Source organism: Trachemys scripta, chromosome 2 (genome assembly GCF_013100865.1).
Source record: "Trachemys scripta elegans isolate TJP31775 chromosome 2, CAS_Tse_1.0, whole genome shotgun sequence".
NCBI classification, from domain to species: Eukaryota; Metazoa; Chordata; order Testudines; family Emydidae; genus Trachemys; species Trachemys scripta.
In genome coordinates this window covers 103198085-103270173 of record NC_048299.1, presented here as the reverse complement: position 1 = coordinate 103270173, position 72089 = coordinate 103198085, and the positions used below count along the sequence as shown (strand labels likewise).

Genomic DNA, 72089 nt, shown 5'->3' with positions numbered 1-72089 from the left:
TTTGTTTCACTCTTGTATACTTACGCTAATTTCATTGTCCTTATATCTGTCCTTTCATTGTCCTCATAAATTGTCTTCTCTCAAAGGTGTGTATATTGACAACCCAAGAGCTAATATACCTTAAAAAAACAAGAAACAAAACAGCACTATAGTCTGTCTTAGGTATAGTTCTTGGGATGGAGCAATTATTTATTAAGATAATCAGCAATTTCATCAAAGAATATGCAATGGTTTTTCCCTGTCCTAAACAATTGCTGATAGTTTTAGTACTGTCACGTTTTCCCTCCCCCCACGCCCGTATGAAGGTGCTCTTTTCTATCATCTTCACACTCTATGAACATTTTCTCCTGCCCTCCATGCCTCTGAACACCAGGACTTCTAGTCATTTTCACCTTCTGTGCAGTGCCAGAAGTTCTGTGCAGTGCCACTTTTGGACACCGTCACCTTGCTTATTAACAGTACCTTTATCATGACTACTCATGGAACTGATAGATGCTGAAGCTGATGATGCAGCAGTATGGGAAGTCAACTACACAATACCTACAATTGGCCATTCTAAACATGACTTCAGGCCAGATTCTCATCTGAGAGGAAAATTTGTTCCTAAAAAGCCACTAGAAAATTCCTTCCTGCCTGAATGAGAACAGAGTAAGAACATCAGGACTTAGCCCTAATTATGACTACTCCCTATTTCTGGCTGAAGCACACACTGTCAGCTAGCAATCCTAATCTTATCTTAATTTGGTTATGGTATCATTTGAAATGATTGAAATATTGTTCTTCTGTCTCCTCTAGAGTCCTTTCCCCCTTCATAATAGCTAATATAAAGGCTATTTTATACTGATAAGCTTCCCTTTTTGATAAAGTGCCATTGTCTCTGGCTGGCTTTGGGGCTCCCCATTCTCCAAATCCCAAGCCTCAAGTGCCTTATAGGAAGCATTAGTATTTGTTGTTCTCGTGCTTTTTAAAAGGCATCATTCCAGTGAAGAAAAAGTCTCATTTTCTCTGTCAGGCTTGACACAATCTTCCTTCCACTTCACCTCACTTTCACATACTAAGCTGTCTTGCTCAACTGTATCTGGGGACAAATATTTGTAGTCAAGAGGTACATCAAGATGCATCTTATCACAGAAGAGACTCAAAGAACTATAACAGAAAAATGAGTGAATGAACTAGCTAACAAAAATACCAACAACAAAGAGCTGCAAAGGAATCAGAATGAAATGGGAAGGAATTGGCATCCTGGTCAGCAGTCTCAATACACAGATGATGACTGGTTAGACATAAAGACCTCTAACCTCCTAGAGGTGATCCTTCCAGGACAATGCTGAGGACAGCTGGATGAACAATGTGGGGAAGTTGGCACAGCTTATCCTCCCAAAGAATTTGTTGAACTTGTTCAGTAAATAACCAGACTATTTATCAATCCCTATTAACTGATCCCCTACCTATTAATAGTGGCAACAGGGCTAATATATCTTAGAGACAGTGCAGCAGGACTCACTGCAATGTTCAGCCAACCTTGCTGTTAGCAAATGGGTTGTAGGACAAGCAGTCTGAACTCAAAAGACCTTCTCTTTGGATTGGGGGGAATAAGTAGGCCCATATACAATTTTTTCACAGGCAAGATAAAGTTGCCTGGATCCCATGCAGATGATAGAGTAGGGAGAAGGCCACTAGATCCCCACAGAAGACATCAATGGAAAGAGAGGTGAGCTTTGGGCCTGAGGGAAGGAGGATCCAGGTGTTGGAGTGAACCATCTTCACTCTTCTCCCCCTAGGATGAAGGAAGAGTGAGCCAGGCATCTTCACACACTCTTTGTAACAAAGGTGGCAGAAAAAGAAATCTAGCCAGTGTGTATTTCTTTTCTTCCCTCTTCTATGGGGATCACAAGAAGGGGAGCAGGTGAGGGGAATCCTCTTCTGTCACCTCAGCATGGAAAGTTTATTCTCCTAATATCTTAGAATCATAGAATATCCGCATTGGAAGGGACCTCAGGAAGTCATCTAGTCCAACCCCCTGCTCAAAGCAGGACCAATTATCAACTAAATCATCCCAGCCAGGGCTTTGTCAAGCCTGACCTTAAAAACCTCTAAGGAATGAGATTCCACTACCTCCCTAGGTAACCCATTCTAGTGCTTTACCACCCTCCTAGTGAAAAAGATTTTCCTAATATCCAACCTAAACCTCCCCCACTGCAACTTGAGACCATTGCTTCTTGTTCTGTCATCTGGTACCACTGAGAACAGTCTTCCCTTTTTTAAAGATGGGCACTACGTTAGCCTTTTTCCAATCATCCAGGACCTTCCCCCGATCGCCATGAGTTTTCAAAGAAAATGGCCAATGGCTCTGCAATCTTCTTGTAGGGTTGGAGGAAGAGAAGTGTCCTGTGTAGAGAAGTGTAACAATATGTGATCCTAACTTGGGCCCACTACTGATTGGTATTAAATACTGTTCCTCAAAAGGTGTTGGCCTAAATTTTCAGAACTGAACAATGATTTGGCTTGCCTCAATGTTTGAGTGCTAAATATGAGACACTTATAAAGCCCCATTTTTTAGAAAGTGCTGAGTACCCTTATTCAGAAATTCAGTTTCAGTCTCTAGTTGAGCACCCAAAGTCACGTGTATGTTTTCAAAATTTAGTTTGAGTCCTGTTCCTTATTTCAACCCCCTGATTTTCAAATAGTCTGAGACTCAACATCCTGTGTTCCTCCATCCCTAATCAAGGAGATAAAATCCTGTTACATTCTATGTTACATGCAGTTACAATGTCTGATCAGTACTTTGGATACAGATATGTCTTTGCCCTATCAAATAAAGAAAATATCCTTTTGAATTTGAATGTTTTTTTAGAATTCTAGGTTGGTGTTTCAATGATAAAAGTCAAAGAATGTGGCTTATACAGGAGCTAGTTATATTTAGGCAAAACTCCTGAAGTGGGATTTGGTTCTAAGTCTCATCTGTATTTTTGTTTCTTGCATTGCCTGCCAGGCTTGAATTATATAAAATTAATAATTGAATGCTGGATGTTTTACATTTCTCTGCAATATATGCATGTCAGAGAAAAAGAAAAGAGGGGGGAAAGAGGTTAGCAGCTTGGGGTAATAATGGCAAAAGTATTCTTCAATGTGACTGTTTGAAAGACTGAATTGAGCTAGTAGAGATGAAATAATAATGTAAAGTAATTCATCTATCAATCTACCTTTACTCAGTCTTTACATATTAATTCCTATGCTTCCTCACTTTCAGACATGACCTGTTTTCACCAGCTCCTATTTAAGTCAATGGCAAGCTTCCAATGACTTCAGTGGGAGCAAGATTGGGCTGTTTGTTCTTATTACATTATATGCCATGTAGTGAGGGCAGAAAATAAGCCAAAGCAGATACAAGCTACACAATGCATAGTTATGGTAGCACTGTTGTTCTCTTATGCCTCTCATAGGTGTGTGAAAATATTAGACTGTAAGGGAAATGTACATTCTTTCTTAGTTTTGAGAAATAGAGTCTAACTTTGTTTTGGCAGCTTTGTGAAATTTGTCTAAATTGAGAGTATAGCCTTCACCAAGGGTTGGCTTATTACTGAATCCTATAAAGTAAAAAAAAAAAAAAAGGCAAAAACCTTTTATGCCCTTACCCTGTTTCCAAGCCACCTACCTGATTTTGCTAATGCTGATCTGTTGTGTATTTTTAATGGCAGCTCCGACTAGCAGCCAGACCCATTCCTGGTCCCTTCAGAGTTGATAACAATGTATAGTGTAGACCCATGGGTCTGCTGTAAGAAAAGTTTAATATGGTACAGCTTTGACTATCCTAACTGCAACAACCGCCCCAAAAAAATTTCTCTGGACAGGCTCATGTCCCAAGTCTTTTATTAATTACATTGAAAAATCTCTACAATTTCTGGAATCCCTGTTATCCAAAGCAGCCATACTGAGTTAGAGAAGGGGTCCCCCTAATCCAAAATCCTTTCTTTGAATGATGCCAGTACTAAATGTTTCTGAGAAAGGTGAAAGAAGCCTCATGGTTAATGCCTATAAGTTAGTTTCTTCCTAACTACTAACAACTGCTGGTTGGCTTATGGTCTGAAGCCCAAGGATTTCTATGAATTAACACAAGCCTTTTAAAACCCTTTTGAATGTACCCATGCTCATTATCCATAAAAATTTCCAGCTCTATTTGGAATCCTACTTTATATCTTAAGTATTTATATAGCCTCTACAACTGCACCTCACAATCTTTAAATGTAGTTATCTTCACAACACCTTTCTGAGGTAAGAAGGGACCATTCTCCCTATTTTATTGATGTGGAACTGAGGAACAGAAAGAGCCCATGTCTTGAGCAAGATCACACAAGAAGTCTGTGGCAGAACAGGGAATTTAACCTGCATTTCCTAAGTCCCAGGTTAGTTCTCTAAACAGGGGACCATCCTTTCTACTAAGTGGTGGCCTTACTGCTATTGATGGTAATGAATTGCACAAGTTAATTTGTTTTCTTATTCTATCTCTTGTAATAATGAGAGAGTAAATAGGAGAGTCTTTTTTAACCTCCTCCATACCATTTGTTACTATGTATTCATCTTTTATATCCACTCTTACTTGTCTCTTCTTTAAGTTACAGTGCTATTTTTTTTTTCATTTTTTTAAAATGCAAGTCAATCCATAGCTCTAATCATTTTTCAACACTCACCATGGAACTCTTTCATTTTCTGCTATAAACGCATCTATATATAGATATATATTTGTAGATTCCAAGGACAGAGATCATTGTGATCATCTAGCCTGACCTGCATCTCTTTTAGAAAAAAAAATCCAATCTTGATTTTAAAAATGATCAATGATGGATAATCCACCATGATCACTGGTAGATTGTTCCAATGGTTAATTATTCTCACCGTTAAAAATTTACACCTTATTTCCAGTCTGAATTCGTCTGTCTTCAACTTCCAGTCACTGGATAGTGTTCTACCTTTCTCTGATAGACTGAGCAGTCCATTAATAAATATTTGTTCTCATGTAGATACTTAGTTTAATCAAGTTACCCCTTAACCTTCTCTTTGGTAAACTGAATAAATTGTGCTCTTTGAGGCTATCACTATAAGGCATGCGTTCTAATCCCTTAATCATTCTTGTGACTCCCCTCTGAACCCTCTTCAATTTATCAACATCCTCCTTAAATTGTGGGCACCAGAACAGGGCATAGTATTCCAGCAGCAATTGCACCAGTGCCAAATACAGAGGTAAAATAACCTCTCTAGTCCTATTGAAGATTCCCCTCTTTATGCATCCCAGGATTACATTAGCTCATTGGCCACAGCATCATAGTGGGAGCTCATGTTTGGCTATTTATCTACCACAACCCGCACATCATTTTCAGAGTCACTGCTTCCCAGTATAGTCCCCCATTCTGGAAGTGTGCCTACATTCTTTGTTCCTACTTGTACACATTTACATTTAGTAGTATTAAAAAGCATTTTATTTGCTTGTGCAAGTTTCCCAAACAATCCAGATCACTGTTAGTAAGTGACCTATCCTCTTTGTTATTTACCACTACTCCAATTTTTGTGTCATTTGCAAACTTTATCAATTATGGTTTCATATTTTCTTCCAGGTCATTGGTAAAAATCTTAAATAGTGTAGGGCCAAGAACCAATCCCTGTGGGACCCCATTGGAAACACACCCTCTTCATGACGATTCCCAGTTTACAGTTACATTTTGAGACCTATCAGTTAGCCAGTTAGTAGTCTTTTTAATGTGTGCGATGTCAATTTTATGTCATTCTAGTTTTTTAATCAAAATGTTGTGCGGTACTATGGCAAACACTTTACAGAAGTTTGTTACATCAATCTGACCTTCATCAACCCAACCTGTAATATCATCAAAAATATATTTTTAGGTTGATAGCAACATATTTCCATAAACCCATGTTGATTTGCATTAATTACAGTATGCTCCTTTAATTCTTTATGAATCAAGTCCCATGCAGCCACTCCATTATCTTTCCAGGTATCGATGTCGGGCTGACAGGCCTATAATTACTTGGGCTGTGCCATTTATCCTTTTAAATAATTGGCCCAACATTAGCTTTCTTCCAATCTTCTGGAACTTCATCAGTACTCCATGACTTATTGAAAATCAATATTAACAGTAAAGTGAGCTCCTCAACCAGTTCTTTTAAAACTCTTGAATGCAAGTTATCTGGACCTGCTGATTTTAAAATGTCTAGCTTAGTAGCTTCTGTTAAACATTTTTCTAGAAATGCTAGTGAAACAGAAAGAGGGTTATCATCATATGATAAGACTATATCATCCAATTTCCCCCCCAAATATTTCTAAAATAGGGTGTCCAGAAATGCAAACAGTATTCCAGGTCAGGACATAACACCTTTTTAAAAACTGTTACATTTTCAGGTCTATTATCCATTCCGTTCCTTATACTTCCTAACATTTATCTCTCTCACTCCAGTGTAGACTGAGTGACAATATTGTTTGAGTTAGCAACACTAATGGCCAGTTTTTTTCCGGAGTGGTTACAGTTAATTTAGAATCCAGAATATATAGTTGGTAGTTCAAATTATTCCCTGTAACATATTATTTTGTCTGTCTAAACTGTGAATTTTACTTCTTACCGTGCTACCTAACCTATATTATGTCCTTCTGAACTTCCTTCCAGTCTGCTCTAGTCTTGACTAGGGCTGGCTGGAAAACAAGAACTGCATTTTACAAAGAAAAAAAAATACAAAGATGTTTTGAGATTTGATTTTTGTTTTTCATTGGAATGAAGCTGAGACTTCAAAAATTGAGAGAGGAAGAGCCAAGTAGTATGGGCATTCACCTGGGCTGTGGCAGACTCTATTTCAAGTCCCCACTCTGCTTGATTCCCTGGGATATTGGCTCTTCTGGGGTCAGTTGTTGTTGGGTTTTCACTAGAAATTCCATCCTGAACCAGGAAAGTGTCACCAAAACCAACACACTTCCACAAAGTTTCAGTTTTGACCAATTGACATTAAAAAAAAAAAAAAACTTTAATCAAAAAATTCCTGATCAGCTGTAGTCTTGACTAACCTAAATACCTTTGTGTCATCTGCCAATTTTGCTTCCTCATAGTTTAGTTCCTTTTTGTGATCCCTAATAAAAATATTAAACAATACAAACTTTAGCACAGACTCATGAGACATCCCACAGTTAATCTTTTGTTATGTGTAAATTGACTATGTGTTCTTAGTGTTCTTTTGTCTGATAGACAGAAGTTAAAGCCATTCAAGAAAAATGTTCAATACCAGGTATTTAATTGGTTGGAAGGATTATAATATTCACTTGAAAGTACAGTACTGCTTCCAGAGTGCAGGTATAATTATAAAAATTAAAATCATACTAAGTTATTGTAATTACCCTTACTCTTAAATTACAGTGTCAGTACTCTGTCTATAAGAATCTCTGGGTTTGATCCTATATTCCTTGTGAAAAAAGAAGTCCCATTGACTTGAACAGGATTTTTTGTTGTTCAAACTGACATAGGGCCAGGCCCTCTGAATATCATAGAGTAGCTTGTGTCCTAATATCCAGTTTTGTTTGCTGTGACCTAACTCTTGTTTTTGTTGCAGTGTATCCATCTGATGATATATTTGCTATAACTAAACATGTGGTGGAGATACATCTGCTAATGATATTTTTGTACCTGGTGCAAACTAATATCACCACCCTCCAATTTTTCACTTCATTAGCAAAGACTATTAGTGTCTTCCAAACCCAGAAACACAGCAAACTGTGTGCAAACTAGGGCAAACTACAAAATAGAAAGAGCTTGATGGATAGATAAATGGGAATAAATAAAAGGAGAAAGGTAAAGAAGGGCAAGAGGCAAAGCTAGAATACAAAAGTGTGTGTGTGTGTGTGGGAGGTAGAATTGAAATTAAAAGGGAGGGAAATCACTTTTGTATGGTAATGTGTCTATTTGTGGCATACACTATGGCAACCATTTTCCAACCCAAATTCATATAAGACTTCATCCTGCTAGGTACTGAGCACTTCCTGCAAGGTCCTCTTCCTCAGTGCCCTCAAATCCCATTGGCTGCATTAGTAGCTGAGAACACTCCACATCCCATAAAAAGCTCCGTATTTTGCAGGATGAGGCCCATAAAGAATTGTTTTCCTAAGGGAATGTAAAATGTACACTACTATATAAGGTGCATACTTTGAAAAAAAATTCTGGGAGATTAAAATCCAGTCCCCTGGAAAGGGAAAATGGCTAGTATAAGAAACTGAATCACTGCAGCCATACATGTTTTAGGGGAGGAAATATTGGTATTACTTTTCTCTAGCACCATTTCATTGCTGTTCAGGGAATGAACCAAAAGGCAACTACTGATCAGTAAGAAGAATATGAGGAAATCATGTTATCCTTCTGCTGAGGAAAAGGAATGCCTTACCTCATGCAGATCTTTCTACTGTACAATTATTTGTGTCTTGTGTGTACACTCAAGCTGTAGGCCTAGAATTTTTTCTTCTATTTAGTAAATCATGTAAGCTAAAATATCACATACTAAATGCTTAGATCTTGTATTTTTAACTAAATTTCAATAAAACTTCCAAACTTCTCTTAGAAGAGTATTATGACAATGCAGTAATTTCAATCTCCTTTCCTGTGTAAAATATTAGGATTTTGTAGATTACAAATTAGTTACGCATGTAAAAGCTGGTTATTGTTTGTCATATAATTTTAAACATGGGTTTTGATTGTATGTATTTTTCATTTCATTCATCAGATATTTTTCTGTTCAAAAGTTTACATATATTTCATATCTAACATAATGCAAATGACAGAGATTGAAAGCACTGGAGGTGGGCTGAATGATTCAATAGAAACACTATTCTTCTATGTCCACCTACGGAGGCATTCCCAGGCTATTGTTGTTACCCACACAACTCCTTATCAGTTTATCATTAGGGCAATCCCCAAAGACGCAAAATCATGAATCACATCTCCAACATCATGAGCAGTTTAAAAAAGTAGATTTTAAAAAAAAAAAAATCGTTTGGGTTTCTTTTTATTTCTCTTCTGCTTTTTGAGCCCTGACGGGGCACTCAGGTCACATTTTCAACCTTTATTCCTGCAATTGTGAGTGATGGAAACTCTCTTTAAATAAAAAAAGAAAGCTGAGATTCTCACATGAGTCCAGGACATAAACTTTGAACTAAAAGTACAATTATTGAAAGATTTGTGAGAAAATCACATGAGTGGGCAACAATGTTGGCAACAGCTTTGAAACCCAAACCTCATTAGTTTAGGTCTCAGTCCTTCACAGAATCCTCAAAAAAGTCATCCATTTTGAACTCAGTGGTAATGTTCCTGAGCATAAGCTCGAGCACTGATGTAAGCGTTTGACTAACCTAAAATAGTTGGGTCAAAGCTGAAAATAAAACTTAGTTACATAATTATATATTTTTAAATTAGTTTGAAATGAGCTGAACTGGGTTACACAATCCTTGTTTTCCTCCTCTCAGGACCCTCATCACTGGCAAGCAAGTATACTACAGAGGTAATATTTTGGAGGTCCTGAATCCTCTAGGGTCTTGTCAAACTGCTGCACTAGGCAAGCAGACTCCTTCCCTTGCACAAGGCTTGAGTTATTAGTCCCTGATTCTGCATCTGATACCATGCAGCTGGACTGCATGGGACCCCACTCTCCATAGAGTTTTGCCAAATGCAGCAGTCCACCCACACACCGTCAGTTACAGGATGCGGGGCTCAGTTTTACTTGGAGAAAACTACCATTGACATTAGTGGATATTTTGCTTTGGTAAAGATTTGGCCTGTCGACATCATTTTCAATGACTGTTTGAGGATACTAGAGGGAATTCAATCCTCCATTTCCTGTGTGTTGTGTTAGACTCCAATTAGTAGGTGAACCAGGTAGTATCCTCCTCCAAACTTCTCTACCTCCTGTGAAAGCCGATAGCACATGGGCTAAACAGCTGTTGCTCCAATGTCTAGTTTAAATTAAATTAAAATGGTTCAGAGGTAAATTTTAACGGAATTTATTTTATAAGACAAATAAAGTTCTGTAGAGCTGTGAGTGATCACCACCTCTGAAATTCAGGCCCCATATTGGTCACCCAAAACCTGAGGCACCCCAAATCAGTAGCCACTTTTTAAAATGTTGGCATTGATGTTTAACTATATCACAAATTAAAGTAACTCTTAAAACAGTTAACATTGAGAAAAGTTAGCTTTAATTAAATGATTTAACCTAGCGCCTCTGTGCCTGAAGTCACAAAATAGGTCAACTGCAAATCCTGAAAATTATAAACAAAGGTTTTATATACACTGCACTGAATTTTGCTTCAAAAGCTGAAAAATAAAATAATCATAGGAAAGGTTATTGTTGTGGGTGACTTTTGTGAAAGAAATACTTGAGTTTCTACTTCCCTCTGAGATTTATATTAAGCAGTTTATTTTAAGTAGTTAGTTGTCAAACCCAATCATCTGTGGTATTTCTCAAGTTACATGGTATATAAAGGGTACAGAGAAATTAATGGTCTATTATGTACATTCCAGATTCATTGTGAGCCATCAATATATACAAGGCTTGATTCTCATGTATACTAAGATCTCTTCACACACCAATATCTCCAATGAAAGGTGCTTTTAAATGGGCATACATTTCATTTTCTCCCACCTTAAGGCTCTTTGACATTCCTTGGGTGGTGTAAAGGAGCATTAAACTCACAGTATTTCAGGCAGAAATGGGAGAAAAATATTTTCACCAAAATGCTTTTTTTTTTTTTCTGTTGAAAATTTTCAAATGTTGAGATTTTTCAAAAATCTCTAGTTTAAAGTGTTCTCTCAAAATGTTTCTAGGCTTTACTTCTGGCCTTCTTGAAACTGTTTTTATCCTATAGAGAAAGTATTCTGGGTTCATAGTTCATAGATTCCAAGACCAGAAGGTACCATTAGATCATCTAGTTTTACTTCCTGCATAACACAGGTCATGGAACTTCCCTGAAATGTAATTTTTATTTTTATTTTTAACACTCTGAACAATCCATTGCTGACAATCTCTTTTAAAACTACATGTGTAAAGCTTACCAAATACATTTTGTTGGGCTTCTGTGCTTAGTTCCCCAGCTACAATTAGCTAACAATATTTCCAGAACTGCACTGACAATATGATTGATGAAGCTGGTAAAAAATAAACCTACTCTCTCCCCTCCCCCTAAAATAAAAAAAACCTCACCACTCCATCAAAGATATTTTGACATGATATAACACTATATATATTTAAATTGTTGTTAAACAGAAACGGCCTAATTAATTGTAGCTCCTTTCATAAAAGGGAAAGGAACTTTTGCCTTATGCTGTAGAAGAGAAGTACAGTATTTTCGTGTTTGAGAGGGTAATATCAAAAGAAAGGAATATTGCAGAATGGACAAAATTAATTAAAATATTAAATATAATATTAAATATAATATTAAATATAAACAATTAAAAGGTCCCTTACTTAACTTTCTAATTAAAAAGATAGCTAAGCTCTGGAATAGGTTACAGAACACTCATCACTTGAGGTTTCTAAGAACACAGTAGACAAACAACTGTCAGGGATGTTCAAGGTATAGTTGATTCTGCCTCAGCATTAGGGGATGGACTAGATGGTTTCTTGAGGTCCCTTCCAGGCCTACATTTCTATTATTTCTATTTTTAAACATTCTTTCTTTTTAAACAATATTGATCCCTCTGTCTTTTATTTGCCTGTAATTCTTCCATTTGCTAATGAGTCATCAATATAGGAGAATCTAACTTTCTTCTTTTTTAGTGCTGTCTCAGATTGGTGACATAAAGAGTACTAGACAAACTATATAACCTTTTCTCTCCATTATGTCTTCAACAAAACTTCATATCTAAGAAATCAAATAAAATAATGTTTGGGATGTTTGAAACAAGAGACTGATGCAGTTTCTGATGACCTGCATTAAACAATTTACTGTGTACTTATTGTTTAGCAAAGCAAATCTTGACAGATTAACCTTTAAAAATTTATATTGCAAGGTATTTGATCCCATTTTTTATCTTAATACTTTTAACTCTATAAACAACATTTGACGTTTATCAATAGTAATGTCAGGAACAAACATTCCACTACAAAATTTTTGGTCGGCATTTTTTCCCCGCTCTTGGGGCTGGGAGGTGACAGAGGGAACATTTTCTTTACTTTTTAGCATATGATGACATAACTGCAGAGATTACTACTAAGAAGTTTAACTATTTAAAACCGCCACATGGCAACTATAGGTTAATGCTGACTTTTTGGCTGTGACCACTCTATGATATGTGATAAGAAGCAATGCTTGTTAAAGACATGAAGATAAGAAATTGGTTATTTCATCTTACAGTGTGTATTTGTGTCCTGAATCAGCCATATATTTAACCAAATGTGTACGTTTAAGCACACAAATAGTCCTCCAGAAGTCAATGGCATGACAGCTCACATCCTTAAAGCTATCATGGTACTAAAGAACCATGCTGGCTTGGAATCTTTGTTTGTAACTAACTGACTGTGCTTCAATCAATAAGGTATATTGATTTCCTTTATAAGAGATTATAAAGTAGCATATTGGTCTCAATGCACTGTAAGATAAAAATGAAATATCTTTAATCTTACAGTATGAATGCCAGAGAAAATAATAATGCACATTCCTGAAAGGCAGTCTCCTATAACCCTATGCTTGCTATATGCTAATATGTGAAAAGAAGGTAATACATTTGTCTTAAAAGTGAATTCACCAGGATTCAGTGCACTGTATATAAAAACTTTGTTTATAAGTTTCAGGATTTTCAACTGACCTATTTTGTTACTTCAGGCATAAAGGCACTGGGTTAACTCATTTAATTATATCTGACTTTTGTCAATGTTAACTGTTTTAAGAGTTTCTTTAATTTGTGATATTTTTAAACACCAAGGCCAACATTTTCTTAAGTGGCTACTGATTTTGAGTGCTTCAGGTTTTGGGTGAGCAATGTGGAATCTGAGTTTCAGAGGGAACTAATACGGGAAATAACAAGAACCTTCAAATAATTGTGTGGGTTTTTTAAAATCTCATTTTTTAAGCTGCTCTTGTGATGTTGGAGGTCTGACTCATAATTTTGAATCTTTGGAGATTACCCTACTGATAAGAAGTTATATGTGGGTAACAACAATATTGCCTAGGAGTACCTCCGTAGGTGGACATAGAAGAGTAGCCTTTCTTCTGAATCATTCAGCCTATCTCCAGTGGTTTCATTCTGTCATTTGCGTTATGTTAATACATGAAGTACATGTCAACATTTGAACAGAACAAATATCTGATGAATGAAGTGAAATGTACATTGAACCATAGCCTACGCTTAAAATTATTTGAAAGAAACATCACCAGCTTTTATATGGGTAACTAATCTGAAAGGTACAAAATCCTAATATTTTACACAGGAAAGGAAATTACGGCATTATCAAAATACTCTTCTAAGAAAAGTTTGGAATTTCTATTCTTTCATTGAAATTTGGATAAAATAAGAGACCTAATAATTTAATATATGATATTTTAGTTTTCATGATTTACTATGTAGAAGAAAAATGTCTAGACCTACAGCTTGAGTGTAAACACACGACACGAAGAATTGTACATTAGATGGATCTGCACAAGGTAAGGCATTCCTTTTCCTTTGCAGAAGGATAACAACATGTTTTCTTTATACTCTTCTTACTGATCAAGAAATGAGCCAAATGGCAACTACTGAACAGTGATGAAATGGTGTTAGATAAAAGTAATACCACTATTTCCTCCCCTGAAATATATACACTCCAGTGATTTGGTTCCTTATATTAGCCATTTCCCCTCTCCAGAGGACTGGGATTTTAATCCCTCAGAAAAATATTTTTTTCAACATGTGCACCTTACAAAGTAGTGCACGTTTTACTTTTCCCCAGGAAAGCAATTCTTTATGGGCCTCATCTTGTAAAATGCGAAGCATTTTATGGGATGTGGAGTGTTCTCAGCTACTAATGCAGCCAATAGGATTTGAGGGCACTGAGGAAGAGGACCTTGCAGGAAGTGCTCAGTTTCTAGCAGGATGAAGTCTTATATGAACTTGAATTGGATAATGGTTACCACAGCATATGCCACAAATGGACCCACTTCCTGGAATACCATATATCTGGAGATTCCCCCTCCCCATTTTTAATTTCAGTTTTACCTCCCACTTTTTATTTTGTAGCTGTGCCTCTTGCCCTTCTCTCCTTTTCTTTCATTCCATGTGTTTATACATCGAGCTCTTTCTATTTTTCAGGCAGTTTGTCCTCGTTTGCACACAGTTTGCGATGTGTTTCTGGTTTTGGAAGATACTGTTTTGGTATATTTAATTGCTGATGAAGTGGAAAATTGGAGGGTAGAAGTATTATTACTTTGCATAATGGTACAAAAATATCATTAGCAAATTAATCTCCATCACATAGATTCATAGAATCATAGAAGATAGGGATGGAAGAGACCTCAGGAGGTCATCTGGTCCAATCCCCCACTCAAAGCAGGACCAACACCAACTAATCAGTTATAGCAAGTATTTCATTGGGTGAATACATTACAAGAAAAACAAGAGTTAGGGCACAGCAAGCTAAGCTGGATATTATGATGTATGCCTACTGCATGATATTCACAGTGCCTGACCCTGAGTCTACTTGAACACCAAAAACACTCCTGTTGAAATCAATGGGACTTCTGGTTGCTGAGTTGCTGATAGACTGAAAGGAGAGATTTGACTCTATGATTACCAAGTAAGGATAATTAAAATAGCTTGTAATGTTTTTTTTTCTTTTATAATATACTCTGGAAGCAGTACTATATATTCAAATGAATATTATAAACCTTCCAATCAAGCATTTAAATACCTGGGTATTGAATTTTTTTGAGTGGCTTTAACTTTTGTCTATCAAATGGAAAACAAACAGTAACACCTAGTCAATTTTCACACAGCAAAAAGTTAACTGTGGTGAGCCCCATGGGTCTGTGCTAAGGTCTGTGGTGTTAAATATATTTATCAGGGAAAGCAAAAAGGAAATAAATTATGAGGAAGCAAAATGTGTAGATGACACAAAGTTATTTAGATTAGTCAAGACTCAAGCTGGTCAGGACTTTTGTGTGTGTGTGTGTGTGTGTGTGTGTGTGTGTGTGTGTGTGTGTGTGTGAATTTTTGTTGTTGATGTTGGAAAATGTTGATTGGTCAAAACTGAAACTTTGTGGAAGTGCATTGGTTTGCTGACACTTTTTAGGTTCCAGATGGAATTTCTGATGAAAAGCAGAGAACAACTGACCCCAGAGGAACCAATAGCCCAGCGAATCAGGCAAAGTGAGAACTTGAACTGAAGTCTGTCACAGCCTAGATTAGTGCCCATGCCATTTGGCGCTCCCTCTCGCTCAATCCTTGAAGGGTTTCAGTGTCATTCCAATGCAGAACAAAAAAACAAATTTCTAAACCTCTTTAAAAACAAAACAAAACAAAACAAACTCCCTTAGTTCTTGTTCTCTAGCTAGCACTAGTCAAGACTAGAGAAGACTGGAAGGAAATTCAGAAGGGCCTAATACATCTAGCTAGTACAGTAACAGGTGAAATTCACTGTTGAAAAAGGAAAAGTAATGTATGTTAGAAGGAATGAATTGAACTACTAATTGTATATTTTGGGTTCTAAATTCACTGCAACTGCTCTGAAAAAAGACCACACTATTATGTTGCTAGTTCAATTGCTAGCAGTCAAAGAGCCTAATGTTAGGATATATAAGGAATGCACTGAATATTTTTTCAAACATAAATTATGCTCCAAATTGTGCTTGATTTACTCTTGTGAATCTTCCAAATTAAGTCACTAGAAATGCCTTTGTGAACAGCCCAAAGAAGATTGCACCGTTATATTATCCAGACATAAGAACATAAGACCGGCCAAATTGGATCAGACCAAAGGTCCATCTAGCCCAGTATCCTATTTTCTGACAGCGGCCAATGCCAGGTGCCCCAGAGGGAATGAACAGAACAGTGATCCATCCCCGGTCGCCCATTCCTAGCTTCTGGAAAACAGAGACTAGGAACACCATTCCACCCCATCCTAGTTAACAGCCATTGATGGACCTATCCTCCATGAATTTATCTAGTTCTTTTTTGAACCCTTTTATAGTCTTGGCCTTCACAATATCCTCTGGCAAGCAGTTCCAAAGGTTGACTGTGTGTTGTGTGAAAAAATAGTTCCTTTTGTTTGTTTTAAATCTGCTCCCTATTAATTTCATTTGGTGGCCCCTAGTTCTTGTGTCATGAGAAGGAGTAAATAACACTTCCTTATTTACTTTCTTCACACCAATCATAATTTTATAGACCTTCATCATATCCCCCCTTAGTCGTCTCTTTTCAAAGCTGAAAAGTCCCAGTCTTATTAGTCTTTCCTCATACAGCAGATGTTCCATACCCCTAATAATTTTTGTTGCCCTTTTATGTACCTTTTCTGAGTCCAATATATCTTTTTTGAGATGGGATGACCACATCTGCATGCAGTATTAAAAATTTGGATTTATATAGAGGTAATATGATATTTTCTGTCTTATTATCTATCCCTTTCTTAATGATTCCCAACATTCTGTTCGCTTTTTTGACTGCTGCTGCACATTGAGTGGGTTTTAAAAGAGAACTATCCACAATGACTCCAAGGTCTCTTTCTTGAATGGTAACAGCTAATTTAGACTCCATCATTTTATATGTATAGTTGGGATTATGCTTTCCAACGTGCATTGCTTTGCATTTATCAACATTAATTTCATTTGCCATTTTGTTGCCCAGTCACCCACTTTTGAGAGATCCTTCTGTAACTTCACAGCCTGCTTGGGATTTACTATCTTGAGTAGTTCTGTATCATCTGCAAATTTTGCCACCTCACTGCTTACCCCATTTTCCAGATCATTTATGAATATGTTAAGACACAAAGCATTAGTGCATAGTTCTTTTATCCTGGAGATATATGGTCTGAGCTTACTCCCATTTGAAATTAATGAGAGTTTTGCTATTGGCATTAGGGGGAAAGGATAGGGTCTTTGTGGGTCTTTTAAAATTTAAAATAAAGGCCTTATACTTGTAGGATGTTAAATGTAGCTAAGCTAATTTTTCTTGTCTATAAGGGGAAAAATATGTTGAGGGGTCAGTCTTTTATAGCTGACCAGACATAGTTACAGAGTCCTCTAGTAAATAGTACACTGAACCATGTAAAGTATTGTAACATGTTTGTCTGTGTTAGTATATGAAACAGCAGGAAGGTTTTGGATTATTCAATCGGGGTGAAAAGAGGGAAGGACATTAAAAGCTAGCTGATTTAATCAACAAATATTTGTAGTTTTCCCTTCCTTCATTAATTAATATAATTCATGTTATGTAAATTACTTCCAGCCAAAGCAACATTTTCATTTTCACTTCATAGGCATAAAGTAATATAATGAAGAGTATGAAAGAACAATGGCTAGCCACCTATAGAAAGGATGGAAAAAGATAACTTTTTAGCCATAGCAGGAAGAGTTCTTGGGTGAATTGAGTGAATCATTGTAAAAATTTCACTTGACTAAAACACATCATTAAAAGAAAATCTTCCAGGAGTACATTCTGATTTTTTTTTCTCTTGACCTTGCTTGCATGCAGTATTTGCCTGCAGACTTACATTTTACATTCTCTGAGGATAAAATCATTTCATCCTCAATAAACATTATAAATTAAAAGGGGTTTGAGTCACCAGACTCCACCATCGCATGCACACAAGTAAAATAATTCATTGTTCAGAGACCATAACAAATTTTAATGTGCATTTTACAGAGTAAACAGAGGGCTGCATTGCCATCTGCAAGGGGTCAAACCAGTGGAAGTGAATGCATGTATTACAAAATCCACACAGTACTGAATTACAAATTAAAAAATAATGCTTCATCAAAAAAGGAAACAAAAATATCTGTTGGTGGCACGACATATAGATAATATTAAAAACTGTCTTGCATGAGGACCATGGTATGTCTACTGTGAAGTTATATCACACATACTGTAAGCAATTTACAGAATTGAAGTTAGTTTTGCATATACAGGAGTTGCAAAATTAGAGAAAACACATTGAAATATAGAACACACACACACAAAAAAATGTATTTATATTACCACCACACAGTCAATAGGGGTTGGCCTAAGTCAGCAACTGCCACCATTGAACAAGAAACAAACCAAGAGAAAAGAGAGTAAAAGGAAGGGGGTAGGAAAAAAAGGAGAGGAAAAAATTCAAAAAAAGTAAAATAAATAAATAAAAAAAAACCCTCAATAGTGCTTCTTGCTTGTCTTCAGAAACAACGTCCTCTAGTCCTGTGAGTTGCTTTGCAATGTTTGTATTTTTGTTTTGCACTCCCGACCCCCACAAAAAAAAAATAGGCTTTTCATCAAAGTTTCTGAGGTGTTTTTTGTCAGAGGTGATGCTGAGTCATTTTGTTTTCTTGGATTTTTTGTTGGTTTATTTTTTTTATTTATTTATTTTTGGCCACTCTTTGCCTCATGGCTGCCACAGTTCTTTCAAAGAAGGAAACCAAATATCATCCATAGCGAATTTGTATAATACTGATGACTTGCAAGCCAACCCCTGAGCAGTCAAGGATATGATGCTTCTACTTGCTGAAAGAAAAGGAAACTAGGTCTTGCTGTTACAAAATGTCCTGTTACATCATACCCGTTCTCTTCAAATAACTGATCAGTGATACAGCAAAGAAAATAATATAGATCAAGAAAATGTGGTATCCTCTTCATATATATATTTATATGTTTAAACAATATATATATTTGTTTGTTTTGTTTTTTTGTACTTCCTGAAGGTGCTCCATGTGTAGAGAATTAGAGTACATTGGGTGCAGAGTGGTGGTTGGAGGTTAGGGTCAACTTTGCTGTCCGCTCCGTGGATTTTACAGGCGATTTGCTCTTTGCTTTAAGAAGAGAAAGTGATATTGGAAAAAGTCAGCACTTTTAGATTAAAGCAAAGCACCCTTCACAAAGCCACAAACAAGAAGCAGGACAGAAAGTCCATGGCTTGTAGCTATCCTCGCACCTGCGGAAGAAGTTATAAGATATTCGCTCATCTTGCAGATTTCCAATGCTCCTTATAAGGCTGTTTAAACACATACATTTTATATATTTAATTAGCTCGCCAGCTTGGCTCTGGTGCCCATGAATGTCTTGGCATGCACTGCAAATAACAACACATACAAAGTATTTCAGTCCCAGGGAGGTTCTTTTTTTTTTTTTTTTTTGTATGTCTTTTTAAACAATGTAATCCAATTACGATATACAGAGAAAAACAAATCTAAACACCTTCCACCTCAAAGCATTCCTTACAAAATAATTTCTAAAGTTGCTCAGTAATGATGGTATTTACTTACTAACAAAACAGTCTATTGTTGGCTGCAAAATATTTGCTTGCAAAATAAAAGCAATGCTAAGGAACCTGGCGGAATGGCAGTGCAGTGTAAGGGAAGAAATGTATGCTAAACTCTTTGAAGTATATTTATTTTTGAGTAATCAGATCTTCCAATTATTTTTTCTCTTCAGAAACCTAAGAGAATGATGGTTAAACTGTGACACTAGATTTAATGTAAGATCCCTTAGAACTATGCTAATTAAAATTGAAAAGGTGGCATAGCAAGTATTTTTGAGTTCTCGATGTGTGACATGCTGGGTCTTAAAGTGTGAGACCACTGCTGTACATCATAAATAAGTGTTTTCAGAAAGTGCAAAAGGACTTACATTACTTTAGGGGAAAGTTGTAAACTGAATGTGGCCATACTCTTCTTTAAAGTTCTGTTTATAAAGGGTTATTAAATGATTGATTAGATGTTACAAATACGATCAGCATGTGTTTATAGATGTCGGTCAGGTCCTCTGTAGATAGCACTGTCAATGCTTATAAGCAACATGTTGTGGTTTTGAACTCCAATAACTGATTTAACATTGAGGAAAACATCTACTAAGCCTTTATAACCTATTTACATATAGAACTTCAATATCAAGCCCTGAATTTCCTTACAACAAAAAAAGTGCACATGTGACTTCATAAAGCTATAATATGTATTATTAAAATACAAAGGAAGTTAATGATATCAAAGATGCTAGGACAAGTGGGTTTTTTGCCCCTTCAGCTTACAGATGTCTGTCCAGTTAAATATCTGTCCTCTTTTGCCTAGAGAATATAGTTTTAGATAAAGCCAAAAATATTTGCTTTCCTTTCCGTTAGAATGGAGATCAAATTAAATTCCAGGTCCCAATATACTGCCTCCTTTTGCAAATAAAAGAGTGGCTCATAGTACATGGAATTAATATGAGTAACTGTCCGAACTGTAACTTTTATATACAGAAGTTGCCATTACAAGGATTTTTACCCACTGTAAACACACAAGGCTATCTGAACTAACTGAGGTATTGCAAGTACCCATATAGGGATAGAACAAATGAGGACTTTGTAATGATACCCACTGCAGTTTATACATGGGATTTCCAAAAGGGGCTAAGGAAGCTGTGTGCCCAACTCCCATTGAAAGTCAAAGGGAGTTGAGAACATAAGAACGGCCATACTGGGTCAGACCAAAGGTCCATCTAGTCCAGTATCCTGGCTTGTGACAGTGGCCAATGCCAGGTGCCCCAGAGGGAATGAACAGAACAGATATTCATCAAGTGATCCATTCTGTCGCCCATTCCCAGCTTCTGGCAAACAGAGACTAGGAACACCATTCCACCCCATCCTGGTTAATAGCCATTGATGGACCTATCCTCCATGAATTTATCTAGTTCTTTTTTGAACCCTGTTATAGTTTTGGCCTTCACAACATCCTCTGGAAAGGAGTTCCACAGGTTGACTGTGCGTTGTGTGAAAAAATACTTCTTTTTGTTTGTTATAAACCTGCTACCTATTAATTTCATATGGTGCCCCCATGTTCTTGTGTTATGAGAAGGAGTAAATAACACTTCCTATTTACTTTCTCCACACCAATCATGCTTTTATAGATCTCTACCATATCCCCCCCTTAGTTGTCTCTATTCCAAGCTGAAAAGTCCAAGTTTTATTAATACCTCCTCATACTGCAGCTGTTTCATACCTATAATAATTTTTGTTGCCCTCTTCTGAACATTTTCCAAGTCCAATATATTTTTTTTTTGAGATGGGGCGACCACATCTGCAGCTAATTTAGACCCCATCATTTTATATGTATAGGGGGGATTATGCTTTTCAATGTGCATTACTTTGCATTTATCAACATTGAATTTCATCTGCCATTTTATTGCCCAGTCACTCCGTTTTGAGAGATCCTTTTGTAGCTTTTTGCAGTCTGCCTGGGACTTAACTATCTTGAGTGGTTTTGTATCATCTGCAAATTTTGCCACCTCACTGTTTACCCCTTTATCCAGATCATTTGTGAATATGTTGAATAGGACTGGGCCCAGTACAGACCCCTGAGGGACACCATTATTTCTCTCTCTCCATTCTGAAAACTGACCATTTATTCCTACTTCTTTGTTTCCTATCTTTTAACCAGTTACTAATCTATGAGAGAACCCTCTTATCCCATGACTGCTAACTTTGCTTAAGAAATGGTAGCCTAATTTCTTTATTGCCATTTGAATGTCTCATATACATATACCATAATATTATATGGTATTAAGGACCTGATTCTGCACATGAGTAAATTTGCTCACAGGACTGCAGTGGATCTATTCCCTATGGATAATTGCTCAAATCCACAACTGTTTACAAATTGGACTCAAAAGCCACTGCAACTCAGTTTTATTTGTTGCTTGTAGTATCTTGTGTACATCATTTCTTTTTATCATGTTATTTAGCCTTTCTTTATATGCTTTACATTATTTTAAATCAAGCTTATGGTTCATCATATTTTCATGAGATTTTCCTCTTTTCCTTAGTTAAAGGAGGACTTTTTCTACAGTCAGATTAGCTCATGTTATTTTTATATTTGCAAGCATTTTTACTATCATTTTGTGATCTTTGCCTCATCCATATAATCCTATTTGAACTGATCTTTAAAAAGTCATAGAATCACACCTTCTCTGCATGAAATCTACCACACAGTTTAAGGACAAATCCTATGTGGATATTTTTTAAAAGGGCCTATTTTGAACAATTATTTAATGATGACATAACTTGACAGTTTGAAAACCATAACATGATGTTGAAGGAAACTACTACCATACAAAATGAAACTGACCTAAGTGTTTCAATTTTTGAAAAGGCAAAACTGTAATATTTGCGACCAATCTTTTCTTTTCAGCCACCATTTTTGTAGAACCCAGAACTGATGAGGCACTGCATAATCAAGATGGCATCCTTTTCTCTCAACCATTGCATAAATGTATCCTCCAGATTATATCATTTCCAGCACACAAATTGCAGGTTCTTCTGCCTGTGGTGGGGTGATTTTGTTTGTTTTTTCAAAGATTTTAGATCAGGTTTTATACAGCATGTGCACGTTAAAGCTTAAGTGAGCTTATTGGGAACAATCCCAACATTAAAATATTTCAAATTTCTTAATTAAAAGAGGCTGTTAGGAATATCTGAGATTACTTTAGTTATATAACATGGTCATCATGGGCCTGCATCAGAATCCTTAAGCCATCTCAGGGTTTGACCCTGTAGCATCCCAATGCAATATTTGAGTCTTACTTGTTCTAAGTAGTTTTATTTCTTTTCAAAATGCTCATCCAATCATGACAGCCACATTTCTAGTAATATTTCCTATCAAATAAAATTGATTTCTAAGCTACAATGAATACGAATGAGTATGAATGGTGGTGAAGATTAAATGCACTTTTATCTTTTCAAAGATCCCTTTGAAATACAGTAGGAGTCTAAATGTAGTCAGATTTTTCACTGAAGCACTGAATAAGTTTCTTCATTCTCATATTGGCTCAAACAGTTTTCTTCCCTATTTGGGGGTAGTAGGAAGCATATACAAAGTACAGAACACATCAAAGCAATAAAACAAAAAGCAACTGTTAAAGTTTCTATCCTGTTTCTTTTGAAGTCACTGATGGAAGCTATTTTTTATTCCTCTCAATTTCTTCTTTTTATGATATGATAAAGCACTATGTAACAGAAACTGATGTGGTGCAAATTTCAAATCCAGATCTCGATTTCCCAAAAGGTCAGAGGCGGGTTAATCTGGCCTTTTGGTTCAACACTTCATATAGACTAAAGCCAGATGCAAACTTCATATCTGGATCAAGATCCAAATGTTCCCAAAGTTCAGGATGTTCAGATCCAGGGCTTTGGTTCAGATGGACTTCTAGTGTACGTGTCTGGCCAGAGCATGAGGCGCACCACTGGAAATGTGAGCACAGCAATGCGAGTTACAAACTGTTTATCTGGCTGTGGATTTCCAAAGTTTATCACTCATATGCCTGCCATTTCTAAAAGTTTTTTTTCTATAATTAACAATTAACAGCTAAAAGAGGTTTTATTGCACAACACAAGTGCTGTGCAAAGCTTGAGTATGATTGTCAGGATCCAGGATAGTGGTCTGCAGAAAGAAAGGGCATATGTGTGCACTATTGCTATATTACTAAAGAAATGCTACTTAATATTTATACCAGAGATTCTCGAACTGTGGTCCTTGAACCACTGGTGCAGAGCACTTGCTGGTAGTGAGAGGAGAGCTGGCTGGTTGTGCTAGGTCTTCTTTTTGTTCCAGCTGCTAAAGTGCATTGAAAGAAGTGAAACATACATTAAATATTTTCCTAACATTACTTTTCCATGTAGCCAAATATTCTATTTGCCACACAGACATGAGCGTGAATGGGAGGAGAGGGTTCCATGGGAAACTCTTAAAATGTGGCACACACTATGAAATCTTTGAGAAGCCCTTTGATACAAATATGTGGTTTTATTTAAATGCCGGTATGGTGGCAGGGTGTTGAACAGTGTTCCACACACTTATGAAAAATAAAAATTAACAAATTTTGGCCTTAGTGTTGAAAATAGTAAACCCATCTTTAAAACTAACACGGACAGATAAAACCTAAATGTGTACATATATACTAGTGAATGTTAACTTTATTCTGTAATTACCATTTTTGTTAGACTGTTAACATTTTAAATGTTACTTTTCAGCAGAAGGGATGATTTCAAAAGTATAACTGCAGAATACAATTGGTCAAAAAGGTCAATTGGTCATGTGACTCATGCTAGGCTGACAGTCCTGATAACGAGTAGAGTCTCCAGCTTCCATTTGGTTATTGACCAGACAAAATTTTACAGACAAAATCAAATTTTAACAAAATCTGTTTCTTATCAATTGTTTTTGTTTTCCCTTAAGGTTGAAAATACCATTTATGTAAAATTTGCAACTGTTTTAGCTCCTCCTAGTTGCAGATATATTTGCTCAAAGTTCCGAAACTGCTTACCTAGCTGAGGTGTAAGACAGTCTGCTTCTAGGAGCATGGAACTTCAACAAATTTAGTTAGGCACACCCTTAGGAACAGCTAGCCGCTGCAGAATGCTTGGGTATCTGAGTGCCTTTCATCCACCCAGCTCTTATTACCTTTTAGACATACTCAATTCTAATGGTCAGATCCTCTTAGTACTTTACTCACAATGAATAGTATCCTACTCCACAGACAGTCCCACTGAATGCAGGCTGGTTAAGAATGTGGCCTTCAGGATTTGGAATGTCAGACTAAGTCTCAAATTAATGAGCAAAGTGCAGGTTTGGTGCTCAGAGATCAGGACTAGTACAATTAAGCACAAACTTTTCAGTTCATCATGTGGTCTCAATACAGATCACGTGGCTTTCAATACCACATGTGTATATACATTTATAAAGGTTTTTTAACTACACTGAATGTCTTGTATTCTTCTGATCATCTAAATCCGTGTTTCCCAAACTTGGGATGCCGCTTGTGTAGGGAAAGCCTCTGGTGGGCCGGACCGGTTTGTTTACCTGCCGTGTCCGCAGGTCCAGCCGATCGCGGCTCCCACTCGCCGTGGTTCGCTGCTCCAGGCCAATGGGAGCTGCTGGAAGTTGCGCGGGCCGAGGGATGTACTGGCCGCCGCTTCCAGCAGCCCCCATTGGCCTGAAGCAGCGAACCACGGCCACTGGGAGCCACGATCAGCCGGACCTGTGGACGCGGCAGATAAACAAACCAGCCCGGCCCGCCAGAGGCTTCCCTACACAAGCAGCATCCCAAGTTTGGAAAACACTGATCTAAATCTTAAATAGAACTGTGTGAAAATTTGGCTGTTTTGCATTGCAAAAATTTGTGCTGGCATTTTCTTCAGTTCACAGTTTTCCAACTTGGATCCTCCTTCACGCCTTTCAATTTTTCTTCGAGATTTGAGTTTCATATAACCAAAGTCTAAAAGCCAAATCCAGTCAAAATTCTGCATGATTTCCATGTAAAATCAATGTAGGATAATTTAATATTTGCCCTAAATTCATTCAAACTATTTATGAATCTTAAACCAGGTGTATTGAAAGATTGTATGAGTTTTGTGTTTTTAAAGTCTGTTCAAACTAAGAAGGTTCATTTAATTTCAGCTTTGATTGTGTATTATTTCACGCCGTCCTGAAATGAATAAATTCCTTCTCTGTCCTCATTCTATCCATCATTATCCTTGTTCAACTGTGGAAATCTCAACCCTCCCTATGTTTTTTTCTGTACAGTAAAAATTTTTGAGATATAAATTTTTTTTCCATCCTGAATCAGGCCAAAAAGTGAAAAATCCCAATGTTTTCAATGAACCAGTCCAAAACTGGCAAGGAGAAACTTATGTAAGGGGTAATGATGAAAGGGAGCTAGGACTGATTGTGGCTAGAAAATAAGGCAGCCATGGATAATCTGCTCTCGTTGCAAATAAGACTAGTGCAATGTTGAGTTATATATACAAGACATAAAGTTAGTCAACCTCAATGTGGCACTGCCAAGACCGCACATGGAATATTACTTTCAGTTCTGTGAACATTAAAAGGAAATTAGAGAGGACCAACAAAATTGACAAAAGGCTTGGAAGGATTGCAGCCTTGGTATTATTTTGGGGTTCTCCCTTGCCCTTAGCCCATGCATGCGGGCCACATCCAATCATGCTGCTTCCTCCTCCACAACATCCTATAGATGCATCCTTTTCTTTCTATCTCTTCAAGCAAAGCTCTTGTTCATCATTCATTATTTCCCTTCTTGACTATTGCAGTATCCTCCTAACTGGGCTTCCAGTCACAAACTTCTCCCTGCCCCCTTCCAGTCCCTGCTTCCAGTCCATACAAAATACTGCTGTTCAAACAATCTTTCTTGCAGATCAGTTTAACTGTGTCATCCCACAGGCTCTGGCTGTGGAATAATCTTGTAAGTGGAAGAAGCTTCATCACTTGGGACTTGTCAGACTAGACTGGACAAAACCCCAGAAAATATGCTGGGTGCAATCAGGTATTTGCAGGAAGATGGGCTGGACAATCTAATTGGCTGTTCCATGTCTAACATATATTATTTTATAATTCACTGTATCCATTCAGTTTTGAACCCCAAAATCACTGTTTGCCCTGTTTCATTTTAAAATGTATATTGTTTTATACTATATTACTAAACTATATATCACTAGACAAGGTTTTTGCCATTAGCATGATCAGGAGATCTTGACACGAAATGATATAATGAAAGTACATTTACCCCATGATATGTGGCATTCGTGTGTGTTGCTGCTAATGATGTGAACTCACTAGGTTCAGCACTCTGTTCAGATACTTATGAGAAGCTTATCTAAGCTTTTTTTGGTCTGGAAATGAGGCCAGAAATCTTGCAAGGACAGATTTTTTTCCCATGAGAATACTACTACTTTGCATTTCTATAGTGCCTTCCATTTGAGAATCTCAAATCAAATATAAAAACATCAAAGACCCCTAGCAATCCTGTGAGAAAGGTAAGTAGTAGTGTCCCCACTGTACAAATTGGTACACTGAGACACAGATAGATTACCAGTGATGTGCCTGAGTTTGTGGAAGAGCAAGGATTAATGGTCAAGTCAGTATTGGAGACGAAGTGTCCTGTTCTCAAGCCCTGTACTCTAACCACAAGAATATTTTTCTCTCCTGGATATTTATAGGCTTTAGCTGTCTTAGGAACTATTGTGAGGCTAAGAGCTTGTCTACATGAACATTTAGTTTGCTGCAAGCTGGGGTGTGAATCTACCCCTCACAAGCCTGCTGCACACTAATTGTCCGTGTGGACCCTTCTGCCATGTACTAACAGTTCCTTAGTATGGTCTGACCTGCCTTAATTTGAAAGGGAATAGATAAAAGTGCACTAAAGAACTGTTAATGTGTGGCAGCAAGCTCCACACAGACCATAAGTGTACAGCAGGCTAGTACGGGGTAGATTAACACCCCAGCTTGCCATAAACTAAATGTTTGTGTAGACAAGACCTAAGTATTGATGCATTTAAAAAAAAAGAGAAACTCGAAGTTTTCAGAGCTCAGAAAAGGTACTGGGTTGAGCTCATTCCAAGTTTTGAGCAAAGGATCTATTCAATTCTTGTATAATCTACTAGTCACCATTTTACTTCAACATGGATGGTCCAAGCTATATATTTAGTTCGTTGTCACTCTTTATTTTATCCTTCTATTTTTGTGTGGATTTTACACTTGACCCACTTCAGACTAACCAGAGTATGAGGTGGTGTATATCAGTAGTTCTCAGTCATGAGTAGATATGTTTGTACTTCAGCCTTTTATGACCCATATTTGACTTCCCTTCCCTAATTTAGGGTCTGATTGTGTAATGTTTTCCTCACACTGAATATCCTTCACTCATATAACTATTCCCATTGATTTCAACAGTCTACTTGCATGAGTAAATATTTCTCAGGGAAAGGGTTGAGATATAAGGGGCCTTTGTGTAGTGGCCTCTGAAATGTCGCTGCTGGTTACTCAAACTGGATTCTGGAACAGCCCAAGATCCAGTGTTGGTAAGAATAGGCAAGGCAGGTTGCAGGCTCTGGTAGTCCAGCTAAAATCCTAACAGTAAATTGGTAGGATTAATATTTGGTCCTAATATTTGGGAAACATGGGCAGCATGTTCTGTGAATATTCTTATTTGATTCCTTGTGCGCTGAATAGTGTTCTTCTTTGCTTCCACACTGGAAACAGTGGTCTTAAAATATCTTAGACATTTTTTTAAAAAAACATGATAGAAAAAGGAATAAACCAGTGCTTTAATGCTGCTTGCTTACCAATGACCTAGAATTTGTTTGAACTGATGTTTTTAATTGTTGAGAGCTGTACGGCTGATCAGCTTCCCAAACTTTACCTTAACTAAGCATGGTTGTCACACCTTCTTATACCTTAAGCCCAAACCAAAATAACAATACAGCTTCTGGCTGGTTAATAGACCTTCAAATTATCCACAAAAATGTGAGTCACATTTCAAAACTTAATTGCACCAGTCTCCTTCTTCTACATACCACTCATCCATTCCTCAAAAAAAAAAAAAAAAAATCCTAACTAGGATTGGCCCTAATACTATCTCACAAGCATTCAGAAGCACTTCCATAAAAAGAACATCTGCAAAAATAAGCTTGTGTGTGTCACAGACACTGAAGAATTATTGCTCATTATAGAGAAATAGCTCTGTGCTCGGTAGACAAGCCACAGGTCACCTTTTGCCCCCAGCTGGCAATGTTCAGCCTCATCTTTTTGGCTGGCCTGATTGTCCCCTCATTTGCACTGGTGTAAATTGGAAGTAACTCCATGAAAATCCATTAGGTCATATTGGTGTCAAAATGGAGTGATGGGAGAATCAGGCCTAGAGAGTTTCTCTCAATGTTTTAATTCCATCCTCCCACGGATTCTAAATCACTGAGCTTCTCTACCATTCCCTTTAAATATAATTTTCACGCCCCCCCTCCCCCACCAGGGTGATGGAGGTTGGAGTGGTTAGAACCATGGGCTGTCCTTTGCCAGTATTCTATTGGTAGACACCTAGCGCATAGCATGGTCACCCACAGATATTTTTGTATATGTTTCAAGAAATAAATAAATGTGTGAGTTGTTATTTCAGCAGATGGAAATTCAGGCAGGTACAGTACTATAATATTTAAGGCCTGATATAAATCAAAATTGCTCCATTGAAGCCAATGGGCCTACATCAGCTGAGAATCAGACCCTTAATGATTTAGTGACAACCTACTGCTTTTTCCTCAGTTCTTAATTTTTGCCCCCACTCCAATAAATCTTATCATTTTAACATTTTGTTCAGTGGCACAGGAGGAATTGGAGGAGGGGGAATACAGCAGATCTATTGTGGTGTTCAGCAGTGTATTTTGTTTTTCATTGTGTCAATGGGCACTGCTCTTCTGCAGGCATTAGTTTGCTGGACAGTTTCTCCAGGGACACTGTGCATGGAAGCAACATTAGTAGTCGACGTAATAGCAACAGTAGCAGCAGAAGAAACAACAGCAACAAAATGGTTTTCTAACTGTTTTAGTCACTGTTGCAGAGCATGTATATTCTGTATGAGTAGTATCTACAATACAGGCTGCGGCCATTATCTTTCAATTTTATGTTTTAACTTATGTTAGACAGCTTTGTTCCAGACAAGCAGCATTTGCCGGTAGGTAGGGGTCAAACTTCAATGATCTCTCTCTCTCTCTCTCTCTCTCTCTGTTGCAAATTGCAATAACAAAGTGTGTCAGAGCCACTTTGTGAATGAAATGGTCAAATGAAAAGGGGAAAAACCCCAACACTCTGTGCATGGTGCGGAGAGAGATCATCGTATCTTCTTCAAATGACATCCAACTTTCTAAACAACCGACCAGGATTAATAATTTTTATTATAGCTACTACTCACACCCAGAGAAGGGTATCTGATGTTAGCATTGCTGTGCCTTATGAATGATTTAGTCCAATGAAAAATCTCAGCGACTGACTAATTACTAAGTGTGCAGTGTTTTAGACCAGACCAGGGCTAAGCTTTCAGAGTGAATTGCCTAGGAAAGATTCCATCTAGGGGGAAAAAAATAAACTCTGACATAATTCCAAATAGCTATGTTCTTTTTTCTTTCTTTCTCGTCTTTCATTTCCCAGCCAGCTTGTTATGCCTCCCTACCTGATATGAACTGGTAAAAGCCAGGACTCTCCACTCTCACCCCATGCCCCTGTGTAACATTAAAATACATTTACAGGGGCTTACTTCTCTGTTCGTATAAGCAGATGCAGCTCTGTTGACTTCAGTAGTGTTTTATCCATTTAAGCCAGCAGAGAATTTGGCCCTTTTTTTTAACATTGTAACCTTTGTAAAGGGAGTGGGGTTTTCCATCAAAGAAAGGAAGTTTCCTGTTTCATATCCAAAACCAGGCAAAAATGCCTTCCACATTGCTGTGTATTTGTCAGGTAATGGTTTCTTAAGAAAGGAAACCCCATCCATTATTCTAAGGGTGTCCTATCACATGCACTGCAATTTCCAATGTCCTAGTACAAGACACCAGATTGAGCAGCGATGAGAAGTACTTTGGATGAACAGACAAACAAAACTGCATGGCCTATTTGTATTCTTCCCAGTGGTTAATTAGCAGTTGTACCAGACATGTGGAACTGAATTATTTGCTCTATGCTCCCTCTACTAAAGAGATTCCTCAGAGGCTCCCCCAGGAAATTTATAATTTTTGGCTCTGGAGGCGAGGTAAGCCATAGAGGTTAAAGCATTTTTTTAAATGACTAAAAAATAAGTGATACACTTAAGAACGTTCACGACAATATAGCTAGTTAGGTAGATGGATCACTAAATGTGGTATGTACGTATATAGGATAAATCTAAATATAGGTGTGTGTTGGTAAATATTATTGTTGTCACAGAAAGGGTGAGATGAATTTCTGAGCATGGGAAGGTATTTCAAAATGAACATTTCCATTTTCAGCTCTACTATGGCCCCACCATACTGAACTGGGTTTAGGGGAGGCAACTATCCAGTGCTGAGCCCACAGAACAATGCAACTGATATTACTTTCCACGCTTACCTCAGAAAAGTAATCCTCTTATAGGGCTCAACCCTGTAAGGTGCTGAGCACTTTGGCCCACATCCGGCAACGTACTTAAGCATGTGCTCAACTTTAAAGCATGTGAATACTCTCATTAACTACAGTGGGACTACACAAGTGCTTAAAATTAAACATGTGCTTATGTGCTTAATGGGATCAGGTCACAGAGCTCACCACCTGTCAGGACTGAGCCCTGCAATTACTAGAACATTTAGAAAATCACCAAATACATAGAAATGCAGTTGTTGTTGTGTACATTCTTCTCAGGTATCAAACCAGTTATCTCTATTGGGAATGTAAGGGGTGGTGAGATTTTTGTTTTATAATATTTTCTTACTGACTGGCGGTTGTATGGAAGGCTGGGGGCAGTTGCTACTGTTTTAATATATGTATGTATTTTAATAGGCATCAGGAGATGAATTCCTGGCCTCACTGAAGTTAATGGGAGTTTTGTCATTGATCTCAGTGGGACTAGGATTGCCCCCAGGGTGCCCAAAGCCTGCAATAGGCATATATACAAAATAAATTAAACTGGGTTTTTCAAAGAACCCTAAGGATGTTAGCAACTTAACTCCTGTCCTCTCTTTTGAAAATCCTAGCCTAACAAAAATCTCATCATCAAAATTTACTTTAAGGTAGAATTTGGAACAAAAATAGTGTCACCCTAGACATAGCTTTATAATACAATTTATAGACACTTCTATCAATTTTTTAATTACTGTATACCATTCTGCTTTGCTTTAATCAGAATGAATGGTATACAGTAATTAAAGCAAGAATAGTAAAATGTGATGGGACGGGCATATAGCTAGACTCACTGACAATCAATGGACTGCAGCTGTCGCTGAGTGGTACCCACAGGAACTGAAACAACCACTCGGCCAACCTCCAAAGAGATGGGAAGATTTTATTATGAAAAGGCATGGCTGCACATGGGGAAGGAAGGCCAGGATAAGAGAAGAATGGAAGAAGTGTTGTGATCATCACAATCTATATGAGTGCTGAAGGTGATCAAGGTATACCATTCAAATAGAAAAATATGATTCCCTGGACCACACTTTATTTCATAGAAAAGAGTGTGTAGAAGTGTTTGGAGTCTGTTATGTCACTCCTTAATTGAGAGAGGTGTTTATTCTCCTTTGTTGCTCATTCTTGTTTTCTCATATCATTATTGCTCCTTGCATCACAAGTGAGAACAATGGGAGCTGAAGGCATTTAGCGCTTTGCAGATTGAGGTCCACATTTACTGAGTATCAACTAATAATTTCACTGTTTATTCTGTTCTTTGAGATTAACTAAAAATAATTGTTGTTTTCGGAAAAGGTGAATATGCAAGTCCTTTTAAGTAAAAAAAAAAATTAAAGATGATGCTATGTAAAAATATCTAATTGTAATAGATAGTAGCTAGCCTATTACCTACACATTATCTTATTGATGGAATTATTAATAGATATAGAAAAGGTTTAAGAAAACAAAATCAATGGTGCTCTTTATTTAACACCTAATATGTATGATCCTGATTTTCTGCAGTGCTGAGCACCCACGGCTACGTTGACTTCAGCTGGCATTGTGGATGCTCAACACTTCCAAAAATCAGCCTCAAAGGGTCTGATCTTGTTCCCAGTGACATCTGTGGGAATTTTGACAGTGACCTCAGTGAAGGCTGCAGGCTTTTTGTAGGCTGACTATATATGGAGATCTAATATATAGACAGAAAGAAAAAAAATGTTGGTGAATATTCTATAACACTACAATTTGGGCATAAAAGTGTGTCTTGCAATGATGGTAGATTAAGAACTACGTACTCTACAAACCCAAATGGTGGGAGGGACACATCCATTTACCAGAATCAGCAGATTCCAAGAATGTTATTATTTCCTCCCTTTGTCCTCCTACCTGGTACTGAAGTTTGCTGTGGGTCTTCCTGATTCAAGGAATTCAGTTGGTGCTACAAGATGCAAAGACTCATCTTCCCCTGCTTGCTCCCTCCCAGGTTACATACTGAACCCCCAGCCATTAAAGGAGTTGCTCTTCACATATCTCCTTTCTAAGATGGCAGAAGGGTTACTAAGATGTAGCTAGTTCTGTGTTTGAGTTAGTGAATCCTGAGAAGCACACAGGTTTCCTAGGAATGTTGTCCCAGATTTTTGGAGTGATATCTGGGATGTGCACATTTTCAATGGGTCAGTTATACTGGTGTAAATCTAGACTGACTCTACTGATGTCTGTGGTGTTACTCTGGATTTACAGCAATGAAATGACAAATCTGGCCCAGTACCTCTAGTTCATTTGGCTCCCCTTTGCATAGAACCAAATTCATTTCACAGTTTGCCCCTAGAAAATTACACCATTACCTATAGTTACAAGACCTTGTGATATATGAAATGTGTAATTTTACCTTTGGAATATGATACACTGTTATGAATTATGCAGAGAAAATGTCTATCACTCCACCTACATATGACATTTTTTCTGAATATATGCATATTAGGCTGTCATATTAGTCAGATTGCTCTTATGCCCTGATGGCAGACTTCATTTGCAGCAGCCCAGGCATATGAAATCAAAGGGTCAAGCTATGACAGCTCTGACTTTTGCTTCCCTGTTTGTTTTTTTTATTTTAAAATAGACCTTAATACTACTTCAGTGTATTTTTTAATGCATGTTTTTGTTCTTTCTGGTGCACACTCTCTCTGTCTATTCTGTATCTGTTTTTATAATTATAATACTTTGCACGTATCTATAGCATTTTTATTTAAACATTTCATCGTGCTGTGTGGACTTTACTAATTAAGATTCACAACATCCTGTGAGATAAATTACGGATATACAAGAGCCACAGAGATATATAAAAGCCCATAAACCATACATACAGAATAAGCCATCAAAAAGTTATCATTTACCAACCACTGCTATACAGTCCCCTCACAGTTACCACAAATATTCTTTCTCCTGAGTATAGGGGGAAATTATGGTAACCTCGGGTACTTTAAAATGGTAATAGCTGGCAAATGCTTTTTTTTTATGGTAACGACTGCCCTTGGGTTGAGAAATTATTCTCTAGTGCTACTTTTTAGATCTCTATTGCCAACTGAAAGCTGACACTTAAAAGAATGTTGGGTGAACATGAGCAGTGAAAAGGTTCAACAGACCAGATTTCTTTGCAATGTGCTTATCAATGCAGTGAGAAAATTAACTGTTGGTCATAAGGTAAAACAACCCCTACTCTATTATTGGACTAAATTCTGACACCATTACTCACACTGAGTGAAACTTTATTCTGCAAGCAGTCCCACTGATGTCAAGGTACTACTCAACAAAAGTAAAGGTATCCCGGGCTACCCCATTGTATGAAATATAATCACAAATATTTGAATTATGCAGATATATTTTAATTTGTAACAGTGTTTCCATTCTCTAGGATAGGTTCCTTCACTGCATAAAATTGAACGAAAAACGAAAATATCTGTCTCTTGCCAGTTTCTGTATTTGAGCACTACATTGCGATATGGGAAAAGAGCTTAATTTTCTTTTGAACCACATAAGAAAATTAGGGCAGACACATGTTGATTAATTGCATTAGTAAGAAAGATCATCCACAATGTGCCTGCCTATGACTATTATCTCTGTTCTGCCATTCTGATGTCCCGAAATTGATTGCCTCCTTTTCCTCAGTTGGAATCACTAGACTTGTAGGGTCAAATTCTCCACTGCCTGGTACCTTGTGTAGGCATTTACACCTCTGTAAAGTGAATTCAAAGTGGGTCTAAAATATCACCAAATCAGACTGAAAGTAAAAATTAAGGCTCCAGTCTTCTCAATATGAGGAAAATCGATCTTGATCCTCAAAAGTTAAACTATTGGTGCAGACTCCACTGTCAGTTCCAGTATGGCTCTTGAGTGTTGATTAGGAGAAATCAACATAAACTATATTGAGTCAAAATCAGTACTGGTGAAAGTCAATTTTCCTCAGTAGGGGAATTTGTCTTTGAGAATGGAGCATGAAACTTTGCTCCATCAGAAACCACACATGAATATAAAAGATTAAATTAATAATACTTTATTATTAGAACTGTCTGTAGTTGGTCTACAATAAATATCATGTTGAGAAAATGTTGAAGCATGAAGATAAGCATACTTCTTGCCCTCTGAGAGCTATGACTGAATGTTATTTTGATTTTGGAATGCCCGTAACAATCAATGAGAGGTTTGCTTCCAGATCACTGGCAGGACACAGCCCTTACAGGGCAAAATGTTGGATAAATTATTGAATTAGTGAATTTTTTATACCTGAAATGCTACCAGAATAGTTTAATGGATTACCTGCTGCATCCACACTCTGGCCAAGGTGCTTAAATATGTGTCTACCTTTAAACTTCTAACTAGTCCCATTGACTTAAGTGGAATTACTCACAGATAGAGCTGTTTGAGGATTTCAGGTTCTGATTTGCAGGAAATTCTGTGATTTTGAAATTAGTTTTGTTCTGAATCTGAATGAAAACAAAGGATTTCTAAAATTCCTGTGACATGAAATTTACAGGAAAAAAATGTAATCATGTCAATCAAAACACTTTGTTTCAATAAAATTGAAACATTGCATTTCAATGTTTACATTTTTATTTTATATATATATATATATATATATATATATATATATATATATATATATATATAAAATTTCTAAACAAACCTTATTTGATTCAGAGTAGCCAATTTCCATATTTTAGATTATATTCATCTAAAATATAACTGGGATTAGATTTAAGTCAAATCAGATTAAGTGAAAAGAAACAGTGATAGAAAGCATTTAGCAATTAGCACCTTCTCACTGATGCAGGCTGTCTAGTGAATCAAGGCAATGTATTCTACATACCAAAACAATATCATGATAGTTTCTGCTGAGACATTGGGGTGTAGTAGAGCTGTGCAAGTAGCTGATTTTTTTTTTCCAGTTTCAGGTTTACCCAAATGGAGGGTGTTTTTAAAAAAAAAAANTATATATATATATATATATATATATATATAAAATAAAAGAAATTTCTTTATTTTATTTAAAAATCAAAACATTCTGTTCCAAAAATGTCACAGAGGAACGTTTTGACTTATCAAAATACTTATTTTTCCCAATTTATTTCCCAAAAGGGAATTTCTTTGGAAATCAACACATTTCCGTAGGAAGTTTCAGTTCCAATGAAATGACATTTTCTGATGGCAAAACATTCAATTGGAAAAAATTTGAGCAGCTTTATTTACATGATTAAAATTAGGCACATGCTTAAGAACCTTGCTCAACTTCATTCTTTTTCAGTAAATTAGATGTAACCCAGATAATCATAGGAATGTAGGACTGGAAGGGACCTCAATAGTTCATCTAGTCCAGTACCTTTCAAAGAGGCAGGAGTAAGTATTACTAAGAGCCATCCCTACCAGGTGTTTGTCTAACTTGTTCTTACAAACCTCCAGTGATGGAGATTCCACAAACTCCCTAGCTAATTTGTTCCAGTGTTAACTACTCCTACAGCTAAGAAATTTTTTCCTAATGTCTAATCTAAATCCCCTTTGCTGCAATTTAAGCCCATTACTTCTTGTCCTGTCCTCAGTGGTTAAAAAAGAACAATTTATCACCCTCCTATTTATAACAATCTTTTACATACTTAAAAACTGTTATGTCCCCTCTCAGTCTTCTCTTTTCCAGACTAAACAAACCCTTTTTTCATCTTTCTTCATAAGTCATGTTTTCTAGACTTTTAATCACTTTTCTTACTCTTCCCTGGACTTTCTCCATTTTTTCCACATCTTTCCCAAAGTGTGGTGCCCAGAACTGGACACAGTACTCCATCTTAGGCTTTATCAGTGCTGAGTATAGAGGGAGAATTACTTCTGGTGTCTTGCTTATAACACTCCCACTAATATGTCCCAGAATTGTGTTCTCTCTTTTTTTGTATTACATTGTTGACTCAAATTTAGTTTGTGATCCACTATAACTCCCAGATCCTTTTCTGCAGTACTCCATCCTAAGCAGTCATTTCCCATTTTGTGTTTGTGCAATTAATTATTCCTTCCTAAGAGTCGTACATTGCATTTGTCCTTATTGAATTTCATCCTATTAATTTCAGACAATTTCTCTAGTTTGTCAAGGTCATTTTGAATTCTAGTTCTGTCATCCAAAGCACTTGCAACCCCTCCAGTCTTGGCATTATTTGCAAACTTTACTTTCTATGCCATTATCAAAGTGTACTTTCTATGCCATTATCAAAATCATTTATGAGGATATTGAATAGAACCAGACCCAGAACAGATCCCTGCAGGACCTCACTCGATATGTCCTTCCAGCTTGACTGTGAACCATTGATAGCTACTCTCTAAGTATGTTTTTTCCAACCAATAGTACAACCATGTATAGTAGGTTTGTCTAGGCTATATTTCCCTAGTTGGTTTAAGAGACGATTGTGCGAGATAGTATCAGAAGCTTTAACTTGCACAGCTGAATTTTCACAACTTTTTTTTTTTTGGTCGTTTTGCATTTCCAAAGAGCTTGTTTTAATCATTTGTGTGTTCTATTTCTTCATTCCCTCACTCTCACCGTCACTATCATGTAACAGAGGAGGGTCACACTGTATGTATAATTGTAGCATTCACCATTGTATATTAGATGGCAAACACTCACGCCAGTGTAGGTTATTCATAGCTTCCAAATAAAACAGAGGTTAATTTCTGTGTGACAGAAAATGAGGCATTGCCATGTTAGTGTCTTCACTCTGATGACTGACTAATGGCAAATGCATATTCTCTGTTCAACCATTCCTAAAGCATACGCAGTGCAACATTTTCTTCAGCATTTATGTGACTTGGGAGTTTAAGTCCCATTTTCAGAAATGAGATAAACACTAGGGACCAAATCCTCAAATGTCTGTAGGCACCTAACTCCCACTGATTTCAATGGAAGTTGGGTGTTAAATATCTTTGAGGATCTAGTTTTAGAAGCCTACGTCCCATTGACTTCCAATGAGATATAGACTCCTAAGCTTCTAACACATTTTTGAAAATGTTTCCCATCATATTTAGTTTCAATTACTTATGCTTGGCATATTTATGTATATATTGGGCACCAACCTTTCCCTATCACAGTGATCCAGTTTGAGTTAACCTCATGTTGCATGCTGGTTAGCAAGACATTGAAATGCTCAAAATGCTTATCATACCTGATTGTGGACTCTGTTTTGGGATTTTAGCTGCTGCTTCAGGGCTGGCGGTGGAGCGCATTCGCTGATTGGAAGAGTTATGGACGCTACTGGGAACAGCTGCTGAGATGTTCTTGCGAGGTTTCATATCTTGCAACCACATTGGGGATGCTTCAAAGGCCTGCATTCGCCGAGAGTGGCTGTTAGCATTGACTTTGAGAAATGCCTGGGCCTTGTATTCCTGAAGGTCTCCATAGTTGGCATCTGTCACTCTGCACTCATACAAGCCTTCATCCTTTTTCCTCACTTTTGAAATCTGCAGCTTGTGGGAGATGTCATTCCCTTGTACTTTCACTGTCTGCAAGTTTTCCAGGAACAAAAAATATCAGACATTACCATTCTGACATTCTTTCTCTATGAAGAATATACTGACAGACAGAATGCAGCTATCCTAAGGGTATGTCTACACTGCAGTTAGACACTAGGGACTGGCCTATTCCAGCTGATTTGGGCTTACAGGACTCAGACTGCAGGCCTGTTTAATTGCACTGCAGACTTCTGCGATTGGGCTGGAGCCCTGGCTCCAGGACCTGCAAGGTGGGAGGGTCCCAGAGCTCAGGTTGCAGCCTGAGCCTGGAAGTCTACACTTCAATTTATCGGTCCCAAAACCCGAGCCCTGTGACCCCGAATCAACTGGCAAACGCCATCTGCAAGTGTCTAACTGCCATATAACAGATCCTAAAAGTCCATGGGCCAAACCAATGTGATGTAATTTTGCTTATTTCAGTGAAATTACACCAAAGATTAATTTTGCTTTCTGTAGGCATAAGGACAACTGGTGACTTAATTCCAAATCTACTTAGATGGTTTTCTCTGAAATGTTAATTGGCCTCAGACAAACAACCCAGTCTCCCATGCTCTTTAATTAATTCTTTCAGATCATGAGCATTCTTAATGAGCTTTCTTGCATGAAGCTGATGTCAGTGCATTTCTTTGGTTAAACCTTTCCAATTAGATGACTTTATTGAATCATTCAGATTTCGAACCACTGCATTAACAGCCTTATTGAAGATGTTTGCCAATGTTTAAATTTCTTTAACACTTTATTAGATTATCTTGTAGTCTTCATTGTTTTAAAAATTATCACTTGACATTAAATTTGTCTCCTTCAGGCTTGTGCAAGACATTTGCTAACTGTAATGTTAAGGCATCTGATGACATGTAGCCAGTCGTCCCCCCCGCCCCCTTTATTTATAGAAGCATGTGCTTATTAAGATATTGTGACATCTCTGTGATTTGACAATAGAACATAGCTCATACTCTATGTTATGTTGGGAGGCATCAGCTAATACCAAGACATGCAATGTATCCTAATCCTAAAGCAGCCTAACACATTTTTCACCTTGTATAATTAATTTAAAAGCACAAATTATTTATTTTTGAAGACGTAACAAGACATTGCAATTTCCTCATAAGTGAAAGGTACTAAGAAACGCTAGCAAAAATAGCAGATTTTTTTCTGTACACTTCTTTCCTTATAGTCATTTATATTTAATTGTATATTACTTGATATCTGTGATACCAGAACACTTTTTCATTTATGGATTACCCTAACAGCAAGCCAGTTTGAGGGTTCATCATCATTGAAAGCTATGAGTTTTAGGGAGTGCCCTTAATTCTGCTGCCTATATCCGTTATATAAATTCAGATGCAAATGTAGCTTCATTTCATGTAACTACAGAAGATTGAAGGCAGTATGCAGTAGAGAAACATTTGGATAATGAAGATGTGACAGATCTTAGAAAAGGAAAAGTATTACACTGCAACCAGGTATATGTTATTTACGATTATTCAACATAATGTTCCTGACAACTTGGCATATCATAGTCACCGTTTTGGCAAAGCCCTTATCCTGCCTGTTGTGTAATTTGCAGGGCAATACTTGTGGATACATGACTGCAGCAAGAAATGTGATAGACTTTTAAGCATACAATGTTATTGTTCCCAGCTCCGCATATGAATTATTTTATATGGCAAACTGTACTCACGGTATAAATTAAATGTTTCAAGCATAATGTAAGCAACATTAAATCCACAGAAAGTGCTGGATAGTTAATCTTAATCAATAATAATATAATACCTATACTGGTCCAGTTATCAAAAAAAAATTAAAAAAGAAATTGAAAGGGCAGTCAGCATGTAAATTGTCTCTGTGGGCCAAATTCTGCTGTCATGAATCCCCATGCAACATCAACAAAATCAATGGTGTTCCAGAGAAGTAACTGAGTGACAAATTTGTTTTCTCTTTAGCCATTTCTACATTTTAAAATGCAAAGAAAGCATGCTTCATTATATAGTGTTCCTCTTCCAAATGACATATTCATAGATTCTAAACCCAGAAGGGACCACTATGATCACCTAGTCTGACCTCCTATATAACACAAGCAATAGAAGGTCTCCAAAATAATTCCTATAGCATATCTTTTAGAAAAAACACCCAATCTTGATTTTAAAATTGCCATGGAGAATCCACCATGACCCTTGGTAATATGTTCTAATGGTCAATTACTCTCACCATTAAAAATTTACACCTTATTCCAGTTTGAATGAGTCTTATCTTCAACTTCTGGCTATTGGATTGTGTTATACCTTTCACTGCTAGATTGAAGAGCCCATTATTAAATATTTGTTCCCCATACACGTACTTATAGATGCATAGGTGCTGGAACTAGGGATGCTGGGGGTGCTGCAGCACCACCTGGCTTGAAGTGGTTTCCATTACATACAGAGTTTACAGTTTGGCTCAATGGTTCTCAGTACCCCCACTATAAAAATTGTTCCAGCGCCCCTGTATAGACTGTAATCAAGTCACCCTTTAATCCTCTCTTTGTTAAGCTAGACAGATTGAGCTCCTTGAGTCTATCACTATAAGGCATGTTTTCTAATGCCTTAATCATTCTTATTATTTTTCTCTGAACCCTCTCCAATTTATCATCATCCTTTTTGAATTATGGGCACCAGAATTGGACAAAGTATTCCAGCACCAGTTGCAGCAGTGCCAAATACAGAGGGGAAATAACCTCTCAATTCCTACTCAAGATTCCCCTGTGTATGAATCCCAGGATCACATTAGCTCTTCTGGTCACTGTGTCACACTGGAAGCTCATGTTCAACTGATTATCCACTATAACCACCATGTCTTTTTCAAAGTCACTGCTTCCCAAGATAGAGTTCCCCATCCTTATATATGGCCTGCATTCTGTGTTCCCAGTTACATATGTTTACATTTAGCCGTATTACAATGCATACTGTTTGCTTGTGCCCAGTTTAACACATGATCTAGATCATTCTGAAAAAGAGACCTGTTCTCTTCATTATTTATCATTCCCTCAGTTTTTGTGTCATCTGCAAACTTTATCAATGATGAAGTTATGTTTTCTTCTAGGTCATTGATAAAGATGTTATATAGCATAGAGCCAAGAAGCAATCTCTGTGGGACCTCACTGGAAACAGACACACTCATTACAGTTCCTTTTTGAAAACTATCAGTTAGCTAGTTTTTAATACATTTAATGTGTCCCATGTTAATTTTATATTATAGTTTTTTTTATCAAATGTTTTGTGGTACCAAGTCAAACACTTTACAGAAGTTTATGTATTTTATATCAACACTATTACCTTTGTCAACCAAACTTGTAATCTCACAAAAAAAAAAAGATATCCAGTTAGACAGGATCTATTTTCCATAAATTCATGTTAATTTGTATTAATTATTTCACCCTCCTTTAGTTCTTCATTAATCAAAACCCTTAACAGCCACTCCATTAGCTTTCCAGAGATCGATGTCAGGATGACATGCCTATAATTACCCAGGTCATCCTGTTTACCCTTTCTAAAAATTGGCCCAACATCAGCTTTCTTCTAGTCTTCTGGAACTTTCCTGGTGCTACAAGACTTATTGAAATATTAACAGACCAGTGAGCTCCTGAGTCAGCTCTTTTTAAATTCTTGGATGCATGTTATCTGGATCTTCTGATTTTAAAATGTCTAACTTAGTAGCTTCTGTTAAATATCCTCCAGAGATACTAGTGGAATGGAAAAAGTGTTTCTCCCCAAAATACAGAAGAGAAATATTTATTGAACAATTGTATCATTACTGATAATTCTAGCATTTCCATCTAGTAATCGAACAGTACCATTGTCAGGATTCTTTTTATTCCTAATACATTGAAAAAATTCCTGATTGTTTTTAACTCTGTTGGCCATAGATTTCCCCTCATGTCCCTTGGCTTCCCCCTTACCAATTTTCTTCAATTCCTAACTTCTGATTTATATTCTTTACTATCAACTTCCCCTTTCTTCCATTTGTTATATTTTGTTTGTTTTATTTTTTATAGTTGTCTTCATTTCCCATTAAACCACGTAGGTTTTGTTTTTGTTTTTTTAGCCAGGGCATTCTTCTTCAGTTGTGAGATTGTGACTTTTGAGGCATCTAGTTAGGTGATCTTAAATGATTCCCAATTATCATCATATTTTTCTGATTATATTCTTTCTCCCAGCTGATTTGGTTCATAAATGTTTTTTTTCAGTTTTGTGAAACTGGCTCTATTAAAGCATGTATAGTCTATATATATTGCTGGTCTGAACTTAATTCTTCTTGCACTTTTTAAATGTCATCAAGTCATGATCACTTGTACTTAAGTTACCATTAACTTTTAGTTCTGTGATCAGTTCCTCTGTATCTGTTAGGTAAAGGTCTAATATATAATTTCCCCATATTGGCTGAGTTAGGACATTGTCATCTATAATGTTTAGAAATTTCAATGATGCCTTATGCTGGATTTCTCATGCTGCCTGTACTATGTCACTCAAATTGAAGTCCCCTATGATCAATTTTTTTCCCCTACGCATTATTACTCAGTGCATGAGAAGATGGTCATCCTGTTCCATACTGTGAATTAATAGTCTGTAGCAGACACCAGCTCATGTCCCATATTGTGCTTTATCTGTTAGTACATTGATCACCAGAAATGGTGAGTTTCAACACTGTTAAAAACCCAGCCCTTACATATTACCATCTTTTGATAAGGATTTACCAACCACAGTTAACGGTTTATTCTCCATTTGGTATGGATATATTCCATTAATGCTAATAGGAATTCTATTCATGCATCCAAAAAAGGCTCCTTTTATAGCAAGTATATTTAGAATCCCACTATAATGTAGACAACATTTTTTATTACAAATATAAAATATCTATTACCCAAGCCTATAAAAATATTGGGCTGTATAATAGAATGGCCTGGCTTTATATCGACACACATAATAAGAGATACTTTTAACGTGAAAGGCCTGAACTGTTACAAAGATGAGCCAAATCCTGTAGTTCGTATTCAGTCAACATTCCTATGGGCTTTGATGGAAGTTTTGAATGAGTATGTTCTGAGTAATTAGTGAGTTTATTGGTAATGGTTGTATTTCTACTGCAATAGTGCACGAATACCCAAATCAGGGGTCCATCAATCCTCATCAGAACAAATGGTCCATTCCATGAAGGGTTTACAGGGTAAAGTGACAAGCAACATAGGAAATGTGAGTGAGAAGGCTGTGGACAAAATGTGTACAGTGTTTAATATAATGTATATACATTAAAATGTCACTTCAACTATGGCCAACTGCCCTTCAACCTAACATTAATTGGTTGGCTAATTATTTGTAGGCACCAGAGAAGAAGGGAGTGAAGGTTTTAACATGCATGATTATCATATATTGCTGATTAATGTGGTTGTTGCTGATTTAGGGCCAGACTGTGCCTGTGTCGGACTGCACTGCCCCAGTGGGAGTTCAAGGTAGATTCTGTCTGAGAGGCAAAATCCCTCTGGGGATCATGTGAGATGTGTACACTGCAGTATTTGTTAAAAATGAACAATGGTCATATCTCCTTAAATCTCTGGGGTACTGGAAGGGAGGTCCTGTGCCCTTCTACCAGGTCCCGCACTGTCTGACCCATAATTGTGTGAAAACTTTAATCTCCAAATGGAAGATAGTTAATTCCAGTACTATAGAGTCTAACCCTGAAGGCTTGACACAGAGAGCATACCCAATAAAATCAACAGAGTTATTGCCATAGGAAGAACTGCATCCCAGCTCTTATCAGGTCCGATGCCCTCTCAGCAGCATCAATGTCTGTTCTCTGCCAGCTTTAACTAATTTATGAAATCACCCATTTAAATAGCTACATGTTCAGCTGAAGGGAAATGCCATTCCAGGGCAAACTTTCAGCATTTATTCCTCATTTAGAATTCTGGGACTGGATCAACCTCTCCAGGGATCAACCCCTCAGGAGGGGCTAATTGGGGGTGGGACTCTGTGCCAGGTGAGAATAACCTTGAGGAGTTGCCCCATTTTCAGAGTGGAAGAGGGCATAGTGAGCTTTTCTCTTGTTGAATAAGCCAGAGGGTGCACCCATCAATTTAATGGATCACCAGATGGCCAGGGCCATCCAAAGGAAATCCATGTACTTCTGTCAGCCCTGGATCCCCTCCATCTTGTCCTGTCACCATGGTTCCAATGGAACTGTGGTAACAGGGCTTCCCCAGCACCATCAAAAGAGGAGGAGAGGGAGAGGGATCTTGCCACCAAGAGGAGACTCCAAAGCAAAGCTAGTACAGTTCCAGGCAGGAAAATCTGGGAGGAGGGGGGCGATTTGCATGGCACTGGTACAGGAACCTCCAGTCTTCACCACTAGCCAAATTGTGCCTAAACCACTGCCCACCTTTGGCATGCTCAGTTCCCCACCTGCTTCCCTCCCCCCCCCCCCCCCCCCCCCGGCAGATCCTAGCCCCATGGAGAACCTTCTGCAGGGTCTTGGGAAGTAGGTCTGGGGTGAGGTGAAAAGGGGAGCAGTGCTCAGGAGGATACGGATCCACCTTTCCTTGCAGGATGAGGAATATTTGGGGCAAGCATGCCCTGGCACTTGATTTTGCTTTTGTTGAGGAAATCTGTACCAATGCAGTTTAATGAACCCATTGGGGCTATATTGTTTCTGTGATAATGTGTACTGCGCTAGGAAAGGTTTCAGAGTAGCAGCTGTGTTAGTCTGTATCCACAAAAAGAACAGGAGTACTTGTGGCACCTTAGAGACTAACAAATTGCATCTCTTTCTGAGTCTGTCTCTCATCTTGTAGTAAACAGCTTCAGAGCGGGTGGGAGGAACAGAGAAACTAAAGTAAGCTCCATGACTGTGATTAGTTGGTTGCCCACAGGCTTTTGGGTGCATGTTAAATTAATGCCAAACGTAAAGTAATTAACTATGTAGGAATGCTCTCTATTTTTTTTTTTCAAATACTTACACTTATCTTTGTTCCGTCATTGTCCAAGTCTCTCTCTGGTAAGAGCTCCACCTATTGGGAAAGGATAACATTTGTGAGGAGCTGTTGCCGTGCAGTGCTGGGCTACTGGCCCTTGTGCAAAATAACCACTAAAGCGCAGCAGATTATTTCAGCCAGCCTTTCCCCGAGAACACTTGCATGCTAAGTGTGCCACCTATAGGCAGAACCTCATTGGGAGAGTTGAACAGACTGAATTTAGCTTCAGTTCTATACAAGTGCTATTGCGGCAACCAGCATTATAGGATTGTGGCACACTGAAAACACTGTATTGAAAACGAGAACAGATGCGTAGTGTCTTCTTGTAAGACTAAACTGTCATTCTCCATCCTATTACGATCAGGCTTCAGGAAGAATCCTCAGTATAAAACTCATGTGGACGGCTTAGGAGGATTAAAATGTTAGAGAGAAGGATTCCCCCCCCACCAATCCTATCTCAGGGAAAATGTTCAAGGTAAAGGGAGAGTTCCTTCTCCCTTTTCTTTGCATAAGTAAGGGGTGAGCCCAGTGGATGCTTGTGTGGTTGTCCTGAAATCCTAAACTGATTCCTATTAGAAAGATATTTAATCTTTTCAGTGTAACTATCAATCAGAAACAAAGCAAGGGGGAAAAACCGAGGTTCTGTACAGAAAAGAGTCCTCGACACTAGACTTTGAAGGCTACAAGAGTGTTTTTGTTGTTGTTGTTTGGAAGCTGTGAATCCCAAAAACAGCTCCCCCCCCCCCCACACACACACACACATGCCTGCCGAATGAGATTTACAGATTCCAGTGCCCCAATGGCTAGTAAGAGATTGTTGTAGTATCTTGACACTTGGGAAATACACTCCTGCAAGCAGCAACTCTATTAACATAGGATCTGTTTGACGAGAGAATCAGACTTGAGAAATCCATGTCGCTTTCCTAAGATGTGAAGCTGAGCTAGGGGAGTGGCAGGCATCTACTGGGGTGGGCATTTCTCCCTGCAGCCTGCTGTGCTACAGTTCATGGGTAGCCTTAAGCCTTCAGCGAAATCCACTACCCCCTCTCCCCTTTTTTTGGCGTGCTTGGGTGGATTGGCCTCTTGGAGGGGAGGGGGAAGCCTAGTGGAGGCGCATCGGTACCTGAGTGCCTGTCACTTCGCCTCCAGCCTCCTGCTCCTCTGCTGCTCGCAGAAACCACCACTGGATCTCGAGGTACACCGAGGCGGAGCCGCTCTGGAAAGCGCACGACATCTCCACGTTCTGCCCTTCAGTGGCTGTGACATTTCGGGGGAACTCGGTGAATTTTGCTGCAAAACAAACGCAAACAGCTTATTGGGATCTCCCGCTCCTTCTTCTCTCCCCTTCCCCCCCTCCATTTTCATCTTTTTTTTCTTGTTCTCTTTCTCTCTACCTTTTCCCCTCCCTGTTTCCTTGTCCTTTTCTCACTGCCTCCTTTTACATTTCCCCATTTCTATCGCTCCCATTTCTCTGTTCCTCATCTTTTCTCACTCCCTTTCCCCATGCCTATTCTCCTTCTCTTGCCCCCATTCCCCGCCCCCCGCTTTGTCTCACACATTTATATATTTTCGCAATCCGCACAACTCCCGCTCTTGTGCTCAAGTCCCGCTAATGGGAAAGCTAAGTACCCCCTCTGATCGCTCCCCTGGGTTAAGAAAGTTACGTATAATTAGATCCAAATATCCTTTGGTGGAATGCAGTATTTCACCAAACACACTGAGGGATTTCAGTGAAAGGCAATTTGGAAAATCAGCACCGCTCATGCATTGCATTTCCTAGGTGAGTGCATGTGAATGATTAAACTCTACATGGTTAACTGAAATAGATATTTAGAATGTTTAATGTGCTAAGAGGTGCGTTATGATCACTCATCAAAATGCACGTTTCAAACACATTAACTGAGTCACGTATTTCTTTTATGATAATTTATGCTCTCACAGTGAAACGAATAAACAGTGTTTCTTATCATTCTTCATCCTAGCAGACCCACTTTCCAAAACGAACAAACACCTCCTCTTTAAATATGACTACTCCCATCTTACCACACCATTCTACGGTTGAGCAAAATTCCTACAAATGCACACAGTGCAAGACACCAATGCTTCTTAAAAGTCAGCATCGAGCCTCCCTATATGTTCCTTAGGCTCGTGTGTAGCTCATTTAAAAATCGAGCAAACTTGATGATAAATCTTGTAGACCCCATCCTGGCCAGTGAAAGAAAAAAAAAATAAACCTCCTGGTTCAAATCTAAGAAACACTGGACAGGAACAGACCCATTGCTCAAAGAATTCAACAGCCAGTTATCCATTCCCAGCTGTGTGTTGTTATAGGCTGACAAAGCTTAGGAGGGAATGTTTGCAGTGTGCCCCTTTCTCCCTAATGCGTCTAAGCTCGTTATTTGAAGTTTATTTGTGGGGTGATTTGGGAATATACCGAACCCCCTTTTGCTTTCTAAACACTTGTACTATGAGACAGAGGCATAAAAAAAGCTGCTATTTCTTTTATTTTACAGTGCCTCCTTCCCCCACCCCGCGACATTCTTTTTAGTCAACGCTAGCTATTCAGCTAGTTAACGGGCAAAGTGACTCTTCACTCTGCATGCTCACGGATTGAAAGAAGTTTTCCTCCCTGGTCAGTGTTTAAAAAAAAAATATCAAGACAGGAGTTGTGTTTGCAGAAATGATGCAGCGTTCAGCGGGCAGCCTGAGACGCTCTGTCCATGGTGCTGAAATGATCACTGCAGCCCTCAAAGTCCCAAACAACTGGATTCTGCAGAGCTGGGGCTGCTTGGAATGCAAGACGCCCTTTTTAGTGGGGTCTTCAAAGAAGTCGATCTTTTTTTGAGATCTATACATAATCACTAAAGGGAAACAAAGGGCTGAGACTGAGGATCACGGAAAAGAGTGGAAAAGGAGCCAGATCCTATATAGATTGCAATATTTAATGAAGGCACACGATTTAGCCATCTTATATTATGTGTGCAGGTAATAATTATGTATGCATGGGTGGGTATTCGCTGTAAACATACATATATACCCAACCCAAACACGCGTATGTATGCATTCATTACAAATATACACTCAGCATTTTCGTCCGTCCAATATATTTCTCATTTTCCCTCCTTGCAATCTAGTATGAGCAGTCCGTTTAGGGGTAAACTTCTCCCCTCTTTTGCTGTTTGTAATTTCTAAGGCTTGGAATCTATATTCTCCTATGCATCTTTTTGGGAGCCCTGCTTTGGATTTTAGGGAGTACACACACGCACACACATTTGACAAAGAGCGATCTTACCTTGGGTAGAAAGTCCTTGTTGAATATACAAAACGGAAAAGAAAATGCATCCAACATAAGCCAGAAAGATCCCCATCATTCCAAAGCGAAGCAAAAGTCACATCAGGGTAACAAAAACCAAAGGTGCCCTCAAAGAAAGGAATCACACACACACACACAAATTTACAGAAAGGCTCTGCGCTGTAGCCCTGGCTGCGACACTGCGAGCATTCTGCTACTCAGTGGAATCTTTTCTTTGGGAAGAGAGGGTATTGCAATACACTGAGGGTTCAGATGAGCTGGCTCGGGCGCTGTGATGCTTGAAGTCCAGACCCAGACTAAAAAAAAAGAAACGTTGAAAAGTGGGTATCAGCTGCCTTCTCTGCCTTTTTTCAGCTACCTGGCAGCTCAGTCCAACGTCAGCTCCAGCTGCTCAGGATTGCGTGATGATGACTGCCCTCCCTAAACGCTGATCCGGCTTAGGAAGTGGGGAGTGGGGGGAAAGGGAGGGGAGGAAGGGAGAGGAGTCTACTGTGCTTGCATTGCTTCAACTTTTCCCTCTAATGGCTGCGATGATGCCTTTAACCCTTCACGCCTTCTGGGTTCTCCATACCTCTCCACCTGCTGTTACTTGGGCTGGGTAACATGCTGGAGGAAAGCCGACTTTTGCGTATGACTGTGGAACCTAGGAGCCTTTATTGTACTGATATAATCTCCAGTCTGGCATCTCACATCGGTCAGAGACTAAGAGGGCAATGGAGTGGTTTGTTTTTTGGTGGGTCTCTCTCTCTCTCTCTCTAATGTAGGAGAAAACAGTTAAATATTAGTTAATATTATGAGTATGCTGTTGAACTTCTTGTTCACTGTCCCAAATAACTATGATCACCTAATCTTTTTCATTCAAAATGTTGTTGATCAGCTTTTTTTTCCAAAATAGATTAACAAGATTTAAAAATAATCAGTTGCTCATAGGATACATGTATTTATATATGATGTTAGGATATATATGGGGAAATACCTATACTCACTTATACATGTGTATGTGTGATTTGCCCAGAAAAAAAATCAGTCTTTGACACTTTGATATTCTATTGATGTGTCATAACAAAATTTATATAACTATAGTACAGAGAGATTTTTAACTACATAAAGAATTTTTCCTTCCAGACTGTATTCATTGCACATTCCTTGTATCGACCGGGATTCATAAGACTATGATACCATATTGCAGTCAAGAGGCAACCCTTGACTATAATAGGTGTTCAAAGAGTCTTAAAAAGACCCCTTTGTCCAAAATATCCTGCTGCCTATAGGAAAGGGCCATCCAGAAAGTATTCCTGGCACTAAGGAAACAATAAATACCTTTCCATGGATATCAAAGACTACGAAAAAATCAGGACATGAAGTGGATATATGACAAGTAGTCAGACTGTCAGATCGTTTATATCATTCATAGATATACGCTAAAAACTAAACATTTAGAGCCATTTAGGAAAGAACTGTAGCCATAAAATTACATTATATCCATATGGACAAACTGTTTTCCCATTGAGTGAAACGTTGGGGGGGGGGTCTGTCATTTAAAACAATGGAAATGCAGCAGTTCCACAATGGTTAAGGAGCAACTTTTGCTTTACTCACTGCACCAATCTCTCTCAGATAAAGTGATTATATCTACATCAGACTTTTGACATAAGAAAAATAACTATTTAGAACCTGAACATGGGATTAAAGTGTCTCCAGCTTTAAAAGTGATTTCACCTCACCATTTATTTATTTTACAAATGTCAGACTTCCCCTCGATATTTATATAGCAGAAGGAGATATTTCCCCATGATAATGGTCTGTTCCACTGATGTCACCTTTTAAGTCTAGCGATGGTTTTTAATAAAAAAAGAGTACAGTATAAATACTCAAAAAATGACTGCAGATACAGCAAAAGTACTTAATTTGGAAGGGATTATTCTGCTATAGAGGTTGTTCTTATGGAGGTCATGATAAATGTATCGAAAACCAGAGAAAAGTCTACAAAAAGAAGGAAGAGAAAAACAAATCCTTAAACATGATAAGACTGAATTTTCAAAAGGAACTAGTGATTTTGACATCTCAGTTATTAGGTACCCAACATGAAACACCTGATTTTTCAATGGTGGGATCTCAGCATTTTCTGAAAAGTCAGGCACCTTTCAGGTGTCTCAGGCTGAGCAGCCAAAATCCCTACTCACCTTTGAAAATATAGGCCGACTGATTATATGCTTCAGTTTAACTACATACGTGTCATCAGTAATCAATGTAAATGACAAATTACACATACATTATCAGCAGTCAAACTGAATGCAAACTAGATTGAAAAAAAGATTTTATGCAGCATCACCTGGTTTGGAGGGAAAGAGGGAACCATAAATAGAGCAATCTTTTTTCAATCCAGACAAAATTTAATTTTTGCAATTTGCAATTCCAGGTGAAAGCAAATAGATTTCTCAGAAAGGTCTTATAATCAGCTGAAGTAACTAAAACTTGTGCTACCATGATAGCAAGGGGATTCTTTACTGAATATACAAAATAACATCTATCCTTGTTAATTTTAGAAAGCTAAAATAGTGAAAAGAATCCTAAAACTTGGACTATGGTCAGTATATTGCTTTATTCACACAATGTAATAGTGTTATATAATGTTATCAAACGTTGCTAGTAGAAATGATTAGCTTTAAGCAGTTTCACATAGGAAAAAAAAATTCCTCTTCTGCCTGTCTGAGTAAAATGCACTCTGATGCAGAGACCTTGCCCAGAGTCAACTGCATCATGTCCGTCCCACATTGGGGCTATAGGGAAGTACTTGGACCAGATATGCTGGGAATCTCTGCATTCCTCTTGTGCTGCAGAAAGGGTTTTTATGCTGACCCCTATATGATGTGAAGGTCACTGATGGTGGCTTGTGGGAGGAGTTATTAAATTGATGTTTTTGCCACTAGAGTGGCTCTAAGACATGCGTAACTGGCAAGGAGGGGCTGTGGACACTCAATGCATAAGCTGGAGCATCTGAACACAATAAGGGAGAATTTCAAAAGTGCTTAAGGATTTAACAGCAGAAATTCTATTGATCTGGCTCTGATTATTGCAACTTCAGCCTATTTTTAATGGTCATTCATTATAATTATTGTTTAATATGTATATCACTGTAGCACCCATTCCGGATCAGTGTGTCCTTGTACACTGTTCAAACACATAGGAAGATGGGTTCTCTAACCCAAGCAGCTTACAAGCTCAAGAAATGTATACCTCTATTGACTGGTCTGAGTGACTTCAAGGTTCATATTGATTATGAATTTTCTAGGTGAATTATTGATCCCATTCACAGTATGTCTTTGTCTAGATCTATTGTTGGAGAAAATTTGTCAGCTCCTTAAGAAGGGAAGGATGCCAGCATCTGTTAAAGAAACTGTCATTAGGTTCCTTCTCAAGAAACCATTTCTTGATGTGGAAAATCTTACTTATTGATTTGTCTCAGATTTCTCATTTTTGAGGAAGATTATCAAGAAAATTGTGGGAAAACCAACTTTAATAACACCTAGTTTTCTTTGATCCCAGCTGTGACACTGGAAGACAAGGTGCCAGTTCATGCCAAGGCCCCAGGCCCTACTGAACATTGACAAATGCATAGCTGGAAACCAATCTGGCTCACCCTAATGACCGTATCCCATACTTATATTACTATAAGTTAATATTTATATGTTTGCCCTGTAATTATAAAGAAAAAATTGCTAAGGGCTTGTCTACACTTACAACACTGCAGTAAAGCATCTGCACCAGTAGTAGTGCTTAGTGAAGATGCTACCTATGCCCGTGGGAGAACTTCTTCTATTGCCGTAGGTACTCCACCTCCCCCAGAGATCGTAGCTATATCTAGCTATATCACTGGGAGAAGCTATCCCATTGACATACCACTGTCTACACGGGGCGGGGGGGGGGGGGGGGGGAGGGTTAGGTGAGTATAACTACATTGCCCAGGGGTGTGGATCTCCCACACCCCTGAGTGACGTAATTATACCGACGTAAGTTTGTAATGTAGACCAAGCCTAAGGGTATGTCTACACTACGAAATTAGGTCGATTTTATAAAATTCAATCTTTAGAAAGCGATTTTAAACAGACGATCGTGTAGGTCTCCACTAAGCGCAGTAGGTCGGCGGAGTGCGTCCTCAATACCGTGGCTAGCATCGACTCACGGAGTGGTGCACTGTGGGTAGCTATCCCACAGTCCCCTCTGTTCGCTGGAATTCTGGGTTACGCTCCCAGTGCCTGATGGGGCAAAAACATTGTCGTGGGTGGTTTTGGGTACATGTCATCAGTCTCCCCTCCCTCCCTCACTCCCTCCTTGAAAGCAATGGCAAACAATCCTTTCACACCTTTTTTCCTGGGTTATCCATGCAGATGCCATCGCATGGCAAGCATGGAGCCTGCTCAGCTCAGCTGTTGTGAGCATTGTAAACACCTTGCTCATTATCCTGCAGTATGTGCAGAGCCTGGCTAGGAGCCACAAGCATGAGGACGATTGTGGGGAGGACATGGACACAGATGTCCTTGAAAGCACTGGATGTGGCAATTGGGACATCATGGCAGTAGGGGGCAGATTAATACAGTGAAACACCGATTCTTGGCCCGGCAAACAAGCACAGACTGGTGGGACCGCATAGTGTTGCAGATATGGGATCATTCCCAGTGTCTGCGAAACTTTTGCATGCCTAAGGCCACTTTCATGGAACTTTGTGACTTGCTTTCCCCTGCCCTGAAGTGGAAGAATACCAAGATCAGAGCAGCCCTCACAGTTGAGAAGCAAGTGGAGATAGCCCTCTGGAAGCTTGCAACACCAGACAGCTACTGGTCAGTCGGGAATCAATTTGGAGTGGGTAAATGTACTGTGGGGGCTGCTGTGATCCAAATAGCCAATGCAATCACTGAGCTGCTGCTATCAAGAGTAGTGACTTTGGGAATGGGCAGGTCATAGTGGATGCCTTTGCTGCAATGGGGTTTCCTAACTGTGGTGGGGCGATAGACAGAATGCATATCCCTATCTTGGCACCAGACCACCTTGCCAATCAGTACATAAACTGCAAGGGGTACTTCTCAATGGTGCTGCAAGCACTGGTGGATCACAAGGGACGTTTCACTGACATCAACGTGGGATGGTCGGGAAAGGTGCATGACACTCGCGTCTTTAGGAACTCTGGGCTGTTCGAAAAGCTTCAAGAAGGGACTTACTTCCCAGACCAGAAAATTACCATTGAGGATGTTGAAATGCCAATAGTTATTCTTGGAGACCCAGCCTACCCTTTGCTCCCATGGCTCATGAAGCCATACACAGGCAGCCTGGACAGTAGTGAGGAGCAGTTCAACTATAGGCTGAGCAAGTGCAGAATGGTGGTAGAATGTGCCTTTGGATGTTTAAAAGCCCACTGGCGCTGTTTGCTGAGTAGGTTAGACCTCAGCACAACCAATATTCCCATTGTTATTGCTGCTTGCTGTGTGTTCCATAATGTCTGTGAGAGTAAGGGGGAGACGTTTATGGCAGGGTGGGAGGTTGAGGCAAATCACCTTGCAGCCAAATTTGAACAACTAGACACTAGGGTGATTAGAAGAGCACAGCTAGGCGTGCTGCGCATCAGAGGGGCTTTGAAAAACAGTTTAATGACTGGCCAGGCTATGGTGATAAGTTGTGTGTGTTTCTCCTTGATGCAAAACCACGCCCTTTGTTGAATGTACTTCCCTGTAAGCCAACCACCCTCCCTCCTTTGACCACAGATGGCAAAGGAAATAAAGTCCCTATTGTTTTGAATCCATTCATTTTTTATTTATTAAAAAAAAAGTGAGATCACTGACAAGGTAGCCTGGTTGGGGTGAGGGAGGAGGGAAGGACAAGGCCACATTGCTTATTATAGCCACACCACAAATCCAAGCTGTTTGAATGACAGCCTTCTGTTGCTTGGGCCATCCTCTGGAGTTGAGTGGCAGGTGCCCAGAGCTTCTTCCCCCCCGCATTCTTGGGCGTCTGGGTGAAGAGGATATGAAACTTGGCAAGGAGGGCAGGGGGTTATACAATAGATGCATGGGGGGTCTGTGCTCTAGTTGCCTTTCCTGCAGCTCCACCAGATGCCTGATCATGTCTGTTTTCTCCCCCATTAGCCTCAGCATCTCTTCCTGCATGTTCTGATCATGCTCACTGTATGCTTTCCTGGCCTTTGCCACCGAATGCCTCCATGCATTCAGCTGTGCCCTATCAGTGCGGGAGGACTGCATGAGCTCAGAAAACATGTTATCATGAGTGCGTTTTTTTGCCTTCTAATCTGCGATAACCTCTGGGACGGAGATAATAGGGGGAGCATAGAAACATTTGTACCTGCAGGGAGGATAAAAAGAGAGAGTAAAATTTAAGATACATTTTGAAAACAAAAGGGAGACTCTTTCACAGTGAATCAAGCAATTCACAGCAGACTGCACATGTGCTTTAGGTACAAGGTCACATTTTGCCTTTTATATTGAGCGCCTGCCAGTATGGTGATACATCACACACAGCTGGGAAACAGAATTTTGTTTCCAGGCAGCCATGGTAAGCCAAAGGGTATGTGGGGTTGGCTTCTTCTGCCTTCATAACATGTGGGAATGGTTTCAAACTGTAGCACCCTCCTTTTCCATAGCAAGCAATGCCAGTAGGGTTTGCCATTTAAAAGGAGGGGCTGAGGTTTTGGGGTGGCTGTGCAGCACACCCAGCCTCCTCCCCACCCCCACGTGGCTATTCTCTAGGATGATCCCTTTTAACCAAGTGCAAACTGCCCAGCATGAACGGCGTCCTTTTACTGTTCCCTTACAAAAACTTCCCTATTTCAACCAAGTGACCATGAATGATATCACTCGCTTGAGGCTGACACAGAAAGATAAAGACCAAATGTTTCATGAATACGACCAAAACCCAAGACCATTTGCTGCCATGCATTGTGCTGCAATGATTTCAGACTACTTGCTATTGGCGTGGCGTGGTAAAGTGTCCTACCGTGGAGGACGAAATAAGGCAGCCCTCCCCAGAAACCTTCTGCAAAAGCTTTCAGAGTACCTCCAGGAGAGCTTCATGGAGATGTCCCTGGAGGATTTCCGCTCCATCCCCAGACACGTTAACAGACTTTTCCAGTAGCTGTACTGGCCACGAATGCATCCCAATTCTTCAGGGCAAATCAAACATTAAACACAATTGCTTTTAACCCCTGTAGTGTTGTTACAAATGTGCACTCACCAGAAGTGCCTTCTCCGCCTTCAGGGTCTGGGAACCCGCCTTGGAAGTGTATTGGCTCCAGGGTGATGAAAAGGTCCTGGCTACCGGGAGAATGGATTCTCCGCTTGCCTGCTGTGCATTCTCCTCCTCCTCTTCCTCATCCACAAAATTTTCCTCTGTGTTGTGTGAGACTCCCCCTTTGCAGGTGTCCACAGACAGTGGTGGGATACTGCTAGGGTCCCCCCGCTAGAATGGCATGCAGCTAGTCATAGAAGCAGCATGTATGGGGCTCTGACCCGGAACAACCATTTGCCTCCTTTGTCTTGTAGTAGGCTTGCCTGAGTTCTTTGACTTTGACGTGGCACTGCTGTGTGTCCCTGGTGTAGCCTCTCTCCACCATGCCCTGTGCGATTTTGACATATATATTATCATTTCTTCTGCTGGATTGGAGTTCTGCCTGCACAGATTCTTATCCCCATACAGCAATCAGATCCAGCGTCTCCTGTTCGCTCCATCGCGAAGCTCGTTTGTGATTCTGGGACTGCATGGTCACCTGTTCTGCTGCGCTCGCCATGCTGACCAAACAGGAAATGAAATTCAAAATTTCCCGGGGCTTTTCCTGTACACCTGGCTAGTGCATCAGAATTGAAAGTGCTGTCCAGAGCAGTCACATTGGAGCACTTTGGGATAGCTCTCGGAGGCCAATACCGTCAAATTGCACAATGCTGCCTCTGCATTACCCCAAATTCGACCCAAGAAGGTCGATTTTAGTGCTACTCCCCTTGTCAGGGAGGAGTACAGCAGTCAATTTTAAGAGCCCTTTAGGTGGACAGAATGGGGTTGGTTGTGTAGCCGCATTGCTTAAAAAATCGACCTAATGCAGCTAAATTCAACCTAACCTCATAGTGTAGACCAGCCCTGAGACTGTAAATTCCCCACAGCCGGGGAGAAGCATTACCCAGTTTGAAATACTCCATAAGAGGTATTATCTCGTGCCCATCAGGAAGGGCTATTGCATCCAAATGAGCCATTGTGAAACAAAGACTTTGTTGATTGCTTCGCCCAGAGCAATGAAGAGGGTAAATGCCCAAGCCTTTGTCCCATCACAGCTTAGACACTGGGGGAAGGGAATAAAAATACCTGTTAAGAAGAACTTAGTATTTCTTTGCTGCTTGACTTCTGAGGGGTGAGGAATCCCCAGCTGTTTTGCCTGGATTAGCCCTAAAGAATATTCAAAGTCTGCTTACAATAGATGTTGTGATTACCTTTTGAAACCTGACTTTAACTCATTTGTGTGTGTAGGATTACCTGCTTTAACCTTGTAAATAACTCTCATTTCTTTTTCCGAGTTAAAATATCCATAGTTAGTTTACTATAGGATTGGCTACAAGATATGTCTTTGGTGTGAGATCTAAGGTGCAAATTGACCTGGGGTAAGTGACTGGTCCTTTGGGACTGGGAGTAACATGAATATTTTGTGAAGTAAAGTGACCATCTGTCACAGAGTCAAGCTTGCCTGGGTGGCAAGATAGATCAGAATGCTGAAGGAGACTTCTGTGACTCTGTTAAAGCTGCATAGTGCCTGAGGAGTTTAAATTTATTATTTGGTTGGGGAAATCGAAGTAAAGAACTCACAACAAGTTTGGGGTTTGTGCACTGTTTCTTAATAGTCTGTCCTGAGGTTGTTATTCTCACTCGTGAACCACTCCAGACAGAGTGACACCACTCATTCATGTTTTAGGTTGTGGTATTGTATGGACAATGCACTGCTCATCTCCTTTTGGAGACCGAGGAATATGAAGTGTTCCTTTTAATTATTTTAGGTCTATCAGATGACTTTTTTTACTCCTAACCATGAGGTATTGTTGGCATGTCTGCTGATCCTAGCAAGGGTTGACAAAGTTGCTCTTGAAGGCTCAATTTCTTTCTTTGGAATGGTCCCAGAGGGTGGTATTGGACAATTGATCATCTGTCCTCAGGGGATCTCTCATCAGAGATTTGTCAAGATTCTAGTATATTTCCCCTTCCCTTCAATACTTATGTGAAGTCATCATGATCCTTAATGAAATTATTTTGGCCTTCTGGAAGTAGATGACATCTAACTCTATGTATCTAGGTCTTTGGACTGGATGGTTCATTTGAGCAATACATCCAGCATCTGGTTGAGATGTAGATGAGATTTAGCTGGCTGAGACTCAATCTAGAAAGGATATGTGGATCTGTGGCTGCTTGAGTGTGTCCAGTTAGTAGCAGTGGGCAAATGTGCTTTTTCATATGCACTTGGCAAGAAGGGTGCAACCTTTTCCGTAGCTGTGAGCCCTGCCACTATTAATCATGCCTTTATATTTTTTTCTGTATAAAGCAAATGATTCCTTTCTTTCAGGAATAAAATACAAGTAAAAAAAATAGCTACATGTACTTTTGCAATGTTTTCGATTTACGTACCATGCCGAACCATGCAGATAGCTACACACATAATACATTACTGATAGCCACATGGTCTGTATACGTACATATTCAATCATAACTGCATAAAGTACTTGTCTAGGTATATGCTGATAGGCAGCCTGTTGGGGATGAATCCTTCCCTGTGATACATTTGTACAATTCATAATTTAAATTATTTAAGTGATTGGGGCTTACTAAAGGGCATCTGAAGGCAGAATAGGCCCTTAGGGCTTTGCTGATCACACTGTTATGTAGGCTTCCTCAGCAGCACAAAAAGCTTTCTCAGGAACCATTTGTTTAGCCTCTTTTGTCAAATGTCTTTATTGCTAAGACTAATTAGAGTTCAGTGTGATTGAAGAATGTGTAATACCATTCTCTGTCCAATCATCTGCCCCTTTTTCATAGATTCTAGCTTCAACATCTGGCCATTGAATTGTGATCCTTGCCCTGGTGAAATACAAATTGTTATACCTTTGATCCTTGAACATGTGTTACATGGGCTAAAGAAGTTTGTTTATTTGTTTGTTTGTTTTTAGGTTAACCTCTCACTGAATTTGAACAGTAATGATGTATTACAACTTTATGCTCAATATGAGAAGTCATTTACATTTTTAGCCTCTTGTCCTTAAGTGCTGCTGGTAGGAGTAAAGAACATTCCTAGTGCTTAGTAGACAACAAAAGTGGGGGACTTAATCTTGCAGCAGCTGCCATGACCACCATCATGGCAGATATCCTCACAAAGCAGCAACTACCAGGGTGAACAGCAGTTAGTTTGATCCCAGCATCAGAAAGGACTGAATAAGAATTGGCATTAGTGTTTTGGGATGGGCCTGGGGAAAAAAAAACAATTTGGGGACCCAATCATCAATTATTTCCAGACACCATTATCACATTACTGTGAGTCAAGCCAGCCTAAGTATTTTTGGTAATGTTATCAGGTGATGCCTTTCGATACATCCCAAATTTTGGACTCATTTTATACAAGTGTAAGTGTAAAAGAATGTGTATGTGTGTCAGTCAGTGCATAGGTATCTTTAGCCTCATGTCCATGCTGCAAAAGTGGAGCCCAGTTGGTTTTTCTTTTCAATCCTAGAGATCAACTTACCATTTCAAAGATATCTTTGCAAGAAAAAATTGAGCTATAAACTTTTAAAAAAGAAGAAGTTGGGTTTCTTCATGGGTCCCTTCTGGCTCTGCTAACAAGGGGCTCATGCAAGTCTATTCCAGCATATCACTGCTTTAAATATCTTGGTAATATTTAATTTAAAAATAATTCAAGTCTGATAATTACACTTGATTTTTAAAAGAAAAAAAATGTTATTCAAGGTTTCCTGGGCCTCAAGTTTATCAAAGCTACTGCCAATCTAACTAAGCACTAATTACTTAGGCACCAATCTCAAGGGGTTCGATAGGATTACTCACACACTCAAAATTAAGCACATGCATAAACCTTTCATGATCAGGGCTTGGGACTGTAAATTCTTTGGGCCAGGAACTGTCCTTTCATTATATGCGTGGGCATTGTCTAGCACGATGGGGCTCCAATCCCTGATTGAGGCTGCCAGATGCTACATCAATGCAAATATTAAACAATTAGCATCAGCGGGGGAGAGGGAGACTTTAGAGGCTTCTAAGAGATATATAGGGGAGCTTACAAAAATCAGAATATATTTTTAATATGAACCTTTCCTTTGAATATTATAGGTGGGACTTGTAGAGCTGACTATTATTAAGGTTACCCAACTCTTTCCATTATAACATTATGTCTTCAGTTGTGTATAACTTTGGGGATGAAATTTACCATGCCAAGTATCTGCCTTAGATTGAACTTTTTTAGAAATCTTCAGCCAAAATGGTTTAACTGTTTCCAAGAACAAGGTTAGGAAACAAGATGTTGTATTCCCATGTGCAAACATAATATATTGAAGCCTTTTCTTTGAAATGCTCTAGTATCCCTATGCTTTGGAGCAGGGAATTGAAATTTGGCAGGGCGTTGGCATTCATGTCTTTTGCCATGTCCCATGAATAGCCACGTAAAACTGACCGAGTTATATGTCTGTAAAATCACATTTTTCACACGCTCAGTGGAGACTTCATTGCTTTTAACAGCTAAAATCTCCATCCTCACTGAGCATGCTTGAGCCTCTCACTGCTCCTAGTGCTGACAAGACTGTGCATACTATCATCCTTATAGTTATTGAGTATATAGTGTTCTCCTGTCCAGATTTACAGGGGCAAAGCTAGACTTTTCCTGTAATGGCTGATCCCAGCTGCTGAGGGGCAGGGTGAGGCAGGTCACTGGCACTAAGAGCAGGAAGCATGTTTCTCCTCTGCTCTCAATTGCCCCCATGCTGGCCACCAGGCAACATGGAAGAGGAAACTGTCTGATTTGAGGGCAGAGGGGAAAAAAGTCTAACCAAGGAGTGGGAAAGTAGATTGAGAAACTTGTTTGGTTTCTACTGGGCCTGTACTGTGCAGGGGAGAGAAACTGTGACTGAGGCTATGTCTAAACTACCGTGGTAAGTCGACCTATGCTACACAACTCCAGCTACATGAATAATGTAGCTGGAGTCGACATAACTTAGGTCGAGTTACCACAGGGTCTATACTGTGGGGGGTCGACAGGAGAAACTCTCCCGTCGACTTAACTTACTCTTCTCGTTAGGGGTAGAGTACCGTGGTTGACTGGAGAGCGATCTGCTGTCAGTTTGGTGGGTCATCATTAGACCCGCTAAATCGACCACCGGTGGATCGATCTCAGAGCATCGATCCCGGCTGTAGTGTAGACATAGCCTCACAGATGAAAAGGGGAGACTGGGACTGCTGGGCAAGGAGACTGGGAGTAAGGAGGCCATGCTGAGACTGGTTGTACAAAGAGATGGGATTGGGAGCCCTGTGGGAAACACTGAGACTGGGAGCCAGTAAGGAAAATGGGAAGGAGGGACTGGGGGCCAATTGGCTGTTGGGGGCAGGAAAATACTGGGATTGGATGAGGAGCTGGAGCTACTGGGACTGACTGGACTGGGATTAGGAATCTTTGGGGGGAATGGTGGTAGAAGGAGAAGAAACTCATCTGACAAGGAACTGGACTTTGGGGAGACATGGGACTGCCTGGGCAAAGAGACAAACATGAGGGAGATTCTGAGATTGCATGAGGAGTTTTGGGAGGGAGACTGGGACTGGCACCTAGTAGGAGCAGGGGAGAGACAGATTGGACGAGGAGCTGGGAAGTGGGACTGGCTAAAGACAAGATTGTGTTTGAGGAGAAAGAGAGATTGGGAGTTGTGGGTGGGGATCTGGATGCAAGTAATGAATCGAGAGGGGAGCCCTAGGACTGGCCAGGTGAGGAGACTGGGATTGGGATGAGGAGCCCATGGAGTAGAGTATGGGTTTGGGTAGACAAGGGACTGGGACTGGAGTGGTAAAGAGATGGGATTGGGACTGGTTGGAGGAGATGGACAGAATGAGTTGAACTTGTGAGAAGTGGGCAGAAGAATCTGAGCCCACTCCCTTCCAGAGCCAGGAACAGAGGTTCCTGAGTCTCACCATTCCTCAGTTGTGAGCAAGTATCCATGAAAACTACTGGCAAAGTGTGTTTCTCATCCCCTTCTAATCTGTTATCATTATCAGTTGCCCCATTAGTTCAAATGGCAGAGGTCTGTGCCTTCAATGTACACATTCCAACCCTGGTGACAAACCTTGGAAGTGTCAGTATGATCCTGCAGGAAGGAACGTCTGTTCTTTTCAGTTTGCTTTTATAAAAACCTAGGAAATTACACACAGAGAAATAAAACTGCTGTGACAGGGCACATTCCTTCCCTTAATCAGGCCCTCTCCAGGGAAACTAATTGAATTTACAGTGACCACAGTGCTGATTCATCTGCTGGCTCTCAGCAGCCTGTCACAACTGCATTAAAAGAAGATTGCAAAGTCTATCACTCAGAAGTTAGGAAATGAATATACATTATGATAATCTATAATTACGCGGTCACGTACTATTAATTACAAGATCACATACTATTTTCCCTAAGACGTCAGCTTCATTTAATGTTCAGGATGGACCTGCTCTGTGGATGGAGCAGGGCTGTGTACTATAGGAGGCTGTTGTCTATAACACCCTGGTCTCATTTATTTCAGAAGTTGGAGGGTCTGTAATAAATGAGACAGGGGACTGCAGGAAGAGAAAGGAGGGCCTCATGTTAAAGGAGGTGAATGTTGCCTTGGATAATTGGGATTCTATCCCTGCCTCTGCCACAGAGTTCCCATGTGATGCTAGGCAAGTCACTTACTCCAAACTTTTCAGAGGTGGGCACCAATTGTGTGTTCATTTTTTTGGGTGCACAATATGTGACCCTGGAGTCTGATTTCCATAAGTGTTGAGCACTCACAGCTGCAACTGAAATCACTGGGAGCCATGCTTTGAATATATAAAGTGCTATATAAGACTAAGAGCTCTGTAAAATCATGTGAAATTGGGCACGCAAAATTAGTAGATATTTTTTACCATAATCACTCTGGGTATGTCTACACTGCAATTAAAAAGCTGTGGCTGGCCCGTGCCAGCAGACTTGGGCTCACAGGACTTTAGCTAAGGGACTGTTTAACTGCTGTGTAGTCAAGATCTGGAACCATCCCACCTCTCAGGGGCCTAGAGACCAGGCTCTATCCTGAGCCCAAATGTCTTCACTGTAATGAAACAGCCTGACCCCTGCAAGCCCAAGTCAGCAGGCATGAGCCATCTACAGCTTTTTTAATTGCAGTGTAGATATACCCTCTGTCTCAATAACCCATATGTAAAATGGGAATAATAATACTCCCTCACCTCACAGGGATATTATGAAGATAAATTAATATCCGTGAGGCACACAGATACTACAGTGATGAGTGCATAGAAAAGCCCACAAGGACATTAATAATTCTGTCATCAGAGCAGGGTTTGAATAGTGTGCAGTAGATAAGGCACAGAGCCACACTTTGAAGAATGATGATAAAACAAGAAATTAAATAGTTGCACAATAACTGAGCACTGTGAATCCTGTTCACCAAAGGAAGCAAGTGTCCAGTGGAAAAAAATAGTATGTGATCATGTAGTTAAAGACTGTGTCATAATGTATAAGAGCAAGGGGGCCAAATTAAGGTTACTTTTGCAACCTTAATTCTGGCTTTGCCAACTTTTGAGTGCTTGACTTTGCCACCTTAATATTGTTCTTTTAATGTAGCTTTGTGTGTAATATGAATAAGGTTTGTCCCGTGAATATTTTACGGGTCAATCCAAACTTATCTCCTTTTGTTACTAGTGTTATAATGGGAGGGAAAACATAACAAAAAACAAAAAGCCTTAAATGGTACTTTGGGCACCAATCCAAATGTTCCTTCTCTCTTGTTTTCCTCTTTGTTGTTGTTAGAGGAAAATTATGTTAAAGTGCTGTTTTAAGCAGAATATCTACTTCTGGGTTTAAAAAAAACATGAAATGAAACATAGTGAAAAGGTGTTGACATTATCCACATTTTCCACAAACAATAGTTATGAGTATCCATCCAGCAAAGCATGAGCCTCACACAGAGTTACTCATCTGTACAATGTCAATTCCTTTCAGCCATTCCCCAAATGCATTAATGCTGTTTTATAAAAACCACAACCCCAGAAAACACCCTATATATAGCGCTAAAAGTTAAATAGGTCTATTTAAAACTAACTGTATCCTTAAAACTATAATCTTTTACTAAGCTATTGATGAGAGCAAATCTGGGGACTTCAAAACAGAGTGGAGTATTTATGTCAACAATGAATGTGGCATTTTCCTTGAGGTAGGCTATTGAGAACACAATATGCCTAATATAATGTACTTTCAGCAAATTCCAGCTTCACGAAAGAATTTTGAAAAAAACATTAGGAAAGGTTAAGCTATTTACATACCAAATTGTTTGTTCTTTCTGTAAATAAATTTACTTTCATAGTTGTACCTACATGTCTCTCTCTTGTGACCGTTTTTATAGGGTTTAATGAAACAACTCAAATGGCACTTTTAGTTTATAGAAGAAACTGTTTCCTCAAGACAGAAAAAATTACTCCCAGTGACTGCCAGCCTCTGACTTTGGGCAGCATTTTACCTTGTTTGCCTGTCTATGAGACAATAGCTTTGAACTCTAATGGTACACTGCAGTCAGAGCAATGATTGCAGCCTGGATAGACAAACCCAGGCTGGCTTTAAGCTAACTAACATGGCTAAAAGTAGTGGTAAAGACATGGTGGTGCAGGCTTCAGTGTGGACAAGCCTGCTGGAGCCCTGGTGATATACTTGCATTGCTAACCCACACTGGACTCCATGCTGCCACATTGTCACTGCTATTTTTAGCCATGCTAGATAGATTAAAGTTAGCACAGGTATGCCTATCCGAGCTGAAATTGCACCTCCAACTTCAATGTAGACATACCTTATGCTTCAACATGACTAGAACACTCCATCCTCAAATGACTCTACTAGCTCGTCATTCAGTTCAACGTCCTCTTCAAAATTGCTCTCCTGGCTTCTCTTTAAAAGCTCTTCCTGGTCTCTACATTGTGTTTCATAGAACTTGTTGGACCTATCACTCTCTAAACCCACACAAAGTGCTTTCACTTTGTCTTATCCTGAGTCTTACTAAAGGAGACATTTCTCTTGAAGCTCCTGTTGTCCAGAGTAGCTTCCCTGTCTATTCTTACCTCATTCACTCTCTGTCTCTTTTCATATTCATCTTAAAGCATATCTTTTCCTCCTTGTCCCGATGTCTCCCTTTTTGGATATTGGTGTTATGATCTATGTTTTAGGACTAGATTGTGGATCTGCCACAAGGGCATATCTGCACTGCCCCAGGAGCAGTTCAGGGAGGAAACAGTACCTCAAAGAGGCAGGATTTCTTCCAAGTATGGCTGTTGCTATAGAAAATGAGAATTTACTTCTGGTGCATCCAGTAACAAATTACTAACCCTCCCTATGTGCTAGCTGAGCTTCACTGGCTGATATGCTGGATGGGAGGAACTGAGGCCCCTCCCTGCTCACTCATCACCCACCTGTTTGGTTGGGAAGTAGCAGGTGTACAGCAGCTACTTACCACAGAGGATCGAGACTCGAGGTCTGGATAGCCTGCACTGGGATGTAAGGGCAGGGGCTATTGCCCCTTTTGTCTCTGTGCAGGCATATTGGTCTAATGAAACCCTTACCCCTTCCACCATCTGAAATATTTCTAGAAATGTTTTCTGAATTCATACAGTTTTGCCATGCAATGTCTTGTAAATTTAAATACTGTATTGGTTTCAAGAGTCAATCTGCATGAAAGAAGCTCTGAATAATGAAACGTAAATGAATAGATAAAGAGAGATCCTATATTCCTTCACCTTTCTTAGAGCTGGGAGGAGAAAGATCAATCAAGTTCATAGAGAATTTCAATATCTTGAAAGTTGTTTTTGTTCTGATTGAAAACAATCCTTCCAAAATTCTCCATGAAAGGGAATGAGGCCCTGGCTCAAGAGCAGTCCATGTGGCTAGCTTCCCTAGTAGACCCTGGACGTTCTCGGGTCACTGATTTCAAGCTCTGACATCCCTAACCCTGAGGCAGTTTGCCTGGTATGCTGCCCCACAGGCAGGGGGTCCTTGATTCATGGGTAGTCCTCCTGGCATGCTGCTGAGCAGTTTGTAGCCTGGAAGCTGTTAGAAAAACAGGCAGTTTCCAATGTAAACCTGCCCAGCAGAAAGGTTTTGAAACCTGCCTGGCATGTAGGGGCCTATCATAACCCTGCCTGGTTTTTACCACAAGTTTGTCAAAATTGAACTGTTCTCCCAAAACATTTTTGATGTTGACAAACTGCCAAATTCTGACCCAAAAAAAGTGTTTCATAAGAATGTTTTTGACCATCTCTAGTCTTTGCATTCTGCTAAATCTTCCCTCTCCATTTAAAATAATGCCCATATGGCTAGATCCTACCATCTTTTCTTTGTATCGAGTAGACCCTTACTCTGCTAGCAGTCCCATTGAAGGCTATTGACTTCAGTGGGACTACTCACAACGGGACTACTCATTGTGAGTAACAATAACAGAATCTGTCCCGTAAGGACCGCAATAATGAATACATCATGTTATATAACGACTGCAGTATTAAGTGTGGGAACCCTGCATACGACAGGGAAAATGTATATTTTGAAAAATATATAACAGGAGACTCAATTTCCATGAAATTTACATTGAAGAATTGAAATGGAATTAGGCCTGCAATGCAGAACTTTTCAGCATAGTTTAAAAGCACATATTCTTCAATGTGTGTAAAAACTATTTCATGGTTAAGTACCAGAATTCGTAATCTCCTATACAGGATGAGCTTTAAGGACTGTTCATGTTTCTGCATTTTGACAACACATTATTAATTAGGAGCTTAAGGACAGAAGTAGATTCACGTTGAAGTGTGAATAGGCTTATGATTAAATGTTATGATTGACTGATTGAAAATGATTGATAGGTTGCTTTATTTTGCAGGCTGATCTAGTAATAAGATTCAGTTTTGGACATTTTCTTTCTATGAAGATGTTTTGCTTCAGGAATATAATGTACACTACAATTCAAGACAGGAAGTAAAATAAATAGAAACTGAACTTTCATTGGTCTAGAGATGAGCATATGCGGGAATGCTCATGGTCCACGGTACTGCTAAAATATCTTCACTTTGGGACTGATCCAAAGCTCAGTGATGTAAATGGCAGGGTCCCAAAGGACTACATGGGGTTGTGGCTCAAGCTTTTTATGGTTCAACCTGAAGGCACACACAAGTCCAGTCTAAATCAATGGGGCATTGTGAGTACACCTCTGAGGGTCAGGCTCCTTCTTTCTCGAAAATACTAGCTATATAAAAGTAGCACTTGGGGTTTAGCTGGTCACACTCTCATCATTCAACTCTTCTGACACCACAGGATCACACTTGGGGGTTTTGCCCTTTTGGGAATGCTGAGAAAAAGGGTGATATGTACCAGGCCTCACTAGAACTCCCATCCACTTCAGCTGGAGTTGAAATGGATCTGTGGTGTGTAGGAAGTTTGTCACTTCCTGTTCCTTCTGATCTTTGAGCATCTTTGCACTCTAGGGTATCCAGGTGTTAGGGCTATTCAACTTTCCCCAATATCTCTTTACTTTACTTTATTACTATCTTGTGATTCTGTCGGGGTAAGGGAAAAGATTACTTGAAATAAAACTTCTGTAACTCTGTAGTTTTCTATTTCAGTATGACTTTAGAAGGGAAATACTGTGAATACAATAACCCCCCCTCCCCCCAAAAAAAGCTACATGCCAACTCTACCATTCCAGAGCAAGCACCGCAGTGGCAAGTGCACTTCTTTAAAACATTTGTAAAGGATATAATTCAGAATCTTAAGGGACATGTGAAAAGAGAGTCAAGTGCCACAACGCAAGCTGTATTACCAAATAAAAGAGTTGTGTTTCATTGTTTAATATTCCTAGCAGTAAGGTGGTACCAATTATGATGGTGAAAAGTAACACATGGCAGGCCATATAATTAAGTGAAGCCTGAGAAATAATAAGTATGGCTTAGCATAATGAGGAACCAGCTCGTTAATGGTAGATTTTGGGATTAAATAAAAAGTTGATACAGAAGGACCTGCAGATATAGGACATTAAAAGAAAGAGAATATTTTTAAATTCTTCTGTGGTACAGCCTTGGCCTGTATTTTGTTTCAGCAAAATAAAGTTTTGTTTACCTAGAGCTGTAGGATGGAATACTTGACCTCAGGTGGTCCCATCCAGCCCTACAGGTCTATGATGCTAGAAATCTATGATAGAGTTTCAAATTAAGTGACTGCTAAATTTTTCATTCATTTAAAGAAGAATGATTGGTTTTCTATTAAATAGCTCCTTTTATCTCCAATGTTACAATATTTGTAAGGCTATGTCACAAACCAATGAAAGCCAGGACATTCAAAGTTAAAGTGAGTGCTCAAACAGCTCCCTTATGCAACTGTGCCTAGCTCTTTCAGCACATATATCACACAAGAAGGTTGGGTCTAATTTTCAAAAGTGAGTAGTGAGCCAGAGTGTGTCAATTTTTAGACGCCTAATTTGATACGCTGAAACGGCAGGTACTTGATACCTCTGAAAAACATTAAGAGGTCTCAAACCGAGTCACCCAGATTTAATGGTCACTTTTGAAAACCTAGGTCACAGTCTTTACACTGACCTATAGTAAATCTCTGTTAAAGAGAAAACAACATGAGTCAAAGAGATATTGTCAGTGTAAGCACTGTGGCCAAAGATCTAGAGGGCTAGGGAGTTCTGCTGCCATTTGTTGGTGAAGAGGGGGAAGAATGATAACACAGCTGCTCCATCTGCAAGAGCTATTTACCCTGATCTCCAGATGGACAGAAGCTCCATAGGAGAAGAATTTTCTGTCCCACCTATTGGTGAACAGGGGGGAGGATAGCTACAGAGAACTTCATTTGTATGAACTTTCTACCTGAAATTCTTTCAGTGATACTTTGAGCATCATCATAACTTTAAACAAACTCAGAACTAGTTGGGTAGTATGAACTGAACTGAACTGAAAGGGGGAGGGGGGGAGGACTGCTGCTTTGTGGCAAGGACTCTGTTCAAAGTTTGTATATGTTAATGATTGCCTTCCACTGGAGATCCTGGGGAGAGGATTTAGCAGAGAGAACGGGAATGTAGATTGAGGACTTTGCTATGGGAGATGATACAGAAGTGGCTTTTTGGTGGAGTGCATCACTCTTTTCTTAAGCTGCACAGGACAGCAGCAGAGCTGAGTGAATTCTTGTGAAGACCCTCCTACCCACTACCAACTAAATAAAGTTGAAGTTTCTGTGGTTGTGTTAGGTGGTGGAGCCTCACAACAGGATGAAGCAGAATTTCCCAAGGAACTGGAGAAAGGCCTGCCAAAATGAACTTCAGGGCTCTTGGACTACAAACCCTTCTGACATCAAACTGTAAGTGGAGTTAGGGATGGGGAAAGGGAAAGTGATGTGGTAAAGAGACATTTTCCTGCTGGATGTTCATACCAGTGGGTGGGGAGCAAAGTTAATGGACTATTGCCAAAATTATCATGGAGAAGTGTCTTATTTATTGTTCATATAGATATATTGTTGCTATTTTTCCCAAGTTGATGCTGTGTTCCCAGGAGCGGCGCCAGGGTTTTTGCCGCCCTAGGTGGCAGCGCTCCTCCACAGTAATCGGTGGCAGCTCCTCCTCTGAAGCTGCATTCTCGGCAGCGGGGGTCCTTGTGCTCCAGGTCTTCGGGGCACTTTGGCAGTGGGTCCCGGAGCAAGTGAAGGACCCACTGCCGAATTTCCACCGAAGACCTGGAGCAGAAGAAGCCCCTCGCTGCCAAAATTCCTCAGAAGGCGGCGAAATGCCACCCCCCACATCCTGCCGCTCTAGGTGACTGTCTAGGGTTGCCTAGTGGAATCGCCGGCCCTGTGTGTTCCCTTTCCCCCTAATAAAAGTCTCCCTGTTTTAAACATTGATTCAGTTCTTGTGAAGGTATTCAGTGATCCCAGAAATTCTGAGTGGGGGCTCGAGCCAGTGGTGTGTGTTAGATGTAAGAGGGACTCCTAGCTATTTGAACACAGCCCTTCTTGCTTTACCTATATGGAAATCTGTGAAAAGTCAAAATGACCCTGAAGGAAAAAGGATTTTGAAAAGTTTATTGCTGTTTCCTTAATTCCAGGATATCTGGTACTTACTACTTATTAAAGCTTGTAGAAATGTTTCCTTTGGTTTTGAGACCAGGGGATCGTATCTGCTGTCTGTCTTGTATGTAAAACCATTGATTTTCTGCTAGAAGGTTTTGATCAGGCTTTCTCTGTAAGCACTCTGAAGATACAAGTTTCATCTCTCAAAGCTATCAGAAACCAAGTTGTGAATGTGAAATCCTGTCTCCATTTATGTCAATAGCAAAGTTCCTATTGAGCAGAGATGGTCAGAAAAAATTTGTCAATATGATTTTCAGATGGAAAATGCCTTTTTTGCAAAATTTAAACTTTCCACAAAGAAATTTCCTGAAAATGTTCAGAATTTCCATTGGGAAAATTGAAAGGAGAACTTCTCAGCTGGAGGGAAGCTGAGTGCTTCCCTGGTTCTCCTGCAGCAAGGCAGTGAGGGTGGGAAGGAGGAAGGGAGATGGAGGATTTCAGCGCTTCTCCTCTGGACTGTCTGGCTGCTTCTCCAGGTCACTCAGCCTCTGGTAGCCCACGTGTAAGGCACTTACCGTTTTCACTTTCTGACTGCATAGCAAACTGAAAATTTTCATTTCAGTTCTTCCAATTTTTTTTTCCAGAATTTCTGACTCGTGAAAAAATATTGAGGTTTTTACTTGTCACGCCAGACAATCTCCCCCCTACAGTGTCCAGGAAAATCTATTCAGGGGAGATTTTCTCAAATAAAATGTAGGGCCAGCTTATTTATGGTTCTGGCATAGTTATATTGGGGGAAGGATGAGGAAGAAACCTCTCCTCCTACCCCTGCATACCCTGCCAAGAAACAAACACAATGGCAGTCCCTGCAGTTGGGAGAGCATAGAGAGGCCCTGAGAGACACACACAACCCAAAGGGAGCCAGGATGGGCCAGACCCTTCTACTCCACACTAGCCACAGAGCTGGCTGGTCATGGAACAGGGGAGTAGATTCATGCCCTCTACAAAGGGAATGGTACCTGTGACGGGTTCGGTCACGGAAATCCCCTTGGGACTGTCATCTGATATGCTGGAATTACCTCTGAGCCAGTTTTCCACTGCCAACTTGGGACTTCCAGAACCCTGCCTTGTTGAGCCAGACATGTTAGTCTGCTGCAACATAGACCCAAGTCTGACCCATGCCCCCCAATCTGCAGACTTTAACCAAAAACTGCTCAGCAAGTCATCTATCTCCAGCAGCCAGACACCCAGCTCCCAATGGGATCCAAACCCCAAATAAATCCATTTTACTCTGTATAAAGTTTACAGGGTAAACTCATAAATTGTCCACCTCTATAACACTGATAGAGAGACATGCACAGCTGTGTGCTCCCCAAGGTATTAATCACTTACTCTAGGTTTACTAATAAGCAAAAGTGATTTTATTAAGTATAAAAAGTAGGATTCAAGTGGTTTCAAGTAATAACAGACAGAACAAAGTAAGTTGCCAAGCAAAATAAAATAAAACACGCAAGTCTAAGCCTAATACATTTAAGAAACTGAATACAGGTAAATCTCACACTCAGAAATGTTCCAATAAGCTTCTTTCACAGGTTTGGCACAAGGTGGGAATCTTTTGTCTCTCTGGGTCTCCCCCCACCTTCTAAATGGAAAAGCACCAGGTTTAAGATGGATTCCAGTACCAGGTGACATGGTCATATGTCCTGTGAGACCCCAAGCCTTCATTCTTCCTGGCCTGACTCACAGGAACACAGGAAGGCTTACAAGTAAACAAAG

The 72089-nt window shown here is 39.4% G+C and overlaps 1 protein-coding gene across 4 annotated transcripts; it reads right to left on the bottom strand.

The window, feature by feature from the left end:
- Positions 1 to 17826: 17826 nt before the first annotated feature.
- Positions 17827 to 49454, bottom strand: VSTM2A (V-set and transmembrane domain containing 2A). Of its 4 annotated transcripts, none has more exons than XM_034761344.1 (5): positions 48943 to 49446; positions 46774 to 46940; positions 45636 to 45686; positions 38305 to 38641; positions 17827 to 19003 (listed from the first exon to the last, which is right to left on the bottom strand). In XM_034761344.1, exons 1-5 carry the CDS (start codon positions 49019 to 49021, stop codon positions 18915 to 18917), a joined length of 723 nt encoding a protein of 240 aa, XP_034617235.1. In that variant the 5' UTR covers positions 49022 to 49446; the 3' UTR covers positions 17827 to 18914. The 4 variants fall into 4 exon arrangements, with proteins under 4 accessions (XP_034617235.1, XP_034617238.1, XP_034617236.1 ...); XM_034761347.1 differs by lacking the exon at positions 48943 to 49446 and adding an exon at positions 47045 to 47135; XM_034761345.1 differs by having other exon boundaries at positions 18916 to 19125; positions 48943 to 49453.
- Between the last annotated feature and the right edge of the window lie 22635 nt (positions 49455 to 72089).

Bases quoted from the DNA above. Each gene is read 5' to 3' on its own strand.
- VSTM2A (XM_034761344.1), bottom strand. From the start codon at position 49,021: ATGATGGGGATCTTTCTGGCTTATGTTGGATGCATTTTCTTTTCCGTT. The intron at 46,941-48,942 runs GTAAGATCGCTC...TTTGTTTTGCAG, and splicing joins ACAAGGACTTTCTACCCAAG to CAAAATTCACCGAGTTCCCC. The intron at 19,004-38,304 runs GTATGATAAGCA...CTCTTCTTAAAG, and splicing joins AAAACAGAGTCCACAATCAG to CAAAGAGCAAATCGCCTGTA.